Genomic DNA, 72089 nt, shown 5'->3' with positions numbered 1-72089 from the left:
TCTCATAACTAAGCAAATCATTTTCCTGACCCATCTGACATGATCAGATTCTGGGCATGGGAGCACATCGCCACATGATGACGGGCACATGCAGTTGTTTCTGTCATTGTAGGGTTAACTATCTCCACACCCATACAAAAATAGATGTGGATAGTAGAATCCACATTGACAGAAACAAGTGCCTGTGCATGGGAGGTTGATGAAAAAACCTTAGGTCAGTATTTGTTATTAATTCGGTATTAGTTTTAATTTTATTCTGTACTCTTACATGTCTTAGTACTTGTGTTTCATACAATTGTACCAATTATTGATACATTTTCTTAATTTTATGGGGACAACAAACTATCGCTTAGAAAGCAAAATGAATTTGGTGTAGGTATAGTCTAACTCAAGAGAGCATTTCTCTTTGTTTTTGATGTTTACTATAAATAGTTTTCTAAAAGGCAATTACATGTATAAAAGTGGTTGCCAATCAAGAGATATTTATTAAAGAGTTTGAAAAATTATTCATGATTCCTTGTACGTCATGTATATGTATATCATATATATATATATAAACATATTAAATATTATTTTACACTTGCTTATACCCCAGGGTATGAATAACTCATGACAAGACGGTTTCATATGAAATAGAATTTAAAAATTAAATCCTCCCACCCACCCCATTTTTTCAAAAAAATTGGATAAAAATCTACTAATTAATTTTAATTGACCTTATGGTGATTTTTATAATGACTTGTAGACTGCTATATGAAAGTGCAGTCAAATGCTTCAGTGTTATAGCGGACTGCAATTTAATAAAATTGAAATTGCGAATTATTAAACTATTAAAATTTTGTATATATAGGTATCCCTCAATGATTTATACATGTAGTATGGACAGATTGAGAAGAAATGGTATTCATCCTCAATTTCTTGTCTGAAACATGATAAGCAAATGCGTTTATTTCTTTCAATGTTGGTATAACGGCCTCTTTCAATTGCTAGGGAATGGGCACTTAGTTTAAATTAATTACTGAATACTGATCGATCAGTTTTGAGTTTACATATATCAATATATGGGGCCTTTTTCTAATTCTTTTAGTATGACAAAAGAAATTTAATTTTTCCCATTTATTGATAAATCAATTCCTAATTTGATAAGCCTGGTCATAGATTCTTTGTTGGATAGTATTTATGTGATATTATAAATTTATAGTATCAAAAGTGAGATGACCAAAAACCTAATTTATTTAACCAGTCTTTTACAATGTTAACCCTTTTACTTGTTTTCTCTACATTATTATATAGTTCACAGTGTGGTTTAGAAATTTTATAGCTGAAAGCGGAATTTGAAAGTACAAAAGGGGTTCTGTTTGTCTCAGCTAAACAGGCTACACTTGCTGTTTTATAAAAAAGTGGTATGATTGCCATTGAGACATCCATCCACAAAAGACCAATATGACACAAACATTAACAAATATAGGTTACAGTACGACCTTCAACAATGAGTAAAGCCCATACTGCATAGTCAGCTATAAAAGTCCCTGATAAGACATTGTAAAACAATTCAAGCGAGAAAACTATTAGCCTTATTTATGTAAAAGAAATGAAAGAAAAACAAATATGTAAACACATAAACAAACGACAACCACTGAATTACAGGCTCTTGACTTGGGACAGGCACATTCATACTCCTAAGATTTCTTTAAATAAATCTAATATGTAAATGTTAAATGGATCTAAATCTTTGAACACTAATGGCTTACACCCCAAACTTCACTCCCATAAAGAGTTATTGGAACAACTATTGATTCAGGATATGCCTGGTTTCTATGAAGTTAAACTTGTTAAAATATTAAAAGAAAGCTGTGAAAATGGCAAAATTTGATTTAACAGATAGGGACTTTTTATTGGTGGTATGACACCTATAATGTGAATAAATTCTACAAATGTTCTACAGAAAGATAAAAGATCAATCTTCTTAAAACATTGGTTCGAACCCCCCCCCCCCCCCCCCTGTAATATTTTGGAAAATAAAAATGGGCCATTATTTGGTATGTAAAGTAGAGGAATCTATGGTATCTCGGCCTATAACATAATCAGCCACCCAAAATCTTTAAGATCCAAATATAATTTTATCTAAATTACACAGCTTTTTTACATTCTTTGCTCATTATGTTAATAAATGTGTACATCAATGTTTTTTTCCAATAATAGGGCTATTAAAGATAAATTGTTCGAAAACCTTGAAAAAAGTGGACATTTGAGGATGAAATGAAACTCATCCTAAAAGCATTTGTAATAAAGAATAACATATTATATTATTTTTTTTAAATTTTGAATTACAATATATATATATATATGTCATGTATGTTTAATTAATGTATAATTAGTCATGTTACTTAACTTACATCATTAAGTTGAGTACAAACCTTTTTTAACCATGTTACATACATATTCCCTATGATATATATATTCAAGGGGCAGCTTGGTGTCTAAATATTTGACTTAATAGAATTTTCCTTTCAAACTTCTGTAAATTTGCTTACACTTTTTAATCTAAAATGTTGGGGTCACAGACAATTAAAATAATTCCAATAAAATAATACAATGAAATTATTTTTTATATTAAACACAGGTTGAATGGTGAAACTATGTTGTCTTATTTTAAATAACCTTTACAAATGATACAATTGGTTTAAATTCAAAATCGAATTGCTTTCATCAATTATAAAACAAGTTTATGAAATACAAAATGAAACTAGGATTCAATGGCCTTATTTTTCTAAAGAAATAAAAATTTATATCCCCCTTGATTTTGTAATGGATTTTTTTTAATTAAGAAAGAAACTCATTAATTTTTTGTTCAAGTTTTGTCAATAATTTAAATGTTTTCCATGTTGTTTGGATGGTTCATTCCCTCTATTCCCACTTTTTATAAATCTGGTAAGAAAAGGTAAAATTTCATGTGGGAATAGGAGGAAAACTTGTGCAAACAAAGGATTAAACTGTACAAACAAAGGATTAAACTGTACAAACATTTTTTAATCAAGTGTTAATTGATCAGTGTGTTTTTTATTAGAAGAAGTTATTTTTCTGTATGAATTCTGTTTTTTTTTTAAATAAAATAAATATGAAAGAAATTAAAACAAATATAATTAAATTATTTTATTACTTTTACAACACAAATTCAACAAATTCAAGCATGCATAATATAACACAGATTATACAACAGCACTAAATCAAATCACACATTGTAGCACAAACATTAGACAGTCTATTAAAGTGTATCAATCTATTCCACGTGAAGAAGGTGGGAGACTGCATCACCAAACTCTACTGTTGTGACTTCCTGGTTGCGATGTCTAACCTTAAGTTCGTCTAATCTATTGTTGATTTCAACATACTTCTTTTTGGGGGCCACTCTCTTCCCACCGGCTGCATACTGGTCAGGGCATTGAAGGCTTCCTCATGTTTCAGAAGTTTAATTAGGTGAAAGATATTTGGATGTGAACATGTGACATGTTCTTCAGCTTGCTGTGCCTTCCCTCTAGATGATTTGTTGTTCTTGGTCCTTGTGTTAAGTAGTGGTTCCAAAGGTGACTAGTTCTTCATCGTAGATGATTGGAATTGGTGTCAGCTCATTTGTGCAACGAACTTTCATTCTCTGGAGGACATCGTCTACTTTCAGCTGCATGGGGTCAGACCCATGGTTGTGATTTGCTGAGATTTTGGTTGGTATGGTGTTCAAAGTATTGATGGTGGCAAGACAGTTTGAAGTTGAACACTTCCAGTAAGTTCTTATGCCCCTTTTGTTCTTTGCCTTGAATCTTAAACCAACTGTGTACAAGGTTTTGGTTCCCGAGTCTGTTTGTAACAAACTTTACTTGTAGTTGTGCATTAGCCATTGTAACTGAATAATGACTTGACTGGATAAGGACCACAATTTATATCAATTTTTAATGCTTTGAAGTAAAGTTTACAGTTTTCACCCATTATTTTATACCTTAAAGTTTGATTAATGGTCCAAGTAATCATATTTTTAGAGTATGTTTTATTCCACATCTGAATATTATACTTGGTTATAATATTATTTATATCACGATTTATTAGTACAGTAGACAATTTTTTAAGGTAACATATTCAAAAAATTTAAAATAAATCTAACTCCAATCTATCTATCATAATTTTTCTTTATTTTTAAGTATTTCTTTGATGAAAAAAGAAACATATTACAAATAAACAAGGTATTATACCTGAACAGTGTACCAAATATGTTATGCTTTGAAAAAAATACAGGTGAAATTCTAATTAACCTTGATTGTTATAAAAACAAATTATTTATCAAAACATCTATTGTTATTTGCAAGTGGGAATAGAAGGAATAGTATTTTTAAAAAGTGGGAATAGGAGGAAGACACCGTTTGGATGTTCTCCTTAATTAGTGAAGGTATAGCAGGATTTGAAGCATAAATCTGTAAATTTATTATTTTTTGTAAAGTTCTAATTTACCTTACTTGCAATCTTTACTCTTTTAGATAATTGTCATTTAATTTTTAATGTTTGAAAATAAATAAGGAATCTTAAATCTGAATAATTTAGCAAAAAACTTTTTTACCAGTCAGAGGTTTAACCTGTAAATATTTACACACACGAGATAATTTTTATTGCATGTTATTTGTAAATTAATCATCAAAGAAAATTACATACCTGTAAGAACTGATACGCTGATGTCTTTGGTTTAAAATAGTCCTCTTTCTGGAAGTTAGCTTGAAGACTGTCAGTCTGTGTACCTATGGAAACTTTGTCTTGATGGCATGAACAAGCTTTACCGGTCAAAAGAAACTTAGAACAACATTTACAGTTCAATGTACACCTTACAGTTGGTTGGTTTGGCACATGGTTAGGTAGTTGATTCTGAGGATTCTGTTGAAATGTAGTGTGGTATGACTGTTGATGGTTATAGTTGTTCATATACGGATAAGATGTTGGAAGGTTATTGCTAGCGTTGTAATCCATACTTGCACAGAGAATGATTATATATAAATCAAAGAATTAACATGCTACTATAAATAGCAAAGAGAATTTTAGTTGTTTTAATATTTCATTAATTTTAATTGGTTAATTTCATACAGCCATCAATTGATTGGACAGTGAAATACAAGATTTGTGTCAAAAGTAGAGAAGGTTAGTAAGAACCTGTATGAATGGCTTCTTCTGACACTTATCTCCTATCTTACAATACACAATTTAGTATGGTATGGTTTCAAAAAAATGACATCAGATGGGCATGTATAATGACAATAAACTTTTAATTACCTGTGTGTGAAAACACAAAAATAAAATGCAATATTTGTTTTGATAACAAAATAAAATTATCATTCCTGTTTTTTAACATGGCATTCAAATTAATTAATATGCATTAACTTTTATTGATCCTTTAATAAGGATCTTCACCCCCAATAAAAATCAAGGAAATCCTTATTTAACCATAGCCAAAATTAATTTTCACAACACTGTACACATACCTGTAACTTTGAATTTAGATAACCTTGAATTTCTCTAGTTATCATTTTGATAAAGTCTTCCTCAATGTGTTCTATTTTAGTGAGAATTTTAATAAAAGTCTTATCCAGTGTGTATGGAGTATATTTATATCTTTATACAACTATGTTATATATATATATAAGTAAGCATAGAAACCTCATAGTTGGCTTGCTTAAGACTTACTGAAAATATTGACAATTCTGTGTTTAGGGGGTCTAAAATTCAGTTTGGAAGCTTCAAATTACTTCTTACCATAAAGATTCAACACCCATTTTAACATGTAATTTCAGTAAATGGACAGAAAGGACAGGATAAAAAGTCTCAAATTTGAAAGGACAAAAAGTAACAAATAAATTTTTGACACTTAGTAGTTTAAATATAATTAGGAATATTTTCATTTTATTATACATTTACATTTTTAAGTAAAGGAAAATGCTCAAAAACCTTAATAAATGAAAATGAATAAAATTTTAATTATGCAAAGGATATATTTTTGGCAAATAAAGCCATTTAAGTAACAAGTCACTTTGAAATATTGTTTTCACAACAATTATTTGATCATTATTGATATTTAATAAATAAATGTAATTACGAAATTGCTTTTTACATGTCTATTATTAGAAATACAAAAAATATTTTTTCAAATTAATTATTTTTTGTTTCAAGAAAAATAATCTCAAAACTGAATTGTGACTTTTTGTCCTGTGACTTTCTGTCCTACATTCATATCTTCATCATGTTCATCCCTCTTCTTAATATAGCATGCATTATATCAAGAAATGAATTGGGGAAGGTGTATAAAAAAGGGTTATATATACTGTTTACATTAGGAACTATATTCGCAGACAACGAAAACCAAAGGACGATAGTTCTGTGTCCTTGGACCTAATACGACAGAAACAAATCTGAATAAAACTTTGATTGACCTAAGCTTAGGAAATTATGAGATAGTTGGCCAAGTTTCATGGCCTTTGGACATGTATTATAGAAACTTGGGTCATTTTAGTATTGACATTTGGATGCTAAGTTTTTAGGTTTAAATCAAATTGGTCTTTAGAAATAAAAATTAAAAAAAAAAATCTATTTAAATGCTCTTGAATATTATAGGGTTATTGCATGAATATTGGGGAATATTGTCCCGAGTAGAATCTTATATTGCACGAGCTTGCGAGTGCAATATATGTTCTATGAGGGACAATATTCCCCAATATTCATGCAATAACCCTTTTATTGTATAGCAATATAATATTTAAAAGTAAAAATTTGTTTAAACTTAATTTTGACGTTGATGACGTCATGAATTTTTGAAGATTTATTGCACTAGTGCAATACTGGAATTTATTGCACGCTAACTTTTGGTTACTTTCTGTGGGAAATATTATATTGCTATACAATAATATATTATATTGCATTAAAGCATTGGAACATTATTTTTTTTATGAGATTTATTATAACTATTTCAAAGTTAAATTTATATGAGCCTATGCCTGAAAAAAAGATTTTCAAATTAAAAGGGAATCCTCACATAAACATGATTTATTTCAACCAATTGAAGTTTTTGATGTTTTTAAACCATAACTTATTCTTTTTTATTAATTAAAGGTACTTTGAGAGAAAATTACAAAAAGCATAACACATGAGGATAATATAAATATGGTCTTAAGTCATGTAATAATGAGAATTATATAAAGGTGATTTAAACGGTATCCCATATATTTCAATATATAAATGCGCACAGAAGCTATAAGAATTGAAAATTAGTAACTTTTTGGTCATTTATATGCTGACGTGTCATGATACAAGAAGTCTAATTGCAAAAGGACTCTGGTATTCAACTTTTTTGTAGACAGTATATATATATATTCTGATGACCAGTTTTTTTTTCACTTTTCAAAGGAAAATATGCATGTAGTTTTAGTCTCAATTATTAATTGGCATATATTTGGACCATTTACTATCTTTAACATGCTTGAGAAGAAAGTAATGGTTTCATATGAATGAATAAGGTGTACTAATCATTGTAAAGTGTATTTTTTACAGATTTAGGTGGTGTTAAGACGTACCGTATTTAACCTATTCATTTTTAAGTCTATTAATTAACATGATTAAAGTCCTTGGATATCTTATTGAAAGAAATGAAAAATGTCATACAACGAAATCAATGAAAACTGATGGCCTAATTTATTTACATAAAACTGGAGGAAAAACAAATTTAGCAAGTGTAAACTTTGCAGGCTGAAGGTATGAGTAAATATATTTTCCAGTAAATAAAGGAAAATACTGATTGAAATTGAGTGGATTATTTTGAGTGGATATTACTTTAAAACCTTTCTCTATAACTGTTTAATTAAATTTTTTTTAAATTGAAATAATGAAAGAGTTTGATTAAGTCATTTTAAGTGTTCTTATTTCTATTTTCATTGTAAACAGTGATAATCACAATGATTTATTTTTACAAAAAAATACAAATGTTTTGCCTGTCACAAGGAAACTCATCAGGTTGGTTTTGCACTGAATATAGCATTGCATTTTGCACTGGTTTTGATATTTTCCTTTATTGTACAGATGTTCAAAATGGGTTCAGTTAAGGTCAAGGTGGTTGCACTTTGTGTATGTAAGAACTGATTAGGTAAAGGTTAATTTATATTACATTATATATTTTTATTTAAATCATAATAAATTAAGGTTCTTCATTCATTCAATTTCCAGCATGAATATAATTTTTGTTTCTCAGTTAATAAACATGTTTTTTTATTGTTCAGGTGGGTCTCCAATTATCACTTTTATTACTTTCAACGGTTCATTCCCTCTATTCCCACTTTTTATAAATCTGGTAAGAAAAGGTAAAATTTCATGTGGGAATAGAAGGAAAACTTGTGCAAACAAAGGATTATACTGTACAAACATGTTTTAATCAACTGTTAATTGACCAGTGTTTTTTTTTTTATTAGAACAGGTAATAAGTTATTTTTGCAGATTCAAAGATTCAGATTCAATAGTTTATTAAAGTCTCACCACATACAACATGATTAAAACAAGATACAATTATAAAATTAATTATACAGCAAATATAGTTAAAACAATTAAATATATGTATGTGCCATTCTTAAAAGAATTATGAGAGACTATTAAAATACATATACTACTTATTCATTTTATAAAATACTACAAATATAGTATTTAATGATATAAAATACTGTTTCTCCTTGTTAAAATGTTATTGCAGGTTTTGGCAACAATATTACAAATATTGTTATTTTTAAACATATATATAAATTTTTCTTCATCAGACAAGTTTAAAAACATATCATTATGACACAATATATCAATAAAAAGAGCATGTCTTAGATCTAAGTACATGTTTTTCATCCTCTAAAATTCTTTCATCACTGACCATTTAAAAACTTTATAATTAATTCTATTATTGTCCATTTTTGTACATTTGGACCAGTGTCTAAAAATATTTGTCCACTGTTTAACACATGGTGGATTCCAGCATAAATAAGATTATACTTGGTTATAATATCATTTATATCATGATTTATTAGTAAAGCAGACAATTTTTTAAAGTTACAAATTCAAAAATTTAAAAATAAATCTGGGGCCTGTTTCACGAAGCTATCCTAAGACATGTCATAAGATATATCTTAGGACATATCTTATGATCCTCTTATGACTATCCTAGGACATATCTCAGACCTCGTCTCGAAGCTGTCTTAGGATGGTCTTACCATAAACTACTGTATTTACAGTTAACGTATTAATTGATATAATTAGATAATTTGCAAAATTTATATAAAAAAATGTAATATGTATAAAAATTAACTATTATAAATAATTCACCAATATATATGAACAAAATTCGGGAGGGGGGGAGATTAATTATGACATTTTTTTTGTACAAGTGTGTTGAATTCATTTTCCACTGTATCGGTTCAAAAGGTAAAAGGATAAAATCGTGCATTCTTGATATCTATACATTGAATTTTCATTGTTGACAAATCATGACAATCCGTCAATCTATAAAGATTAATTGATAAGCAGGAAAAGGAGGATAGATAATTATATAATATCAAGATAAGTTGCAAAATTAATATAAAAAATGAGTGTAGTTTATAAAAAAAAACTTATGATTATCCTAAGACCATCATAAGACACCTCTTGTGTAGTCCTAGCTTTTTGACCAACTTTAAGAGATGTCCTAATTTAGGACCACGTTGTGAAACCCACTTAGGACTAAGATATGTCATAAGACCATCCTAAGACATGTCTTAGTCCAAAGACAGCTTCGTGAAACTGGGCCCTGACTCCAATCTATTTATCATAATTTTTCTTTATCTGAAGTACATGCAAATTCAAAAGTTTAAAAATAAATCTAACTCCAATCTATTTATCATAATTTTTCTCTATTTTTAAGTATTTCTTTGATGAAAAAAGAAACATATTACAAATAAACCAGGTATTATACCTAAACAGTGTACCAAATATGTTATGCTTTAAAAAAAAAATACAGGTAAATCTTAGGTGAAATTCTAATTAACCCTGATTGTTATAAAAACAAATTATTTATCAAAACATCTATTGTTATTTGCAAGTGGGAATAGAAGGAATAGTATTTTTAAAAAGTGGGAATAGGAGGAAGACACCCTTTCAACCCATGCCCTGTCATCGTTTATTGGGGGGCTGTTGTTTATTAAGAAATTAACTTTTTACACAATGCCAGGTGTTAGGACTTTAAGGACTTCATTTACCTGTAGTTTATTTACCTGAAATAATATTGCATATAATTTTATAATCTTTATTCAAAAATGTTTTAAAAATTAAATTGTTAATTCTTATTAATCTAAAATATAGACTTATTTGGACTTAAATATTAGGTAAAAGTGTTGAAAATTAATCAAAACCAGATTTTTCAGTTCAAACTGATGTCAGAATGCCCTTTTTAAAATATCTATATATATATAGATAATATTTTCAAATCAACATGGATTTTTATTATCCTGTTCAATAATATACTGTTCTTTCAAATTGTAAAAACTATTTGTTATATCAAGTGGTATTTTGCTGTCAAATTTCATGTTATAATTAATAGATTATTCTCTTTAACTTCTTTTAATCATTGACATTTGTGGAGCCTAATCAACTTTTGTTGAAAAAGAGAGACATAACAACCCTACATTCCATTGTTGACAGCTGTATCCATAAAAATTCACTCTGTGGTTAAAAGATTTGAAATTTAAATTAATTTATCAAACTACTCTGGATTTGTACCAAACATGGTCAGAAGGTTGTTTATGATCTTAAGATTATTATCCATAAGTAAATTTCTCCAGTCATGCTTCAATGATTCCCTAAATAATCAACCAATTTATTTCCCACAAAAAGGGGGGGGGGGGGCGGCCCCCCAAGGCCCCCTCTCGATCAGCCTTTGCATACAGGTCTCATGTGGACAGTTGTCTTATTGGCAAAAATACCATGTCTCCTTTTTTATACATAGTCACCTTTAATTATTTTACTTAATTATTCAATTCAACCAGAGACATATAATAATTGTATTATATGTCTCTGATTCAACTTAAATTTTTATTCAACATTACAACTTATATACAGCTAAGAATTAATTTATACAGCTGTAGGGGTTAAATGGGCCATTGCATTTACAAAATCCAATTTTGCAATTTCCCCCCAAAAATAGATTATGACAATGCTGATTAAAAAACTTAACTAATGAACACATTACAAAGCCTTTTTAAGTTATTGTCAGAAGTGTTAAAAATCCCCTTTTTTTTTATGAATAAAGCCCCATAAATCCAAAACTTAAAATCTGAAATTACAAAAAAAGTGAAAGGGAGCTTTCAATTATAGATATAAACAATTCACCAAAGTTTCATGGACATTGGTGAAAGCCTTTTTGAGTTATTGTCCGAAGTGTTGAAAATCACCCCTTTTTTATGAATAAAGCCCCATAAATCCAAAACTTAAAATCTGAAATTAAAAAAAAAACGAACGGGAGCTTACGCCAATAGATATAAACAATTCACTTAAGTTTTATGGATATAGGTGAAGGTGTTTTTGAGTTATTGCCCGAAGTGTGGACGACAGACGGACGGACGGATGGACATACAGACCGACGGACAACGGTATACCATAATACATCCCGTCCCAGGCGTATAATAAAAACAGTCTAAAAATGACAAAAATTGTGAGAGTAAACAATTTGATTAACGATCATAAGTTAACACAGAAATGTAAAGTATAAAATCCCTAGATACCGTAAGGGACGACATCAAGAGTTCAATGAAGGATAAAAAACTTAATTCACATAGTTTTTTCACTGACCTTCTATCCCCCTCTTAACTTATTTTGGGGAAAAATTGATTAACCCATATGGTTATCATGGTTATATATGTAAAAATCAACGTCGGATAACCAAATCTTGTAGCAGTTCAACCCCCCACCCCCAAACTATTTGAAATAAGTTTTTTATCTTACATTGATCTTTTGATGTCGTCCCTAAGAATCCATTGTTTTATCAGTCATGAATTAGAACAGTAGTCAGCAAAATTATTTATTCTTGATAGTGTTATTGATTTGGGAAAAAATCTCAAAAAATCAATTTTAGTAACAATTTCAATTTATATTTCAGTGAGGTTGTGCCGTCACCAGCAGGCATATTTTACTCTATCATGTCATCAGACAGCAAGAGACATTGTTGCATGTGCAACACCTGCAATGGGAAATTTGTGAACATAAAGACCTTTCGTTTACACTGCAAGAATGCACATGATGAACATATAAACAATTTGGCAGATGTGCAGAACTTCTCTGATGTAGACCACCTTTACAATTTGCAGAAAAGCCAGGAGAAAGATGTTTATCAGACACCACTTTTTGATGGATCTTCAAGAACAATATTTGACGCAATAGCAGAACATATGCTAATTTTTTCAACGAACAATGGCATGTCAAAAGCAGCTCTTACAGAGTGTTTACAGCATGAGAAACATATCCTTCCACAGCCTAACCTTCTTCCAGCAACCTATAAAGAAGCACTTAATATCATCAAGCCACTTCTGATGCCAATTATACAGTACAAATGCTGCATTAATGACTGTAAATGCTTCCCAATAAATGATGATGTCCGCAATTGCTCAGTGTGTAACGAACTGCTACATTACAAAGACAGTAATAGGTGTAGGAAAACTTACAACTACATGCCTGTTGTTCCTAGGATCAACCGCTGGTACGGTACAAAAAATCTTGCAAAACTTATACATGCAGATAAGGTGAAAATAAATGGCCAACTTAGTGACTATACTGATGGTAAAATATTCATAGATCAGATGAAACATGGTATTTTTAAAGATTCTGATGTATCTAGCTGTGTACCACTAGCTTTGTTCACAGATGGAGTTAATCCAAATAAAAACACTGCAGCCTTAAAATCGATGTGGCCTATCATTCTTACTTGGATAACTCTTCCACAGGATATCCGCTATGTCTTAGGTCCAATGATGTTATTGGGAATCGTACCAGGTCATGGACGTAAAGAACCAAAATCTCTTGACCCCTACATATCGATTCTAGTTGATGAACTACTTGTGAACATGGAATCAAAGATGTATGACTCCCATAAAGAGGCACCTGTAACTGTGAAGATAGCTTTGCTGCAGTACTTATGCGACATCCCTGCTTTTTCCAAGCTGCTGCATTTATCAGGCCAAGCTGCATTGAGATCCTGTGTGTTTTGTAAAGAAGATGGTGTCCGAAGCAACACACTGAACAAGACTTTACATGTATGTAATAGGCAATTTTTACCAGCAGATTCACCACTACGACTTGATAGTAAATCATTTGCCATAAAGAGTGCAATAAACAGTACCAGACCTGAGTCTTTCACTAATGAGGAAGAAATGGCAGCAAGACGGGAGTTTGACCAAAAACCAAACAAAAATCAAAAGACAAATTTTCAAAAGCAAACTGGTGTAAAGGGTATCCATCCACTTACTTCACTACCATATTTTGATAGACTTAAACAGATGCAGACTGATGGCATGCACACTATCTCTGATGTCATCAGCAACATCCTAGACTTGATAAGTGGCAAGACAGACACCATTAAAGTTCGTAACTGTGAGAAACAATACCAACGATTTGAAGAGACATGGCCAAATATGAAGAGAAAGGCACCAGATGCACCTTGTGCCAAACCATCAAAGCAGCGCAAGAAAACTCAACTGCCAAAACCCAAATCTACTCCCACTAGTCTTGAAGAGGCACCTACAATACCAGAGGCACCTACAATACCAGAGGCACCATGGTCACTTTCCAAATTAAAAATTAAGGTTGCAGACAAAAGAGCTGGTTCAATAGAATACCCAAAAGGTTTTGACTACACTCCAGCTGATCACTTCACCCGACAATGGACTCTGAGAACCATGCATGGAAAGCAACAAGTAAGTAATTTCTTAAATTGTTATGTTTTAGAGGCATGTAACCTGTGGGATATTTTCAGGGTTTTTAAATTTTTGAAGCAAATTCATAAATACTTTATACTCTTTCGTCCCTCTTTTATAATAATATTTTTAAAATATTTGTAATAATTTTTTTTTCAAAATCACCATCACCAAAATCATTAAAATTCAAATCAAATATTGGTCCAAGATTACATAATTTTATGCCAGAATCACAGGTGAAGAGTTATCAATCTGAAAATTATTTTGAGTTTATCCAAATATTGCCATTGAAGCTAGACAAATCCTGGTGTTTTTCAATATATTCATTGATATTTGAAAAGTCGGTTTTTTTTAATCTCTCAAACATGTTAAATTTTTTTTTGTTGAAATTTCTTGATCATATTAGAATTGTGTAACGTACCTTTGTAGTAAATTTACCCTTTTTGTTGTTAAAATCTGAGAATCTGGCTTCTTAGAAATTTAAAGTCAAAGTGAGCTAGGATATATATATGTATTTTGAGATAAGATCCTTTACATATATATATCTAATTGTTTATAAATGGACCTGTATTGAGTCCATGATAATCTCTGCAACCTCATGTTTATTAGTTTAAGATAAAAAAAAAAAAAAAAAAAAAAAAAAACACCAGTGTTAATTATTTTCAAATCAATATATTGATTCAAAGCTCCATAGTTATTTGATTAACAAAATTTTTTTTTTTTATTATCTATTATATAAGTAGATACTGTCAATTAATTTGGTTAAAGATATGTAATAAGTTTCTGAAAAGTAAAAAAAAAGATTTGACATAAGTTTAACTAAGAGAACCATTCACACTTACATATCATCAGAACTTTGATCAGGAACAATTTAAAAAACTATAACAATGAGCCATAATAATTACATGGGGCAAGTTAGAAAGGTTTTTACAAATAAATCAAATGAATCATGGTAAGGATGGGTTTGTAGAGTAGAACATTAATAAATAGAATTTGAATATCAATGCATTCTGAATTTTTAAATTCTGTTTTAGTTTGTGACCTACAATGTAGCTGCCTGGTGTTTGAGAGGACTACTTGGACATCAACAGGAACAAACCCTTTTCCAACTGTTTACTGTTCTTAGTCGACTGGTTAAACCAACCTTCATGAAAGATGAAATACCATCATTGATAGCAGACACTCATCTTGCTGTGGCATTGCTTGAAAGGGATTTTCCACTCACTTTACAGGTAAAATAGGGTTACAGATCTGTACTTTAAAATATATAAAAAAAGATGTGGTATGATTGCCAATGAGACAACTCTCCACAAGAGACCAAATGACACAGAAATTTACAACTAAGGCCTTCAGCAATAAGCAAAACCCATACCGCATAGTCAGCTATAAAAGGACACTACAGTGTAAATGACAAATTCAGTTGAGAAAACTAATGGTCTAATTTATGTACAAAATATGAATAGAATAAATTTGTAACACATCAACAAACAACAACCATTAAATTACAGGCTGCTGACTTGAGAAGGTACATACATACAGAATGTGGCAGGGTGAAACAGTGGGACAGTAGTGTTACAGTACAACATATTAAATAACTATAAAAATCTGTTTGAAATGGCTTAACTCATCAGATGGATACCATATGGGTACAAATTGAAATATACATCTAACAAATAAACACAGATTAGATGTGGCTGGGTACATATACATTTACATATATAATAATAATGACTTGGCAACCAACGAGGACAGCCAATTTTATTGAAAATAGAACATGGTGGGAAAAATGAAAAGTATCTTTGTGATGAAGATGGCCTTTGGTGGGCGGATTTAACAGAGTTGTTTAGCTTTAGATATTATATTATTTTTGCTTATAATATGATTTATACCAAACATCTGAAACCTGTTACCGCAGAAAGTGTTTTTATTTATAAATTTGTGACATAAAATAACTTCTTATAGCTGACTATGTGGTATATGGGCTTTGCTCATTGTGGAAGGCTGTACATTTACCTATAATTGTTAATGTCTGTGTCATTTTCGTCTTTTGTAGATAGTTGTCTCATTGGCAATCATACCACATAAATCCTTTTTTTTATATATATTTTATGGGTTTGTTTATTAAACAAAATGATTTATCATGTTTATATGAAAATTATGTTCACAAAATGTATTGAAGTGGCCAGATAAGAATGGTGACCTTTGCTGATTAGGGCCTTATTGTAGGACTTCTAGTGTATGAGTCATATGATGTAATAAATGCAGGATCCCCCTTTTAATTAATTCAATTTAGTATAATTAACTCGTTCGCAGTTCCTGTTCTCTCTATAATTGCAGTAAAAATCAACATGTGTGTTTTGTAATATGCATTGACCTCTTTGGCATATGAAAACTTTACTTCTGGTGATACTAATTAGTTTCCAAATAACTTGAAAGATTGGAATAAATGTCAGCCTAACAGGTTCTAACTTTATTTTAAGAATCACTTTACACTTACAACAAATAATAATTATAATGTGTAGAAATTGTTTCTTGATTTGCAGAACTTGACCACCCACTTACTTCATCACATTCCTGAAGGCTATAATGATTTTGGGCCATTGTACGACAGATGGTTGTATCCATTAGAAAGAGCCAATAGTTGGATTACAAGACAGATCGTGCAACATGGTCATGAGGAGTCAACAGTTATGCAAACATATCGTGTAAGTTTTAAATTTATTTTTGTCAACAAGTGCTAAAAAACAATTTGATCATTAAAAAATTGCGGTATAAGGATAAAAAAAAAAAAAATTATCGGCACAATATTTTGTCTTATAATAGGAATATAAATTTTCTGTTTTCTTATCATCTAAAATCATTGAAAATTGTCTTTGATAAAACTTTATATTCACTGCAGCAAGAATCACAAGAGGTTCCGCGTCCATGTTACTAAATATTTGATCAAGATAGTTGAATTATAAAGGAGTAGGTCCGGTAAGGACTCATTTTGGCCTCAAATTTCAGTTTCATCTGACAAAAGATTTTGACCACTTTTTAAACATTTAAGGTGGTATTGGGAGTCTAAAATAGAAATGATAGAATTTGTTCATACTTTGCCAAAACGTAGTATCTATTGATATATGTTGAAAAATATAATAAAAATGATAGGTCACCGCGCATTTTCTCAAGCTACAGGATGTGACAAAATGACACATTTTGTATGGATTATACAGGAAAAAACACCATTTTGTGATTAAAAAGTAAACAAAATGATAGAATTGTTAAAAAAGGAAAAGATAGCTTTCAGACAATGCTCGGAGAATATCAAAGGAAAAGATAGGGTCACTGTACGTTTTTTTCAGCTAAGATACAAAATAGGAAAATTCCATGTAGAATCCTTTAGAAAATGCATTGTTTCAGAGCTATACCTCCCCTTAAAATGCCAATTTAAAAAAAAAACAAAAAAACAAACAATATTAATCAACATTTTCAAAAATGTTAATATTTATAAGTTATATTCTTATAAATTGGTTTTTTAATGAAAATTCATATTAAATATCTGCATTCCTGCATCAAATTTTGCTAATTTGTTAGAAAATCTGGACCTTTGGTTCTCTGTTTTTAACAATCCAAGATGGAGGAAGACACCCATACTACCTTAAGTGTCTATTTCACTTGATTCAATTAGTAAATGTGAAATATTTTTACTGATTTAGTAATTAAAATTGATCCGATTCAAGCTCAAATATGCAAAATTTCTCAAATATGCCAAAAAAGGTCACTTTTCAGATTGTTTTTGTCGAAATTGAAAGTGGCCGCATCCGTGTTCATCCACAACCTCTATATATGTTATGTATTATCATAAAATACAACTTACATTTCAATATTAGGGATGAACATGAATGCGGCCACTTTCGCTTTAAAAGGGAAACCGTCAAAAATTTAACTAAAATGATAGAATTTTGAAGTTTTCAGTAATTTAGCATGACTTAATGGTGCCACAACATGATATATGTCAATTGTATTGTCAAAAACAGCCAATTTTTATGTAGCAGAAGCATTCAACTGTCCAATAAATAACTTAAATAGATATAGGAAGATGTGGTGTGAGTGCCAATGAGACACCTCTCCATACAAATAACAATTTAAAAAGTAAACCATTATAGGTTAAAGTACGGCCTTCAACACGGAGCCTTAGCTCACACCGAACAACAAGCTATAAAGGGCCCCAAAATTACTAGTGTAAAACCATTCAAACGGGAAAACCAACGGTCTAATCTATATAAACAAAACGAGAAACGAGAAACACGTATATATTACATAAACAAACGACAACTACTGTACATCAGATTCCTGACTTAGGACAGGTGCAAACATTTGCAGCGGGATTAAACGTTTTAATGGATCCAAACCTTCTCCCTTTTTCTGAAACAATAGCATAACATCACAACAAAGAAAAACATACGATAAAATATCAATTGGCAGACTTAACTCAATCAAAAAACAGTTTACATTTTAACAATTTTGTAAAACTGTTATATTTTGGGGCCAAAAAGGGGTCTTACTGGACCTACTCCTTTTTAAGCCCAAGCCTAGGTGGGACCTTTAAAATTCATACTTTTAACTATTGAGATTTGATAAATTTGATAATCCACAAGTAACTATGTAGAAATCTGTTTCTTTATATGAAAAAAATAATTTTCATTAACACCTGTTTGTATATTTTGATTCATTCATGTAGGTCAATCCTGTTTGGTATGCAGTTGCCTTAGCATTGACACATTCTCATTTCCATTTTCCACTGCCCCCTCAGTCAAGGTTTATTGACTTTGAAAATTTGACTAAGTTAACATGTATTTGATTGGGATTAGGTCAGTTCAATGGGAACCATTAGTTGTAGGCCAATGTAAATTGGTATTCAATTGCATAAGCATTTGTACATCTAATTTCCATTGAGAATATTTGTCCATGCCCCCTCAGTCATTGTCTAACAACTTGTAAACTCTTGCTAAGTTTAAATTTATAAGTTTCTGATTAGATCAGTGTAGAGGAACTACTTATGTGAAGTCAATGATAATTAGTAAGCAATCATTTCAATGGAGATTATATTTGCCCCTCCCCACCCTTTTTCCCACCTCTTCATGGTTCATGGACTTAGTTAACAAGTTTATGTTTGTTGAAAGGGACAACAGTTTATAAAAAGTCAATGGTATTTGGTATGCAGTTGTATTCGCATTGGCACATCTCATTTACATGGAGATTCTTAAGCGATGTACCTCAGTCATAGTTCGTCGACTTTGAATATTTGCTATTTTAGTTTCGACATTTGCATAATGGTAATCAAAATTAAAAAAAGGCGAGACATATCTCATTGATAATAGTTTATTTAAAGATGTCCTGCATTTTATTATTAATTTTCTTTTTCTTTCAGATTTATGATTGGAGTGTGTTTAATTTATTAAGCGGTACAGTTAAACAAGAAACAACTGATAGGCAGACATCACTTCGACGAATTGTCAAGAAGATATGCAATTCAGAAGAAGACTTGCTAAAAACCAACAAACATTCAAGTAAGACAATGCTTCCAACTGATCACATCAAAATAATCAAGGAAAAGTATTGCAAAATATTCAGCAATTCTGACATTGAAATGTGCGACATTGATCCAGTTGTAGAATCAATACAAACAACAACAAGATACGACAAAACCAAAAGAAAGGACATTTTCTTTGCCACAGAGTCCCATCAAATTTCAGCAAGATCATGTGATTTTATAATTCATACAAGAGATCCTTCAAAGGTTTTTGGCAAAATAAAAAAATTGTACAGACATTCATTTAGGAACAATGTGTACACCTGGGTACTGCTGGATCGTTTTCCATTAGCAGAACAATGTGGACTATTTTGGTTTTCTGAAAACAAGACTTTAATGACAAATCTTTGCCTGTTGAGTGACATAAGCGATCCACTTGTTTCTGCTGTCGAAGAGGACAATCGTTGGTTTTTGAATGTATGATTAAATTAGTGATAACATCTATCGTACATAAGGATCACCACACATAAGAATTTTAGGATGTGCCTGTGCCTAATATGCAGGATACCTTTGTGTTTTTAAAACTTCCTAAATAAAATAAATAAATTTTTCATGGACTGTATAAAGTGTGCACTTGCTTTCACAGTCATGACAGTGTAGGATATCTGTAGTTTAAAATTTTCCTAAATTAATGAATAATTTTGATGGGAACAACTTTAAATTGATATAAGCCTCTTGATGTATACATTAACAGTTTAAAATTTATTCAGATACAACACTTTATTTTTTAAGGGGAAATTGCATGAATCTCTATGTATGAAATAAGACCATTTGTTTTTCTGAGAGCTGTTTAATAATAATAACAAATATCTTTGTTATGCCTTATTGATATTGATTATTAATAAAAGAATAGCGTGTATTTCTATTTAAATGCATGACTTAGCAGAAGTTGAAGTGAATTAATTTATTTAATAAAATTCCATTTTGAAATTAATAGAATTTGAAGAATTTGTGGAAACTATTCATATCCTGGATTTGCTTTGTGCTGTATTTTAACTGTTTTAAATTTTAACACAAATTTTGTTTAGTTTAAAGAGTAAATGTGTGTATATCTGTTTTATTATCTGTTTTATTATATATATAGTTTTAAGTTTTGTGTTATATATATTATATCACTATTTATAATATTGAGTTTGTGCTGGAAATAAATTATTTGATCTATGTATATACATCTCTTATTTTACACATCTAGAAATTAAATTGAAAAAAAAGACGTCTTTGTTGAATTACATCAATAACTCGTCATCTTATTATCACCAAGTTCGTCTTGAACATTCATTTAAAATGATATCAGCATCTGCAATATTTGGCAGTTTATATGTCATTTCAAAAAGAAAAAAAATCTAACACACACATGTGGAGCAGGATCTGCTTTAACAGTTCACCTGAGATCACCCCCTGTTTTTGGTGGGGTTAATGTTGCTTATAAAAAAGAAGATGTGGTATGATTGCCAATGAGACAACTATCCATAAAAGGCCAAAATGACACAGACATTAACAACTATAGGTCACTGTACGGCCTTCAACAATGAGCAGAGCCCATACCGCATAATTAGTTATAACAGGCCCCTATAAGACAATGTAAAACTATTCAAACGAGAAAACTATTGGCCTTACTTATGTTACACAAACACAAACAACAACCACTGATTATGCAGGCTAGCACTTAGTCTTTAGTTTTCATGTTATGTTTTCTGTATCATTCTTTGTCTGTTTGTCATTTTATTTTTAGCCATGGTGTTGTCAGTTTATTTTTAATCTATGTGTTTGACTATTTCTCTGGTATCTTTCGTCCCTCTTTTAAACAAGGATTTATAACTTCTACAACAATTATAATCAACAGAAGGAATAAAAATATATAATTTAATCACTGCATGATTTCATGGGTCAGGAATTTTATAACGGTCGATTACTGACATGTGTTATCAAACAAAATCTTTTTTTATCTGGATATATCAAATTACTCAAAACCTAACATAGTGTTTTCATCCAAAAATTAAGATATGGTATTTTTTTTTAAACCTGTTGTATGATGATTAGTTTTTATACCCACAACTATTTTGCATCACTTTGTATTGCAGTATTTTTTAAGATATCTTTGGTGGTGTTTGGATACACCCATTTATCTTTTGTCAAAGTTCATTTAGGTAACAAATTCAAATTATCATTCAAATAATTTTGAAATTAAGTCTTAATCACTTACATTTCAATATTCCAAGACATGAATGTAATTACATGTAGATTTATTTTGTTAAATTATTGTTGCAATGATAGCCAGGGGAAGTAACTCTTATTCAAATCTGTTACTACACAAAGTAGATTTCTTCTAATATTTTTTTTGGTTGGAAAATTTGGTCGAGACAAGTCGAGAATAGGTTAAGACCAGTCGAGACTTGGTCGATACCAGTCGAGACTTGGTCGATACCAGTCGAGACTCAATTTAAAGGTCGAGACTGATTAAGCATTAGTCGAGACTGGTCGAGCATTGGTCGAGACAGGTCGAGCATTGGTCGAGACAGGTCGAGCATTGGTCGAGACTGGTCGAGCACTGTCGAGACAAGTCGAGACTGGTTGAGAAAAGGTCGAGACCAATTCAGATTTTTCAAGTAAAGTCGAGACTGAAGTCGAGTACAAATCAGTACAGTTAAGTACTGTCGAGACCAGGTCGAGCCAGGTCGAGTAAAATGTGTGCTCGATTTTACTGGTCGAGCACAAAAACTGGTCAATTCAGACTCTGAGGAGTTTGTAGTGATAGTTATTGATTCATAAATGATTCTTAGCAGCTGAGTTCTAATAGTATATGATATCATCTAATTAAAACAGTGCTAATGCTACATCATATCTAGTTGATTGATAGTTGTGAAATGCGACCTTAGCAGGCTTCATCACATTAAAATTTATGCTCTTGTTATAAATTATTGCAATAAGAAAAAGATGTGTATTTAAGTTTAAGAGGTATGCTTTCTATTAAAAATCAGTATTGTAAATACATGTACATTTTTATGTCCACCTTATGATAGTAGAGGTGCATTCTGTTTTTTGGTCTGTGGGTTGATTCGTTCACTCATCCCTTCGTTCGTCCTGCTTCAGGTTTAAGTTTTTAGTCAAAAGGTATTTTTTGATGAAGTTGAAGTCTAATCCACATGAAACTTTTTTGTTTTGTATTGTACATGTTCCCTATGGTAGGAACTTTCTAATTTTAATGCCAAATTAGATTTTTATGACCCACCTACGATAGAAGTCCAATCAACTCCAAACTTAGTACACATGTTCCTTATGATATGATCTTTCTAATTTTTAAGCCAAATAAGACTTGACCCCAAGTTCAAAGTCGACTGAACAAAGAAAATGAAAGTGGAAGTTTCAGGTTAACCCTTTTTGGTCAAGGTTGTTTTTGATGAAATTGAAGTTCATTCAACTTTAAACTTAGTACACATGTTCCATATGGTATGATCTTTCTAATTTTAATGACAAATTAGATTTTTTACCCAATTTCACAGTCCATTGAAAATGGAAAATGATAGTGTGAGTGGGGCATCTGTGAACTATGGACTCATTCTTGTTTACCCCAATTTTACAGCCCACTGTACATAGAAAATGATTTTGAAAGTTTCAGGTTAGAATATTTGGTCAATAAAGTTTTTGATGAAGTTGAAGTTCAATCCACTTGACACTAAGTACACATGTTCCTTAAAGGGAAACTTCGCAAAAAAATCAAAAATTGATATTATGTCCATTCTGTATAAAAATGCTCAAATTTATAGATATTAAAGTTTTATTCCGCTAAATAAGAGATCACCATCGATTTTAAATTTTGAGTATCAGTTCTCTGCTCTCCGCCATCTTGTCACCTTCTCCGATGAAAAATCCCGATATGTCTATAAACCACAAAGGAACAAAACTACAGTAAACGATGTAGTCGTAATTGCGTGTCGATATCTTGTCAATCGTACGGTTGTTTTATCTGACTGACTAACTTGATACGGAAAATGGTCTTATATTTTTAAATAACCATATAGTCTGTTATTTTTAATTGATAATATTGTAATTAGTTAAAATGTCAAAGTTCAAATCATAAATAAGTGTTCCGTGGAAATTGTTTTCGAAAATCTAATTCGTTCATAATTCTTTCAAGTAATAAACTTTATTTAAATAAATTCGGATCTTCCCTCATCTGATCACCAGCATGGCTAAAGGTATTACTCCCAAAGGTATTGGAAGGGGTGTAAGGTGACACGTCCAGGTATTCAATCGATTTCCTGTCCGGCTGGCTTGCAAGTTCATGCATCGTTTCACTTCTGTAGGTATTGATCAGTGTACACGACCGTTACTTATAACTTTCCATTTTGAACTATCAGGTGCATGTATAATATACATTTTTGTCTTGCGTGTCCGAAAGTGATCTTTATACTAGTCATTACTGAACTCATACGCTTGTTTATAAATAACATTTCTGGTGTAAAGAATATTATCTATAAAAAAAAATTAATACAAAAAAAAAATTGAAGAAATACAAATCTATTTACTTATTTTTCCAAGGGTTAATTTGGGGAAATGTAATATATACTCATTGTCAATAGTTTAGGACAGATTGGAACATACCAGAATTATTGATTTAAAAAAATGTGCGCACTTGTCGACGATTCGTGTATACATACGCCTAGGTAGAAAGTTACGGAACTATAGTCAGTAGCGCAATTTAAAATATGTATACATGTATACATTGAACATAAGAAAGAAACATACATTTTGTGTAAATTGTGGTAAAAGTTTTGTAAATTATTATAGACTAGTCCACGTATGCCAACAGTATGTAATCAACGAATTCGATAGACTATTGTATACCAAAAGAAGAAGAAGAAAAAAAAGAAACAATTTGATTTAAATACAGGTCAATTTATAACTTGCTTTGGTTCATCGAAGTTAAGAACATAGTAAACTCACAGATTTATATATCAATTAGATTGTTCTCGAATAAAGGACGAAATTTGTCATCATCACAATTGTTCCAACATTCATGTAAAATATATGCAACTGGACGTACACTAATAATCCCCAAGGGATGTGAATATTTTCTAGGAAAACTATTGAGTATCAATTTCGGGATTTATTTTCTTTCTTGATATTCAATGACAGCAATTTAAAGAATAAACTGCTTGTCGGATATTTGTCCGCTTTAGGGGTATTCTTGCAAGTTGAACAGACTTATAATAACATTCAAAAATAGGGAATGATAACATTAAATTCGTTGTCTTTTAATTTTAAACATCGTTGGTCAAATAGTTATTTAAGTATATATATACGTTGGGAGACGACGATTATTATAGTAGTCTCAGATTTTAATAAGGACGTTCCCGATTATGAATAAATTTGGTTGACGTTTTTCACACTTGAAAAGAATATCTATTTGTAATTTTTCGATTCCATTCCAATACAAAAGTATTTTTTCTTTATTCGTACATATTATATTCCGCTTCGGTAGAGTTATCTTCAGATAGTTTCATATATTAATTAATACATGGCTTTCAAAAGTCTAAATGTAAGTGTTCTCGTACATTTTTTCGCCCAATAAAGACAAATAAAAATGATTTAATAAAGCTATTTCTAATTTCTAAGTCTCCCTTTTTTATGAGACATAAATCAAGGACAAGACTTGTATATCATTTCATTCTGACATATGAATTAAGTTTCCCGTCTTTAACCGAAAATTGTGTATTTCTTCGTAAATTAACTTATTTGAATTCAAATAAATAATAGCACCAAATATAATTAAATAATTCCACGGCGACCAATTTTTATTTGTCACCAACTTGAATATGTATTTGTAATGTGTGTATTAAATGCTCCCACTGATCCGAATAGACAGTCACACCTGGCAAGGTGTGCCCTAGAGGCGTGGTTAAATACCGAAGTGCAAATAACAATTTACCTTTCAACAAGCCATCTACGAGTATTGCCACAGAACCGTGAATACACACATCGTATAAACCTAGTCATAGCAGAGATAGTAAAAGGTCAATAATCATGAGTACACCAACATATTGTCTTTACAGATTATTGTACTTTAATTTGTTCACCTTATCAGTCCGAAAATGCATTTATTAAAAATAAATTTATAACTTTTTGTGTTGTCTACAAACGTAATTCGAATATATACGTTTAACATAGATAATTTATCTCACGAATGAGTACAATTGAACGTCTGTGCGTTTTATCTTCTTATTATCGGATGGTTATTAGATAAAGCATAAGTCATCGGCGCGCTTACGATTACGTTAAAATATGATTAAAAACCAAGACTTTTAATGATTGTATTTTAAATCCCGGCATGCAAAAATCAGGAGAAAACGTCACGACCTACAGGAAGTAGTTGATATTTTTTCATTAATTATTGAATTTCTCCTTTATTACTGCACATATAGCGATAAAACTTTGTGAATATATATATTATGTCATAATGAACATATTTAAACCATAAGTAAAAAATCGTGAATTTTCCCTTTAATGCCAAATTAGAGTTTTTAACCTAATTTCACAGTCCACTGAACATAGAAAATGATAGTGCCAGTGGGGATTCCATGTACTTGGGACCTATTCTTATTTATTTTAATTAATACAAAATATGGATTGATTTTCATGAATTTAAATAATTTCCAAATTAAACAATCTTTTCTAAATTTCATTTCACAGGCAGAAATTAACAGAGTAGTTAAAGATAACAAGTTCCACAGCACATCAGATAAAGGGTTTGAATCTGCCGTTACCTGCATTGTTAGCTTTTTAAGTGGCCTCCAACATACTCCAACAACAAGAGATAAGGTGAAGCAAAGAGTAAAGAAAAGAATTTATAACCAACAAAGTTACCAGAAAACCAAGTAAGTATTATATACATGTACTGAATTCAAATTAACCAAGCTTAAGGTAGATGGGGTGTCTAAATTTTAATCCATAGAATTTTTTAATACTTTGCCACAATGTAGTTTATATTATATAATGCTTTTTTTTTTCAAAAATAAAAAAAATATGAAGCTGACAGATTTTGTATAGATTATGCATGGAAAACCCAATTTTCCGCAATGAAGCATAAACTACACCATAGAATTTTGAGATTTATATCTTATGAAAAGATAGCTAAAATAAAATGCTTTCGGAAAAAGTGGGGCCACCGGACCCGTTTTCTTGCTACTTGATAAAATAGGTAAATTCCTAACACATTCTATTGTAAAGTTACTTTAATCTGAATTATCTGCCCTTGAATTTGCGGTACCTCCCCTTAAGTGGAAAAGTTGGAAAAAATTTATTCAAACAAAAGTGTTCTTTTTTTTGTAAAATACAACCATAAGTATAATAAAACATGTCATTTTCTATATTGAAATGAAAGTTCTTACACCTGAATTATCTACTTCTCTAAAAATTTGCACATTTTATTAAAGATCTAGACTTTGTTTTCTTGAATTTCCATATCCAAGATGGAGGAAGACACCCTATCTACCTTAAAAGAGAAACTGATAAATCTTTCCATTTTTTGGACCACATAAAAATTTCTGTCATATTAAGACATTTTGTTTTCAGACAATCATGGTAGCAAAAGTTTTTAAGTAAATGGATCATTATGAAATTGTACCACAAGGTTCCATACTACAAAGGAAGGTTGCATTTGATTTTGGGGGTTATGATCCGAACTATTTAGAAATAAGGGAATAAAAAACAAGCATTTTATAAAACTTTTAGATAAAATGTTTGTCTTGACCAATTTAATATGATGAATCTGAATTGTGTACCTTAAGGATGTTTGCTTCTCTATTTTTTGAATTTTGTCAGATTTTCGGAATCCTCTGGTTTTATCCATGTATTACCCTTTGAAAAATTGGCACACTAACTCCTATATTTCTTTTTATATTTTTATTGCATATAGGTTAAGAGGCCATATTTAAAAATCTTATAAAATTGTTGTTATTTTTTTATAGTTTTTTAAACAAAAAAAGTGCCAATGTTAAATGTAAGAAAAATCTAGAGAGAAATAATTTCCCGCCAAATTTTCAATGGCTTATATATCTCGAAAACAAGCACACGGACCCTCAATTTTTTTCTGCTTTTTTAGTTTCATTATTTATATCCTATCAATTTATAACAGTCTTTTAAAAAGCTTGTTATTTTTAAACAGAGAAGTGAACATCCTTAACTTTTTATATTTTTTTTACTTGTTTTCAAGTTGGTTCAAAATTGAACTGTGTTCGCTTAAATTAATAATCAAATTCTCCAGGTCTCTGTTATGTGCCTAATCTTAATTATTTATTAGTACTGTGAGTTGTAATGTCCTTGTACATGTATATCAATCTGATTTAAATGTGTTTATTAGCTATAGGTCTTGGTAGGCATTGGTCTGCACTGTTTTCACTTTTAATATTCATGAGTTATGGTCCTTGACTGTGAGAAAAATTAAAATAAATATAACTTTTCTTGCTTTTTTTTTTATAAATTACATAATTTCTATAAAGAAATATGAATATTGTTATTTCAAGGCAATTTTTCCTTTTGGGTATTCATGCTACCAATGTTAATTTCTACAGTACATAGAAAATACATGTTGTAAGTGTAACAATGTAATCATTTACTGCTCAAATATAAAAAAGGAGATGTGGTATGCTTGCCAATAATAAAATTTTTCACTAAGTTAATATAGACAACTGTATGGCGATCAACAATGTGAAAAAAAAACTTTTAGTTGGCATTAAAAGGCCCAGACTTGAAATTATGAACCAATTCAATTCATGGCCTACTTTCTAAAATTATAATTCATGTAAAAGAACTATAACAGACATGATTCATTGACACCATTGTTTTACAGAAATTGTGTACTGGACTAAGTTTAACCTGGGGAGGGGGGCATTCACTTTGGCTGTTCGGATATTTAAAAGTCCTTGATTGATTGAAAAAGTAGTACTTTTTTTTAGATTTTTTGTGAGATAATTTTAGAAACACTAATCAAACCCATTCTGAAATTTTAAAATGTTTTTACTGTTATTAGAGTTCAATCTTTTTCTGACAATTCTCACTTATGCTGTTGGTGACAGTCCATGATTAGTAGTTTTTGGCGCTTTTCTGTCTTCACTTGGAACTTTACAACAAAAAGATTTTAATTTGGAAATCTGTCCTCCAATTGGACGTTTATGTTTAAAAAAAAAATGTGGTATGACTGCCAATGAGACAACTCTCCACAAGAGACACAGAAATTGACAACTATAGGTCAACGTACAGTCCCATATTGCACATTAGTATACTTTTGAGAACATTTCAACTACAAATTCAAACATATTATTCTTTATATGAAAACAGATGTAAATATTAATTTTAAAGATTTTCTTGTGCTGTAATGGAATTATTGGCCCGAATAAGTACAAACAATGGATTGCTGTCACCTGTAAAATCTTTTTCAGTATTTAAAAAAAAGACTTACCAATGAGTTTTCAACTTGAGTTAAGAAAATTATACATGAATATTAAACTGAAATACAAAAATGATATTAATGAACTGAAATGCAAAACTTTACTTATGAACTTAACTTTTATTTAGACAGATTGCTGAAGCCAATGGTGTCAGTGTTAAAAAATGCCAATCTGTAGCTGTAAAAAGAAACTTAACTTACCCAATTGAAACACCACCAACAAATACCAAGCAACCAAGAAAATCTTCTCCAGTCCATTCATCTCCAGTCCTTTCATCTCCAGACCGTTCTTCTCCAGTCCGTTCATCTCCAGTTCGTTCATCTCCAGACCGTGCATCTCCAGTCCGTTCATCTCCAGTTCGTTCATCTCCAGACCGTTCTTCTCCAGTCCGTTCATCTCCAGTTCGTTCATCTCCAGACCGTGCATCTCCAGTCCGTTCATCTCCAGACCCTGCATCTCCAGTCAGTCCGTCTGCAGTCCGTTCGTCTCCAGTACATTCTTCTTCAAGTAGATCTTCTCCAGGTCAACCCGTCACGTTGAGCTCACCTGAAGCTGTTGGGTCACCAGAAACAACTAAGTCATTAAATCCACAAGATATCATATCATCACCAGCATCAACTTCATCTTCTGTCACAACAAGGGTTAAAGTCTTCAAGAATTCTTCTGGTGTAACATTTCATATTCAGGACACTGTTTGTATTGCCCGTGGTAAAAACAGTTGCGATTATGCAAAGGTAACAAGTGTTTGGAACACAAAGGTGGACATAACTTACTTAAAGAAGACAGCAAAGGGCTTGAAAACATGGATCGTTTCCCATGACAAGCCATATACAGACAGCGTTCACATCAACACAATCTTTTTTTCATTTGGGAAAGCAGAATGGTCGTCCGACATTCATTGTACAATTAAAGATAAGCTAGCCAAGTTGTTTGAATAGGTGAACCAAATATGAATCAAAATTGTTATATTGTGTGAAATGCTATCAAAAGGCACATGTAGCTTTGAATTGAACAATGCCATGCTCTTATTATATAAACTGCAAAATATTTCACAAGTGTACATGTTTGCTAACTTGTAATGGAGTTATGTTTATATATATATATATATGTAGGATCATTTCTCAGTATTGTCAAAAATGTTTACATTAATCATGATAATGTTTTTAATAAATAATCAGTGCTTTTTATTCCTGTACTTTTTTTGTGGTCATTTTGAAGAGAATAATCTATGCATCCTGAAATGAATCTTAAAACCCTAGAAAAAAAACCAAATGATGGTTTTGAGTATATATTTTTGAAAACACACTGTGTTGCTATTATACATTAAAATAGAACATAAGAAGACACATGATACATGTAAACAACACTTGCTATTTTTCATCAGAAAGTATAAAAAAGACACATTGAATCCTCCATACATTGTCTATGAGCTTCATACTTTTATCTCTATGAACACCACTGAACAGAATTAAATCAAACTATGCAAATATGTTTCTGTCTCTTCGGGCTGTAACTTTGTTGTTTAGTCTTGTTATATTTAGAAGGTCTTCTCAGACCTCAATTGGTCAATTTGGTCAAATTTCAAAGATGTATCTTTAATTTTTTATACTTGTTTAAACTTTGGTGTCTGTTGTTATATCAAAATGTCTAATTGTGAATTTCGAAGCCTACAAGAATTTGTTACTTCTTTCTTATTGCGCATATTTGATGTTGATCACAGAAAAACAATCTCAGAAGTATAGATCATGAAAAGGTGTCTACACATTTTTGGTTTTTGGACATGCAAGACCATTTGATAAGACCTAAAACAATTGTGTAGGTAATTTTTCTCGCTTTTTTTTATTGATAGATATATATGTGCAATAAAAGCAGATTGGGTGATTAATGCTCCTAGAAGCCTCAATATAATTTATTATAAAATACTTGTATTTAAATGATATTTTGAATATATAAATTCACAACTTATTAAAATAATATAAATGGTCAGGGAATACGACATTTAATGGAAAATAAGGAAATGAAAATCTAATTACACATGAAGTAATGATCACAACACAATAATTTTCATTTTAAATATATTCAATTTATTGTTATTTTTTTTATAAGAAAATTCATATAACAAATACAAAAATATAGCAGGGACAGTTAATATTTTTGTTATTTTAAATCAATCGATCATACTATTTAAGGTGTAATGTTATTTTTTGTAAATAGATTGAAGAAATAATGCAATGAAATAGAAAATCACAAATTTCGATCTAGGGAAGGGAAGCAACTCTTTTATATAAACAAATACAAAAATATAGTCATGAGGTAAGGAAAGTTATTATTTTAATTATTTTAAATCAATCATACTATTCAAGTTGTAGTTCTTTTTGTAAATAGATTGTTGAAATAATGCAATGGAATAGAAAATCTAATGTTGATGATTAAGGGAAGGGAAGCAACTCTCTTGTATAAACAAATACAAAAATATAGTAAGGAATGTTAATATCTTAAATATTTTAAATCAATCATACTATTAAGGTTGTAATGTTCTTTGTGTAATTAGATTGTTGAAATATTCGCAAATAGTAAACATATTTAATCTGATTAGAATATTTTGTGCATAGCTACTTTTTTGATTGTAATTATGTTCAAATGCAATGAAATAGAAAAATTAAATTTTAATCAAGGGAAGGGAAGCAACTCTATTATAAATTTTTCCCTGTATGGTCAAGACTAATTCAGACTATGTCGAGACTAATTCATACTATGTCGAGACTAATTCAGACCATGTCGAGACCAGTCGAGACTAAATTTAAAAGTCGAGACAGGTCGAGACTGAGTCGAGACTGATCAAGCCTGGTCGAGACCAGTCGAGACTGTTCAAGAATTGGTCGAGACTGGTCGAGCATTGGTCGAGACTGGTTGAGCATTGGTCAAGACTGGTCGAGCATTGGTCGAGACCAAATTTAGACTTTAAAATACTCAATCAGACTTAATAAGTAAAGTCGAGACCTTAGTCGAGTACAAATCAGTACAGTTCAGTACTGTCGAGACAAGGTCGAGCCAGGTCGAGTAAAATGTGTGCTCGATTTTACTGGTCGAGCACAAAAACTGGTCAATTCAGACTCTGAGGAGTTTGTAGTGGAACTTTGATATCCTTGAATCTGTTTCTGAGTTGTGAAGAACTAACGTACAACTAACAGTGGGATGGTTATTCAAGAAAATTACTACAATAAAATTGAGTCTAATGTTAAAATGTTAAATAAGTTGAGACTCTTAATGTCTAGCAAATTTTCGACTGTAGATGAACTATTATTAAGAAAAAAATAAGATAATAAATAGTAAATTCAAATCGTATGAATCGTATGAATAATATTGGCGAACAAAAAAAGTATCACATTATGTCGTCGGACAATTGTAAGATGCTAAGATAGACTAAAAATGTATCGAAAATATAGCACAAAAGAAATCATGAAATAACTCGGTGCAATCCCAATTTAAGATGCAAACACATCAAAAGAAAAACAAAATCACACCATATCTCCACATGACACAAAACAAAAAACCAACTGCAATCAGCAAATAAGACGCAAAGAGTCACAAGAAATTAAAAAAAAATCCATTCGCGGGCAACTGCCGACTTATTATACTGTATGATCGAACACAAACATAGCCAAAATATGACACTCAAGAAATAAGACGCAAACTACATTACAAGAATTGTAAGATCAATAATTGATGTATAAAAAATAATTCCGAACGACAATTGGTTAACACAAACAAAAGGAATACAACGATTTAAATCTATGCTACCCAAAAAACTCAACTTCACAATGGTCAACCAATCCGGGTTACTGTATAACTAAGGTGTAACAAAATGTGTAACAAAACTTTTTAAAATAATACAGAAATTATGACTGTCGGTGTAATTGTAATTGTTTAAGAAAAAGACATGTCAAGCATGCAAATATTTTTTTTTTTAAATAGTTTTAATCACTTAAAAGTCATGTGATGTTACATATATAGGACGGGTGTGTTCGATGCGTAAATTAATTAACAAAACCCCGTCATATAACATTCAACTTTGAAGTTGCGTCAAAATGTCAAATTTAGGTGTGCCACTTAGGGAATGGTCTTAAACGATTGACAATTCATTTTTCAATTTTTGTTATTTTTCCCAGATTTTTTCTATATAATATGTCGAGCAAAAAAAAGTAGCAGTTTATAAGGAGACCCCCGAAATGACGTAACAGCTTGACTTATGGTCGTTTTAAAAACGATTGCTTGCAAGTTGCATTGTGAACAATTGTACAATATGAAAATTAAACAACGTGAATGCAAATATTTATAATGACTTTACGGAAAGTAACTTTTGTGACTATACAAAGTTCGTTACACTTTTCTACCTTCTAAACACAAGAGGTCGAAATTCTTTTGTTCTATTTAAACCGCATATCGGACTGCATAACAAAATTCAGAGTTCATTCAACAACAAAGTGGAAAAAACTTATATATAATTAGAACAATATCAAAACGTCATCCCACGAAAAATTGAAAAAACCTTATGATCTGAACAAAATCAAAAGCGCTTTCTACGGAAAAATGAAAAGACCTACTAATAATCAGAACAAAATAAAAAAAAAATAAAGGGATTTTCACAGAAAAGGTGAAATACCTATCAATTATCAAAACAAAATCAAAATGTCTTTCCACGAAAAAAATGGAAAGACTTTTTATAAATCAGAACAAAATAAAAGATTAAGCGCTTTCCACGGAAAAGTGGAAAGACTAAATCAAAATGTCTGTTCATGGAAAAGTGGAAATAAACATGAATAAAAGTAACATATAATTTATACAATATAAACACTATTGCAATTATTTTTTTTGTCTTCTTTTAAAAAAATAAATAAATAAAATATCCAGCAATAATTGTGCATTTAACTTTGTTCCCGCTCTCTTTCCAAGTTTTTTTTTAAACAAGTGGGTAAAGAAACACGGAATTCAGTAAACAGGACAGTTGACTATTAAAATATTGAACATGGTTATTGAATCTTTTATTGTATAAATCGTTCTTTCTTTAATGAATACCCACTTGAATAAAAATCTTTAGAAGTTATCGATAAAATATGAAGAAAATTATTACTTACATTTAACACCGAAAATTGTATGTCTTTGATTTTCACAACTATAAATATCTGACGAATCTTTTAAAAAGTCATAAACATTTTATTTGGTTGTTATAAAAGTTAATCGAAAATGGTAACAATAGTGGTATATCCCCGCCCTACCCGTTATAAATGAAATTATGTGTGATTCACAATGTGAGCAAGGCGAAAACTATTGTATTTGGTGTCGTACATGTGTAGTATTGTTTGAACATATGCAATGATAGAGCTCTTCTATCCATCTTCGTTCTTCAAAAGTGTATCAATGTGAAAATAGTATAGATATGTATTAAGTTTCATCACATCGAATGCAAATAATTTTGAAATACAAAACAAATAACCAAAACCATTTTATAGGCTGTGATAAACCTAAAAAGTGAAAAAGGGAGTCGAAAGATACTAAAGGGAAATTCAAACTCATTAGTCGAAAATAAACTGACAACGCCATGGCTAAAAAAGAAAAATACCAACAGACAAACAACAGTATATCAGAAACTAAAAACCGAGCAACACGAATCCCACCAAATATCAGGGGTGATTTCAGTTTCTCCAGAAAGATAAGCAGATCCTGCTCCACACATTGCACCCATTGTGTTGATCGTCAGTCTACAAACCCGGTTATAATCCATATTCGGTAGGCCACATTCGGTGTAAATGGGATGAATTTTTGTTACGACAAGTGGAATATTTCCGTAGTCATCTTTGAAACAAATGTAATAATTCCATAATTTAAAAGGTTATAAACCAATTCGTGCTTGCGACCATGAAAATTTCGAAAAAAATATTTTAACGTCACCTCTTGGAACTAACTCTTCCTTTTGAGGGTGACTAGGATAGATGGAATGAAGTACTAATCTAAAAATCAATACTTGTTCTATGTCACATAAAATATTTATTGTTATATAAACTCTGAACAATAAATGAGGCCAAATATGCATACCCTTTCGGATCACGTTACGTCACCTCAAGTTTTTCGTGGTATACATGTAAATCAGTCTTTAGTTTTCAATGTTTTGTATTCTGGTGTTCTTATTTATTATATTTTTTTTGCAAGGCGTTGTCATATTTGGCTAGGATGAAATTTGAAAAAAATAGACAGGACAGGAGTTTTGAGTAAAAAAAAAGGCAGGATGAGACACTTGCAAAAAAAAAAAGTCAGGATAAACTAAAAAAAAAAAAGGCAGGACCGAACAGAGTGAAAAATAAAAAGGCAGGACAGAGATTACAGCTAAAAAAAATGCAGGACAAACTTTTTCATCCTAGCCCCCCCCCCACGGGGGTCCGAGGGTTGGAACCTCCTTTTTCTACCCCCCTTTTTGAACGAATACATTTCAATGGGACATATGGTTGGAAACGGAATCTCCTACAAAGGTTAAAAAGGATACTGAACTATATGTCGAATACGTGGATATACCCCCTGAATTTATATTAGTAAGTCCAATAAATGATCCAGACATAAAATCTGAAGTATATAAAAATTGGAAGGGACATTACAGCAGTAGATTTATACTATTCACCAAAGTTTCATAGGAATTTTGAGCTATAGTCTGCAAATTGCAACCCAACCTCTTTTTATCCAAAACATTAATTCTGAAATTTCTAAAAATCGAGAGGGAGCTTACACCAATAGATATTTATTTATAAACAATTCACAAAAGTGTCTTGTGAAATGGTGACAGCAGGTTGAAGTTATTGTAGCACCTGATGATGTAAGACAGACGATCAAGACAGGCGTATACAAATGTATACAGCTGAAATATACAATCATTTAACTCAATAATAGTTTGAGTGATGTTCTTTTAGTGACGTAATTCTTCGATTCGTTTAGTGACTTAATACACTGACCCCTGTAATTGAGGGGATGAACATGGGAAAAAGCGAGACATAGCTATCCTACGATCAAGAATCATGTCAACCTTAGAGGCGGATTAAAGGGAAGGTAAGAGGGTTGGAACCCCTTTACTCCTGGGTTAGGAACCCCTTTAAAAATTGGCGGGATACAACCGCTCGTATTGGAAATCATAATTGGTATATGTACAATACACTAGGGATCCTCTTCGTCTGGTTCCCGTCCCTGTAATTGAGGGGTGAACACGGGGTAGTTCCCACTTCCATCACCCTTTTTTATGAAGCATATAATTTTTCTATTTTACTACCCACGTCACCCGGTTCCCGCCCGATTCCCAATTCCCTCTAACCTAACTCCCATTCATTCCCAAGTCTCGATTTTAGATCATGTCCACCACAAGGGCGGATTAAGAAGTGGAAGGTCCGAGGGTTCTAACCCCCGTTTTCTCCTTAATTGGGAAACCCCTTTACAAACTGGCTGGATCCAACCCCTCGTATTTGTTATCATAATTGATATATGTACAATACTAGATCGGAATCAAATAATTAATTAAAGAAAATATTTATTATTTGAATCAAATAGGAATAACAGCTAAAGGAAATCTTCCGTATAAAAGACATTAATTGTCCGTATGATGACCATAATCAAATAGTTACCACTATTACAGCTAACAGTAAGAGTTATGTAGTCTATTGAACATCAATTGAAAAAATATTTAAAGAAAGGAATATGCATGTAAATACACCTTTTTCAGCATTTACCCTGTCCCATTGGTATATGTTTGCATTTCGTATAGCTTTACACACTGTGACAGTGTTGCCTCTAACACATTTCGATCGGACAGATTGTCACATAATGTGCAGAAGAGTGGAATCAATGGGGTATTCAGTAAAATTACAAATATCATATAATAAATCAAATGATACGTTTCCCGGAAGTGGAGAGAAACCTTATTTTATAAAGCATGTTTTTAATATAAATTCCTTGATGGAGATTTAATGATTAATTATAAATCCCCTGATGGAGAGCTTAGTCGATTCTTAAATTGAGGGGTGTAACCGCAATGGAAAAACTTAAGTCGTCTGCAACGGTCAAATATTCTACCTGGATGGAAAATTTCGAAAATGACCTATTTGGTCAAATGAATAATTCTTTTGTTTATATTGTTGTTAATTAATAATTAGAACAGTTCTACATAGTACAATTTTATACCGTAATACCACCTACGTTTCTTAACCTTAATGTATATGATTTTTTTTTTATTAAAGCTTCACTGAACCGTGAAATTGACTTTAAAATAGTGCTCAATACGACTTTAGCCATCTAAGACTGTGGTAAAACAACCTAATGTTTAGATTATATTATGAAAGTTATTTATTTCAAAACAAATTGATGTTGAAACCTTCAGACTCAAACGTCAACCAACACTTAAATCTGAATTGGGGTTGTAAAAACTCATTAAAACCACAAGGCTTATAAAGTTTTGTGCCAGTCGCGTGTTTCGTCTATATAACACTCGTCAAGGGCGCTTGAATAAAAGATGGTTGGAAATCAAAATCAAATACGAGATTGAAGGGCCAAGTCCAAAAATTCGATAAAAATATGTGAATAACGGACCAGGCCATCTTTGCTAGGGAGTAATAGGACCTAAGTGTTTCGAATCTATAATACTAAAATTACGAGGTCCAATTTGTCAGCCGTCATCACGTAAAAACGACGAATCAAAGAATTCAACTTTATATACAACTAATATAGCACAAAGGTGTAGATTAAAAATTACACCACTCCAGGCCCTTTTGTTTTCCACGTAATTAATATCGCCAATAATTAGGAAGTTCCGGGTCGAGTCCGATACCGATACCAATAGTATAATCACCTGTTACCTATTACCTTATCTGTACGTTCCGCATCTGACAGGCGCACCACCAAACGGTGTATTCAGGATTAATATGCTATATAAACGGGTCATAATCACAGGGTCGACACTACTAAATTGTCAAATTGTTACCTATTGTAGTATTTTAATCCGTAAGACTTTCTAAGATAACAATACAAATACTAAAAATCTGGACTAAAAATAAGTTTCAATTTGTTATCGGGAATGACGTAAAACAGCGAATCAAAGAATTCAACTTTATTTATAACTAATACAGGACAATGCTGTTGATTAAAAAATACTCCATTCCAGGACCTTTTGTTTTCCAAATATTTAATATTACCAATAATTGATAAGTTCCAGTTCGACGGGTTCAAACAGAAAGATTTGAAAGCAGAGAAAATTGTGTATCTTATAATCGGCATGACTTTATCAGATGACAGTAATACTAAGATAAAGCTTGCGCATAGTTATATACTTTAATTTAGTCACGGACCCGCGATATCACGGGTGTGTTCTAGTAATATAAAAAAAATTGTCAATATGACAATAAAATTATGAAAACTTACAAGTCACATTCTATTTCAAAACTAAATGGAAGTTTTTAAAGAATTCGATCTATATTCTTTCCTTCATAATGAGGTTAATATCTTAATTGTATTGTAAACACTATCACGACTATTTTTGAAAAGTGTACGCTTAGAACTTTTAATACGGTAGAAGTTGGTGGGGTGGGACTAAATCTGTGATCACATCTTACCGGCTAGCTCGAACGGACGCCAAACGGATGAAAAACAAGTTTTCGTTGACAAAATTGTATCCGTTGGGAGTCAGTTGGTATACTGACCAAATAAAACGGACGGGTAACACATGACTAACGGACAAACACAGGATATGCAACGTACGAGAAACGGAAACGTACCGGACAGATCGAATGTCAAACGTACATCCAACTGACGAGTACCGCATAAAACGGACATCTGACGGAAACGTACCGGATAAAACGTATGAAAAAGAAAACCAGAAATAAAAGGCGGCAATAATACATGTAAATCACATACTTTTGACCTTAAAATAATTAAAAAGATTCCGTGTAACAGATTTTAGTTTATTCTTCAAAATGCCGTCAAAAAGAAGAGGAAAATAATGTCTGAAAAAAATGCGAATAAGGCCGCCAGACCAAGATTCAGAAGTCAAGCCAAATATAAAATTTGATGCAACTGAAACCCCACGAGAAGGCTTCCCTCGACCATTTCAATTGGTTTTACATCCGTTTTATCCTGTACCCTTCCGTTAATGTCAGTTTTCATTCCGTGCATCATCCATTTTATCCGTTATACGTCGGACCGGTAGAAGTCTGTTTGTGAATTGGTCTACTGGACCTCCAACGGATATATAACGGACAATATAACGGATACAATTTGGAAACGGAACGGACGAGTACCGTATAAAACAGACGCCTACAAAGTTTTGAACATGCTTTACATTTTCCTACGGACAGAATATTAAGCTGGTTCTCGGCTGATTACTACACTTTGTTCATAGACAGCCGGTGAGATCCGGTCTACTGTAGAATCTGAATAGTCTTCGAATCAAATCACGTGTATAATACCGCACTTCACATTGTTTGCGTTATCCGGTTAGCTTAAAATATACGCACAGAATAAATCTAGCAACTGTATAAATTCTATGACATTGTCAGAAATAAAAATATATTAAATTTAATGTCATGTTTTTGGGGTAATTTTTAAATAATTTTCCTTTTAACAAAGTTGATGAATATCGGGGAAATATCTCCAGTATGCTGTGATTGGTCCACATAGATTTGAAAAACCCAAATCATCGAAATATCTGTACGTTTTTTTAATCTTGAGGCAAGTAAGATAATAAAAAAATCATTAGAAATGATGCGTTTTAAAGTTATTTCAGTTTTGTGTTGTTGTTTTTTCTCGCGTTCTTGGTGTTTGAGTGTTTTTGAGCAAACATATGAACCCGACGAGAGTTAAATATAAAAAGTAAGGATATGAAATTGGCGTCTATTGCATGAGAAAAAGAATAATTAATTGTCGTTTCCTTAATGTGCATTAGCAATTATTTCATGCACATTAAGCACAAAATACAAAAAAAAAGTTTCTTTAGATATAAGAAGATGTGATATGAGTGCCAATGAGACAACTCTCCATCCAAGTCACGGAGCCTTGGCTCACACCGAAGAGCCAGCTATAAAGGGCCACAAAACATTACTAGTGTCAAACCATTCAAACAGGAAAACCAACTGTCTAATCTATGTACAAAACGACTACTACTGAACATCAGATTCCTGACTTAGGACAGGTTCTAACAATTGCAGCGGGTTTAGACGTTTTTAAATGGTTCCAACATTTCACCCTTATCTGAAACTATAGTGTAACATCACAACATAGAACGACACACTATAACATATCAATAGAAAAAAACTCAATAAATAGACGTAGTAACACAAATGAACATACGCTGAACGAATATATTTGATCTGTGATACAAAGTAAGTACAAAGTTGATAAAAATAAGGGATGAATAATTAAAGTAAAAGTATTATACCGCTGTGAAATGTTAAACAATTTAAAAATAACACCAATTTTGAAAAACAATTCCGCCATTTGCACTAAAATTAAACACTGGTAAATGAAAATAATTTTGTTGTTAGTTATACTTCTTCTGTCTGTATAACCTTCTGTTTAGGAACACCAAGAAATATTCTAAATGGTACATGTGGGGTGAATATCAACAATAAAAATATAAAATTGGTGCTCGATAAAACTTCGTGTTTTTCATGTACAGGTGCCTGAAGTGTGATGTATATGTCGTGTACATGTTATTATTTTGTACTGGTTATTACTTGTACAAACATTTCATACAAGTAATTACTTGTATGAGGTCATCATACAAGTTATTACCTGTACAAAAACAATTGTACAAGTAATTACTCGTACAATTTTACTGAGAAAAAGATAATAACTTGTACAAAATCATTATACTACCTTGGCCTATTTGATATAGTTTATGACTTGGACCTAAAGGTATAAACTTTCAACATATGTGTACTATTTGTATATCAAATATATGAGCAAAATTTAAAAAAAAAAGTCACAACTAAGGTGTAAAGATGCAAAACAGTGTAGAAATAGTATACTATGATGAAAATAATTAACATGTGGCATAACAATAAATCGGTATTCACATGGGTAAGAAAAAGTGAGAAAATTAGTAATGTAAAGGAAGCCAAATTAAGCACTTCAAAAATACTTTTTATCATGCTTTATGTTTGAAAATGAATGGTAGAAGGGTTGTTTTTTTGTTGTTGCTTTTAACGACTTTGTCACTTTGCACCAGTAGTATTTAATTAAGTGGCAACAAGCTGTTAAGCTGAATTTGCTCAAGGTATCATGTTATCTTATGTTGTTACTCTGCGTCCGTCGTTTGTCTGTAATCTTCTAACATCTGTAATCTAATACACACTTAAAAAATAATACCTTACAATCGAAAAAGAGATCTTTAACGTACAAACCTTATAGAGGAGATGGTCTGTGTACAAGTAATAACCTGTACAAAATAATAAAATGTACACAACATATATACAGTATAAAAGGAGAAAGGAAATAATTTTGATGTTCATAGTACGAAGAAGTGAAAATTTATAGTGATTCCAAACAATTAGCAAAGCGGGTATATAGTCCAGATATAACCCTGAATAATTAAACATTAAATAACAAAAAAACGCATTACAAATAGTTTTTATTGGGGCTGGAAGGCGTGTCTAATGAAAACCACTGACCTTCGATCGGAGAACTGACATTCCAAGTTAATTAAGATTGTAGTCGAACGCATCAGCCACATGCCGGATTCCAACTTACAACATCAGTGTTGACAAGCTAGTGATACAGAAGTTCGACTACGTAGACCACTCGGCCATCGTTTTAGGAAGCATTTGATATGAGTAATTTGTAGGGACAATTGCACATAGAAGATAGACATATTCATGTCATTACCATTCAAACAGTTAATTCAAGGGAAATATATCATTTCTTACAGGTATTTGATATATGTGAATTTATTACAATTATTTGATTGTTTATTTGCAGATGGTCACTAACACAAACAAATAAACAGACACCAGTATTTGAAAAAATGCGAAAATTGCTGCATTTCATTGCATAACAATAGTTCACAATGTACTTTTCTTCGTGAAAAAGGGAAAAGGGGGAGGCCAAGAGTCTCTCTTCGTGCCTTCGGTATCACATTCAAAAATTACATTTTCCTCAATTATACAATTGGTATTTGAATAAAATGATAATTCAACCTGAATCAAATTTTGTCTTATTTCAGTTTCAGACGTACCATTTCAAGTTACCCGAGATTTTAAAATTTTGGTCAACTGTTTAGCAATGTGTTGTATCAAACCAGTTTTTGTTTTGTTTATTTATAGTATTAAGCAATTTACATAACAGTCAGGATGTTGAAAAGTTGACGATATGAAAACTGTCTCTATGGTCTTGGTATTATATAAAATTGCTTAGTAATAGATCTTTCAACTCCACATTTTGATACAAATCCTTATGCAACTGTTGTTATGTACAATGTAACAGTGCTGATTTTCAGACGCGTTACGTTTTCGCAAATTTGTTCTCCGTTTGCGCTAGAGAGAAAAAATGAAACCACATATATGAAAATATCTCGAAGTGAGAAACAAGCCATCATACATATCCATGTTTACGGAATGGACAAAAGTATTTAAGAAACGACTACCCTTGTGTCTGCCTGAAATGAATTTCACATATCGACTTATATGCAGATACGCATAATGTTCTTACCAATATTTCTAGCATTGTTTATGAAAGTTTTTTTATTGTGTAATATTGATAAAATAAAATTTGGTATATTATACCGCAATAAACCGTATTTTATATTCATGATAGTTGTTGACATGTATTTCTTTTACTTCAAATTGTTTTACAGTCTCTCATAACTCATATTAGAGTGGCCCTTGATGTTAATTTTTGTTTTACTATACTATTTATTTCAAGTGTAACAAGTGGTGATAAAGTATTTAGTCTAGTCTGGGTAAATCCAGGACAAAGTTTACATACTATATACAATCTGTGCATAAATTGTAAAACACTAACACGATGCATCAACGTTTCTTTCTTCAATTGTGAATGTGTGCTAGTTTTCTTCCTGGCGGAGCTTATGAAATTAGGTCATGTTGCATAATTAAGGTTGTCAAACTGTTCATTTAAGAAATGAATTCTTCTTTTTGTAACTTCATTGGGGTGTAAAAGGGTTGACCGAAGTACATTTTGTTTGAAGCGCGAAAATACAATTTAGCTTCACCAGGCGCGTGCAGCCAACAAGGTAAAAAATCGGAGGATGTAAAGAAACTTTTGCATCTAAATGTACAATGTTTTTTTAAATTATTTCTGCCGCTTATTGTACATTGCGATTCTTAAATAAAAAATAGAGCAGTTGTTTAAGTCAAATAAAATGAAGTCTCAAGATTATTATCAAGAAAGAAACAGGAAAACAAACGTGAAATTTTGATTGAAAATAGATATATAAGATATGAAATATATGGAACCACAGTCTTGCAATCGAAAAAGGGAGATAAATCAAAAATCCTCGAGAAAACAGACTTGGCAAACTATATGCAATGTTCTTGAAAAGAAGAACATGTTGATTGTAGTATATATGAAAAATTAATTCCAGTTGTTGGATAACATTGAAAGAAAAACTAGTTTGTTTAAAGCCAACGGCGAAAAAGAAGTTTGACCGGAAAAAAAATTATAGCCCCCCCCCCCCCCCCCAAAAAAAAGAATCATATGGTTGCTGCATAATTCGTCAAACGCGCGATTCTACGTCAAAGTTAATGTTTTTCTTACCATGTGTTTGTCGGTCCAAGTACTTAAAATCTTTCAATCCTTTATAGGTGGATTTTACATACATAACTAAAGTCGTATAATAAAAAAGCAAAATGAGGTTGTTAAATTTGATGTATGCCTTTTTACTTTTACTGTTAAAACTGTGTTTTTTTTTGTGATATCCATTTGACGTGACTCTGAACAAATGCATCCGTTTATTACATTGAACAACAACATTATTTTATTTCTACCTGTTTGACGTCAAACGCGCGATTCTACGTCAACGTTTATGTTAATCTAACCATGTTTCTGTCAGGGTGAGGATTCGGTCCCAGTACTTAAAATCTTTCATTCCTTTAAGGATGGATTTTACATATATAAATAAATTCGTATAATAAAAAAGCTAAATGATGTTGTTAAATTTGATGTTTATAGATATAGGAAGATGTGGTGTGAGTGCCAATGAGACAACTCTCCATCCAAATAACAATTAATAAAAGTAAACCATTATAGGTCAATGTACGGCCTTCAACACGGAGCATTGGCTCACATCGATCAAAAAGCTATAAAGGGCCCCAAAATTACTTGTGTAAAACCATTCAAACGGGAAAACCAACGGTCTAATCTATATAAAACCGAGAAACGAGAAACACTTATAAATTATATAAACAAACGACAACTACTGTACATCAGATTCCTGACTTAGGACAGGTGCAAACATTTGCAGCGGGATTTAACGTTTTAATGGTACCAAACCTTCTCCCTTTTTCTGAAACAATAGCATAGCATCACAACATAGAAAACCACACGATAAAATATCAATTGGAAGGCTTAACTCAATAAAAAAAAACGTAAATTAACACACTATGAACGATTACATTTGATCTGCGATACCTGAATGCAAATGCACAGTAATTGTTAATAAAATATTAGGGACAAACATTCAAAGCCAAAAAGCAAGCAAACAAGTCCAAACAAAGCCATGGCAAGACACCACAGCGAAATATTTAACCCTTCGAAAATAATCACTTTTGGAGAGAAAAAAAAAACCGGTTTTAATAATATTTACAGGTAAATGAAAGATAACTTTGTCGTTTTAGGTATACTACTTTTGTGTATAAAATTCTTCCAATAATTAGGAATACCAAGAAAGTTCTGTCATATAAATACATAATTTTACACTAGATACAAATGGGGGTGAATATCAACAATAAAACTATACAATTAGAGCTAGCTAAAACTTCCCTGTACAGATTTAAGGAGAATAATCTTGATGTGCATACACATGTAGTACAAAGAAGTGAAAATTAGTAGATATTCCAAATAATCAAAGCTGGTACATGTATATAGACACGATCCATATTAATATATGCATGTTTGGGCTTTTTTGTTACATTTGTTTTTATAGTGATTAAGATGACAACACAATATTGCTGTTCTTCTATTTTTGACATTTTTATCGATTCTGTCTGTTTGTTTTGTTCACGCATCGTTGTCAATATAATAGGCAACTTTCGAGTTCAATGCATTTCCGTCAAAAACTTTGGTTTTAGTGAACACCATTCGTGCGTTAAGGGGCGTCGTCACTTCCGTTCTAATGTTGAGCAAGTGGTTGGAAAACTATAAAGCTATATTGCACGATTCATTCTGCAAATTGAATTCTCATAATTGTATTTCAGCACTGCATTCATTAGGAAATTGTTATTAAGTACCTACAGAACAAATATTATTTCTAGTTTATCCTGCACAATGACGATCACTAAGACGCTTGATAAACGTTTAAGGTGGCTCGGGACTATTCGAATGCGCATAATTTCACGCATGAATTACAAAAGTATTTGTCGTAAATTCGATATAATTTTTTTTAATATTTTGATTGATTAGAAATGTCAAATCATTGTAGTTATGTAACTAATAGAATATTTTCGTTATTATCGGTATTTTTTAAAGGGTGAAATGACAATTCACCCATTTTCACCATTTTCCCGCCAAAATTTGGGTTTTAAGGTAAAATATTTTTTTTTCCTTATTTTTTATTGGCTCATTCTTTGGGGCTATATTCCAGCTTTTCATATAACAGTTTTGGACCAATTGTCGTAGAACGTTTTTTTGATATTCCGAAAAAAATATGTCAACAACTCTATTTCCCCAATCATTTCATTGAAAAATGGTCCCTTTTACATACCTGTTTAAAAGTAAAATTTTGAGCTTAAATGGTCCGTGACCCCCTATTTTTTTTTGACCAATTTGAATCATTTTCTTTAAAGAATAAAATAACCAAAAATACGGCACTTCTGATAGAAACTTCGAATACGCCCGAGCCACCTTAAAGTGCAGGGATACAGGAGATCCCCTCTATCTGGTAAATGACGTCATAAAGGCGCGCATAATTGACGAGTTTTCTCCGGTGGTCTATTGGTGTCAGACCACCAATTAAAAGTCCCTATTTGTTCAACCAAATTTTGCAATTTTCATAGCTTTCTAAATTTTTTATCTTAAGTTTAACCTCTTACAAACCAGGTATGTCCTGAATCGTACAGGTATCACCTTTCTTCATGCCAATTTTCAGCATACCTTTAAAGCCATATAAGAAAGAAGAGACCTTCCGAATGGATGTACCACTAAAAATAACCCCTGGTTTTCTTGAAATCTTAAATTAGTATACTATGGAGCGCATTAATCCTCAATTTTTATTGTCAACTCGTAGACAAGTAAATTTGGGCTCAAAATGGTCTTTATATATTTCTCTTTCACCAAAAGTTTCATTTCTGCAAATTTGTTGGGTAGTTTAAGTAAACAATGACATCAAATGCACTATTTTTTGTCCGAGTAGGCCTACTTTCACGTTCTAAATTTGAGGGAGTAATTGGTGGTGTGACACCTAAAGAGACAAAAAAAGTGATTAGAAATCTTTTATTTTGCTTTATTCTTAATCCTTAGTCAATTTGTAGTTAAAAACAGCCTATCTGAGCATTATGCGACTTATATTAAAAATTTCACAGCTCAATTTAAACTGACTGTAATGTATGACTTTGATAGAAAATACTTGAAAATTTCATTTAGGGCTACAGGAACATAAACTTTCAATATCAAGATCAGTTTTTGCTGAATTTTCTTTGTTTGTTCTACTTCTTTAAAGACTTTCCACAATTTTTGCAATGAATTTGGTAAAAAATCCAAGATATTGAAGTGTCAAGGAATATTGACCCCCCTTTTTTTCATCTGGTGTCAGAAAAGTACTACAAATTGATCAAAAGTGCAGTCATGGTCATTTAACTGTGTTTATTTACATCAGTTGATAAAATTTAAGATATAAAAATTTCATTTGGAATAATAAATGGTACTTTTGTGATTTTCTGCAGTGTTTACATTAGGCTATGCTATCTGCCAAGTGCATATTATGACGCAATGATATAAGGGGTAAAAATCAAATAATTTCATTAAATCTACATGACAAAATTTGTTTGGGGGTAGTAAACAACCTATGTTTCAATGTTTAACACCACAGAATAACTTTCTGTGCATTTATAACATTATTTAGGACATTTTTTATATAAAAGCATATTGTCAGGGTGGGAAAAGCTAAAAATAGCACAAACTCAAGTTTTAGGCTCTAAATTTGCAATATGTGACATTTTGCCCCCAAAAAGATTGAAATGTGGCTACTATTATCTCAAATGATCAGTTACATGTAAGACAAAAAAAAAACAATTGTTTTCTGATTTTGATGTTTCACCGCATTTTGCTAAAGAGACAAAAAAGTTATTTAGAAATCTTTTATTTTGCTTTATTCTTAATCCTTAGTCAATTTGTAGTTAAAAACAGCCTATCTGAGCATTATGCGACTTATATTAAAAATTTCACAGCTCAATTTAAACTGACTGTAATGTATGACTTTGATAGAAAATACTTGAAAATTTCATTTTGGGCTACATGAACATAAACTTTCAATATCAAGATCAGTTTTTGCTGATTTTTCTTTGTTTGTTCTACTACTTTAAAGACTTTCCACAATTTTTGCAATGAATTTGGTAAAAAATCCAAGATATTGAAGTGTCAAGGAATATTGACCCCCCTTTTTTTCATCTGGTGTCAGAAAAGTACTACAAATTGATCAAACGTGCAGTCATGGTCATTTAACTGTGTTTATTTACATCAGTTGATAAAATTTAAGATATAAAAATTTCATTTGGAATAATAAATGGTACTTTTGTGATTTTCTGCAGTGTTTACATTAGGCTATGCTATCTGCCAAGTACATATTATGACACAATGATATAAGGGGTAAAAATCAAATAATTTCATTAAATCTGCATGACAAAATTTGTTTGGGGGTAGTAAACAACCTATGTTTCAATGTTTAACACCACAGAATAACTTTCTGTGCATTTATAACATTATTTAGGACATTTTTTATATAAAAGCATAGTCAGGGTGGGAAAAGCTAAAAATAGCACAAACTCAAGTTTTAGGCTCTAAATTAGGAGATAACTGTATTGTATTTTAAGCTCCGACGGCATCAATTGGGGATTTGATGGTCGCAAATTAAGTTTACTGGCGACGCGTTAGCGGAGACAGTAAACGGGTATTTGCGACCATCAAATCCCAAATTGATGCCGTCGGAGCTTAAAATACAATATTGTTATCTCATTTCTAATGAAACTGGCAGAAAACAACGTTAATACATGTATTTAAAATCTGTAATATGCCGTCTGCGCTTGCGCGTACGTCCCATAGCATCAATTGTCAATTGATGCCATGTAAGAAAGTGACGTTATCCAATCAAAATGAACGTTACAAACGTTGTTGCATTAGAATTTGCAATATGTGACATTTTGCCCCCAAAAAGATTGAAATGTGGCTACTATTATCTCAAATGATCAGTTAAGACAAAAAAAAACAATTGTTTTCTGATTTTGATGTTTCACCGCATTTTGCTAAAGAGACAAAAAAATTGATTAGAGATCTTTTATTTTGCTTTATTCTTAATCCTTAGTCAATTAGTAGTTAAAAACAGCCTATCTGAGCATTATGCGACTTATATTAAAAATTTCACAGCTCAATTTAAACTGACTGTAATGTATGACTTTGATAGAAAATACTTGAAAATTTCATTTTGGGCTACAGGAACATAAACTTTCAATATCAAGATCAGTTTTTGCTGATTTTTCTTTGTTTGTTCTACTACTTTAAAGACTTTCCACAATTTTTGCAATGAATTTGGTAAAAAATCCAAGGTATTGAAGTGTCAAGGAATATTGACCCCCCTTTTTTCATCTGGTGTCAGAAAAGTACTACAAATTGATCAAAAGTGCAGTCATGGTCATTTAACTGTGTTTATTTACATCAGTTGATAAAATTTAAGATATGAAAATTTCATTTGGAATAATAAATGGTACTTTTGTGAGTTTCTGCAGTGTTTACATTAGGCTATGCTATCTGCCAAGTACATATTATGACACAATGATATAAGGGGTAAAAATCAAATAATTTCATTAAATCTGCATGACAAAATTTGTTTGGGGGTAGTAAACAACCTATGTTTCAATGTTTAACACCACAGAATAACTTTCTGTGCATTTATAACATTATTTAGGACATTTTTTATATAACAGCATATTGTCAGGGTGGGAAAAGCTAAAAATAGCTCAAACTCAAATTTTAGGCTCTAAATTTGCAATATGTGACATTTTGCCCCCAAAAAGATTGAAATGTGGCTACTTTTATCTCAAATGACCAGTTAAGACAAAAAAAAACAATTGTTTTCTGATTTTGATGTTTCACCGCATTTGCTTAAAGGTGTCAGACCACCAATTAAAAGTCCCTATCTGTTCAACCAAATTTTGCAATTTTCATAGCTTTCTAAATTTTTTATCTTAAGTTTAACCTCTTACAAACCAGGTATGTCCTGAATCGTACAGGTATCACCTTTCTTCATGCCAATTTTCAGCATACCTTTAAAGCCATATAAGAAAGAAGAGACCTTCCGAATGGATGTACCACTAAAAATAACCCCTGGTTTTCTTGAAATCTTAAATTAGTATACTATGGAGCGCATTAATCCTCAATTTTTATTGTCAACTCATAGACAAGTAAGTTTGGGCTCAAAATGGTCTTAATATATTTCTCTTTCACCAAAAGTTTCATTTCTGCAAATTTGTTGGGTAGTTTAAGTAAACAATGACATCAAATGCACTATTTTTTGTCCGAGTAGGCCTACTTTCACGTTCTAAATTTGAGGAAGTAATTGGTGGTGTGACACCTCGAATTTTATGCGACTGTCATACAAGTGAGAGGTTTAGCTAGCTATAAAACCAGGTTCAATCCACCATTTTCTACATAATAAAATGCCTGTACCAAGTCAGGAATATGACAGTTGTTATCCATTGGTTTGATATGTTTGAGCTTTTGATATTTTCATTTGATTAGGGAATTTTCTTTTTGAATTACCTCGGAGTTCGTTGATCTTGTTATTTTAGTTTTATTCCAACTATCTTGTGAAATTTTTTTTATATATAAAAATGATCGCTGTAAAATTAATTTTTATGATAACTTGAAAACTGGTAATTCATCACCATTTATGGAGTATCGTTTTGGATGATTTTAAAAGTAATAAAAGAATTTAAAATAATGAAAGTTTTAAAATTTTCCTCGAAATGCTCGGATTATAACACAATATTGACTGCAGTACCCCTATTTTTTGACATTTTTACCTATTCTGTCTGTTTGTTTTATTCACCCATCGGTGCCAATAAAATGGAATTTGACGAGACTGTCACTGAGATTTAGCTAGCTATACAACCAGGATTAATCCACCATATCTACATAATAAAATGCCTGTATCAAGATGTGTTTGAGCTTTCGATTTTGCCATTTGATTAGAGACTTCCCTTTTTGAATTTTTCTCAGAGTTCAGTAATTATGTGAATTTACTTTTTATGTCACTTCCAAAGACCAAAAATTATTAAATTATTACACCCTATATCAAAAGAACATGTGACAATAAGGCAGCAACCATTTGATTTTCTGGGGGGGGGGGGGGGGGGCTATGTTTTTTTTTCTGGACAAAAACAATCTATTTTTTTTCGCGACAAGTCGAAAACAATTGTTTTCTTTCTATTTTAGCATTACATATAGTGGCAGCTGAGGGTGAAACAAACAATTTTTTTTTTCTCAGAATGAAAAACAAATTATTTTTTTCTCCAAAAACTGGAAACAAACTTTTTTTTCCAAAAAAAAAACATAGCCCCAGAAAATCAAATGGTTGCTGCCTAATCGAGTTATTTTTCCCAGTCATAACAATTGAGGACAGATGCAGCTTAATTTTTCATGTTTATTATGCCTATTTCTAGACTGCATTAATGACTAATGATTCATTTTCAATTCATATTGCACGTCTTTATTTGAAGAAATATGGTATGCAAACGTGTATGGTAGTTTAAACTCTATGTTAAGATAATGTTAAGACTGCTGCTTTAAAATAGTATATAATTACAGCTGAACTTGCTGGACAAGATATAACATACAGGCCATTTTGAAATGATTTTCAATAAATAAATTCACAGTATCACTGCGTCAATTGTGCAAAGGAAAACAAAAATAAGGTGATTTTCTTATCGATTTATGTAAATATTTACAGTAAATGTGTATAATTAGGAATCATGTATTAATCCTTGAAATCGTCCTAGAGTTTGACTACTTGGGGTATTTTATTGACAAGAACGGGTAAGGCCGATTTTGGTCTCAAATTTTAGGTTCATCTGACGAAAGATTTTGGACATTTTTTAAACACTTAAGTGTCTATTTCAATTGATTCAATTAGTTTATGTGAAAGATTTTTACTGATTTAGTCATTAAAAACGCTCCGATTAAAGCTTAAATATACAAAATCTATCAAATATGCCAAAAAAAACGTCACTTTTCAGATGGTTTTGTCAAAATTGAAAGTGGCCGCATCCATGTTCTTCCTCAACCTTTATATATGTTATGTAATATCATCAAATACAACTTACATTTCAATATTATGAATGAATACGAATGCGGCCACTTTCATTTAAGACGGAAACCGTCTAAAATTTAACTAAAATGCTAAAATTGTGAAGATTTCAGTAATTTAGCATGACTTAATCCTTTCATGGATTTGGCTATACTTTTTGGGAACTTTTGGATTATAGCTCTACATCTTTTATATAAGCTTTGGATTTTACATATTTTGGCCACGAGCATCACTGAAGAGACATTATTTGTCGAAATGCGCATCTGGTGCAGAAAAATTGGTACCGTTAATGTTATTAATGATGCTAGTACCCGATATGTGCATTATATTGTCAAAACAGTCCATATCTATGTAGCAGAAGCATTCTTCTTTCCAGTAAATAGCTAAAAGATTACATTTTCACAATTTTGTAAAACTGCTATATTTTGGGGCCAAAAAGGGGTCTTACTGAACCTACTCCTTTTAAAAAGACAATTTTATTGAAAGTTGAAAAGGGGACAAAGGCGATGTATGAGATACTTAAAAGGTAATATTTCCTAGCATATCAATTTCTTGACAGTTAGATCTTTTTGATGGAGTAGTTAAACCTTGTCTGTTATGTGAATCAGAAATATGGAGATTGACTATCTGTGATATTATTGAAAAGGTTCATTTGAAATTTTGTTGGTTGCTCCTGACTCTAAAATTTTCAACTCCCAACTGTATGTTATACAATGAGCTAGGACGTTTTCGACTTACATTAATGATAACTAAGGATTATATCCTACTGGTCGAAATTGGAAAACCGTCTACGTTTTCTTGTATTATATATAAACTACTGCACCACTTTTATTGTACCAAAACATAGTTTTTTAATGGTTAAGATTTGTTAAAAGTATATTTAATGAATTTAGATTTTCCGGAGCACACAGCTCTTATTAAATGATGAACGGTTGAAACAGAATATTTAAGCAAGATTGTGTGATCAATTCAAACAAATATGATATAAGAATATTCAAAATTGTTCGAAAGTTTTGATGTGTATCCCTCAGTTTTAGTTTGTAACCCGGATTTGGGTTTTTTTTTCAATCTATTTTATATGAATACGGTATACTACCGTTGCCTTTATTGAATCGTCGTATTTTAAGAATTTATTTTGTTTTAAGAATAATTTGACATTTTAGACGAAAAAGATTTTTTGAAATTATGTAATCTTAGTTTATGTAGCCAAAAACTTCCAATCGAACTCTGAAGATAGATCAGTAACAAAAGGGGGAAGAGAAAAAGTTATTTTTGCATTCTACACAATGGAGATGAATTCCATTTCGTTATAAATTGTTTTCCTTTTAAAGATGAGAGAAATAAATTTATAAATAAAACCTTGAATATTATTTACTAAAATTATGTCTTCTACAATTAGGACAGATTTAATAAATGTTAGGTTGTACGAGTTATAAAAAAGCCAAGGCCGTAACTAGTCTCTTTTAATGTTGAGGCAAAATATATTTTTGGCGAGGTATCTGGGGGCTGCTCAAGGCCCCCAGAAGCTCTGAGAAAAATAATGCAAAATCGTGCATTCTGAGCGTTTCCCGGACTCTTTCTTACATTGAAAAGAAATATTCATTTTTAGCTATTTCTTCAGTCGACAATATTCTTGTCTCAAAGCAAAAACATAGATTCATTGTAATTTAAGACTTTTAGGTTTTACGGGGACAACATTAAATGTAGACCGATATGTAGGATAAAGCAAAAACCGAAATTCACATAAGCATTATGTCTGTCTGTTCTTGTCTTGTATTGTGCTTAATTCAGACTTTGGTGATTTTTTATGACTAGATTTAAATATAGTGACAATGAAGTATTAGACTATAAGTATACCGTGAGCCAGTACTGCTTATGTCGACACTAAGAACCATCTTGACCTTGTTTTACGGTATTAATGATTCTTTTATTTTTGAAGACCTTCCATCAACTATCAAGCTGAAGAATAGGAAAAAAACCTTTGGCTGTTGATCATTTGTATTTTTTCTATGTATTGACTTTGTGTGAGATAAGGTCCTGTGCACGCTTACTCCATATTCTTTTATTTTCTGTTTAAGAGTCTGAACACGACTTCATGCAAGTTTAATCCTTCAATGTAAAAGGTCATATGGCAATACATTGACGTTATTTTAAAGATGATTTGATATCGGGAACAATTGATGGTCTTACTTTAATTTAAACCATGTCAGCTATCTAGTTTTATCTACAAAAAAGAGCCAGTTTTGTATTCTTTGATATCAAGTTCAATTCTCCATGCAGAAACGACAATTTTTTTTTATGTCCAGTAGCATCGTATATTCTTAAAATAGTTTCTCGTACAATGTCTGGACATCGGTGACTTGCAACATTGCAAAATCACACCTTACAAATGAAAATCAACACTATGCAGACTATACTGAGTTATAAAGTAGGACAATAAATGAACAAAAGACACACCCGGAACACAGAAGTACAAACAATAGACCATCAACTCTGAAAACTAAAAGTAAAATAGAAACATGGGTCACGAAAACATGCAGGGGCGATATCAGAGAGTGAAGAGAACTTGCTTCTTGCAAGACACTTTCCGTGAAAATAATTCAGGTTGATATGAAGACAATCTTGTTTCATTTTGTTTTTGTTTTTTTTTGTTTGAAATTTCCAACATGAGGCATTTGCCTCATTTGCCTCCATGTAGTTACGGCCCTGGAAGCGAGTGTTTCCTCCTGAATAAATTGTACACAATAAATACAAAATTGTGTTCAATCTGCCAAGCAATTAATCACTTTGACTTAATACGTCTGTCTTTAAACTAACGCACTTATAATAACTACTAAATAACTGTTTTTGTATTTACATTAGTAGGTTATGTTGAAATAAATGACATTTTTACCTTTCATTTATAGAATATAAAATTTACCTTACTTTTACGCATTTACATAAACTGCTGTAAACAGACTCTTATTCAAATTGATAAAAGTTTTCCATATGTAACTACCACGAAGTTGACGGTAAAGTGTCATTGTTCTGGTTTATTATTTTGGTAGTGATAGTGTTTGGAACTCTAGAGTATTTATTGAATTATTGTGTTTTTATCGTCAACTCAACTGGCATGTCGGTGCATGCCTTAATTGAATAGCACTTCAATCCAAAAAAAGTAGTGATGAGTGCATGCAGAATATATAATAAACATTTTGCCCACGCTATAGTAATACATGTATTATCAATCGGTTCGTTTTATAATATCCGAAAATTGTTATTTCCAAAGCGCCCATTTAATTTGTAACGGACGAAATTAGTGTTTTAAAAAAACACAATACATTTCAGAAATAAAAATAGACAAATACGCCATACCAAACCATTCTTTGATTAATATGGCTGTATCTTAAAATGCACCCGTATCAACTGTTATTATTTTGAATTCAAAAGGTTGTTACGTTTAAATTTCAAACCGTTATCTTGGATTGCTATCAAAAAGACAAGAACTCTTTAAAACTTGTTTTTTTATAAATTGGAGTAATAGTGACACTTTATTCCAATTATAAATAGATATGTTCATATCGTCGGTGTTTTATAACTTAGTCATTTAACTTAAAACACTGGACACTTTAAATTTGCAAAACACTCATTTGCAAATCCGCCGCCGCCTCAAATAAGAGCTACAGTGTCATGTATATAACCAAAATGTGCGGAATTACATGGGATTCAATAATTTCATTTGTTTTCTACTGTCACTATTATATTTATTTTGCTATTTGATTTATAAAAACATGGGATTTTCAATATCCCATGGGACAGGGCAAAATCCCATGGGATTTACCATTATCCCATGGGATTTTTTTTTGTCCCATGGGATAATTGTAGTCCCATGGGATATTTGTTGTCCCATGGGATTATTATTATCCCATGGGATTTTTAATATCCCATGGGACAAAATAAAATCCTATAGGATTCAAATTATAAATATATAGATATAAATATACAGTAATGTGTATGTTACAATGTATTCTATTTGGTAGTAAATTGTTATAAGATGAATCTTTTTAATTGAATATCTTTTTTCTTTGGAAATGTTAATTCAACATATTGTTCTATAACTGTTCAAAACAAAAATAATGTGATAGAAAAACTACCTCTAACATCAAAGTTAGTTGCATTATTCATAAAAATCAGATTAAAATCTTAATCATCCCAGTCCTTATTGTCGGTTGCTAAGGAACATAATTTTCCTTAGCAACCAAGGAAAAATTTACCTCAAAATGACAAAATTTCAATTATGAACAGCTCATTTATTATGTCAGATAGCTTTTAATAGTTTACCATTAAATGAACAACAGAATATGCTTTATAAAGATATATTTATTAAAGTAAATCATATACGGTGAAATACAGTATAGAATGTCAGAGCTAATAGCTATTTTAAGTACTGTGGATCTTAAGCAAAAAGAGTCAAATTCGACCAAATTTGGTCACTAAAATAATTTTTTTGCAGAAATATAGCCAAAACATGACTCACTACACTTAAAGATTAGGTATTTAGCTAATCATTTATGAAAAAATATCTCTGGGTAAACATATTTTAAATCAATGGCGGATAATTCAAATTGGGTCATATTAGGGGTGTAAACTGTTCATGTAGGCCAATTTTTTATGTTTGTTATCATACCAGACAATTTCCACCATAAAAACCAACTAATATAAATTATGTTATATTTATGTTGGTGTTTGTTGAATATGTTTGTTCAAATAACTGACCTATGGTTGACAATAAAAAACCTTAATGCAAACCTTAAAAAAAGAGGGGGGGGGGGGGGGGGGGGGGTAGTAGTGACATATTTTTTTTTTTTGCACAAAAAATTTAGAAATAGAGAGGCACTAAAATCAAAGAATTTTGGGATGGATACTACAAATGATTTTCTTTAAAAACAGAGATAAATAAAATGGGTTCATCACTAGGTTCATTATATCTATGGAAAATTTGGGTTTTATGTTAAAAATTGGGGATTTTGAGAATCAATTTATTTTACAGGGTTTACTTTGAGTAATTAAGTAAAAACTCTTAAATCAAAACTGAACATATAACTTGGTAATTTGTTTTCTTCAATTCAATTTAAAGTAAAGGTTAGAGGACAAAATACTACATCTTTGTTGAAAAACCGTAATTTTGGAATTAAGTGTACTTTAGGCAGATGCTAATTCTAACATGTATCACTTTTTCTATGTTGTGATGTTATGCAATTGTTTCAGAACTAGAGTTTCTAAAGAGCCTGTGTCGCTCACCTTGGTCTATATGAAAATTAAAAAGAGGAAGCAGATTGATTCATGACAAAATTGTGTTTTGGTGATGGCAAGACAAGACAAAATATTTTATTTCCTCAGACACAAACGTGTACAAGAGGTCAAAACATACATATAAATCGATGGTGATGTGTTTGTACATCTTACTTTACTAAATATGTTTACTACTTACAATTATCTCTATCTATAATGAACTTGGCCCAGTAGTTTCAGTGGAAAATGTTGGTAAAAAATTTACAAATTTTATGAAAATTGTTAAAAATTGACTATAAAGGACAATAACTCCTTAGGGAGTCAATTGACCATTTTGGTCATTTTGACTTGTTTTAGGTCTTACTTAATTTGCTGTACATTATTGCTGTTTACAGTTTATCTCTATCTATAATAATATTCAAGATAATAACCAAAAACAGCAAAATTACCTTAAAATTACCAATTCAGGGTCAGCAACCCAACAACGGGTGGTCCGATTCATCCGTAAATTTCAAGGCAGATGGATCTTGACCTAATAAACTATTTAATCCCATGTCCGATTTGCTCTAAATGCTTTGGTTTTTGAGTTATAAGCCAAAATCTGCATTTTATATTCAATTTTTAGCCGTGGCGGTCACCTTAATTAGATGGCCGTGTCACCGGACACATTTTTTAAACTTAAAACCCAAAGATGATTGTGGCCGAGTTTAGATTAATTTTGGCTAGTAGTTTCAGAGGAGAAGATTTTTGTAAAAGATTACTAAGATTTACGAAAATATGTAAAAATTGAATATAAAGATCAATAACTCCTAAAGGGGTCAACTGACCATTTAGGTCATGTTGACTTATTTGTAAATCTTACTTTCCTGAACATTATTGCTGTTTACAGTTTATCTCTATCTATAATAATATTCAAGATAATAACCAAAAAACAGCAAAATTTCCTTAAAATTACCATTTCAGGGGCATCAACCCAACAACGGGTGGTCCGATTCATCTGAAAATTTCAGGGCAGATAGATCTTGCCTGATAAACAATTTTATCTGTCAGATTTGCTCTAAATGCTTTGGTTTTTGTGTTATAAGCCAAAAACTGCATTTTACCCCTAGGTTCTATTTTTAGCCATGGCGGCCATCTTGGTTGGTTGGCCGGGTTACCGGACACATTTTTTAAACTAGATACCCCAATAATGATTGTTGCCAAGTTTGGTTTAGTTTGGCCACGAAGTATCAGAGGAGAAGATTTTTGTAAAAGTTAACGACGACGGACGAAGATTTTCAAAAAGGGGAAATAACTAATTTTTCGAAATTACATCCAAATTAGTTTGAGCATGTAATTTTCAATTGCTGGAATATGTTATATGATATATTTACCCTCAATACATCTAAAAATAGTTTTTTTCATAAGAAAGGACTATTTTATCATGAAAATATTCATATGAAAAATATTTATTTACAAATAGAACCTAAAAAAAGGGGAATTTCAGGGTAAATTATAATGACTAGTATTCCTCTTTTGGCAACTTTCTGCAACATTTACCCAATTTCATATACTGACGGCAAGTGTTGTAATGTATCAGTGTCTTATTTGAGGTTACAATGTACCAAATAAAATAACATGGGCGCAGCCATTTTATGAAGGGAACATGACATAGAGATAAAAATAGATGGCTCTCTGTGATTGGTTGTTATATCTTTTATATATTTTTCTTCTGGAAAGCATTATGAATGAAGTTTCATGCAAGCACAAATTTGTCCTTAAATGTATAGTATGAAGGGCCGGAAATATTTTTTTTATGTTGCTCAAAATTAGGGAAATTTTTCTGCGAAATCGTCAGGTATCGTGAAAAACCCCAAAATTCACCAAGAAAAGCCATGGGACCATATATATTTGAGTGCGGTAAAATCGCAAATAGATATCGAGTTTCAATTAGACAACAGCAGTTTTCCATAATTAGTTTATTAAAAGCGCCTTTTAAGGAGATAATTGCTAAAAATAGCATTGCCGGCAATGGGGCCACCATTTAGTACTTTATATCCTTGAGACCAACGTGCTATTTACATGTGCGATCGAAAATGCAGGGGAAGGAAACTTGTCAATTGTGTTTATTTTTAATCCAAAATAAAATAAGCCGCCGTAAAATTAACCTTGGGTAAATTCCTCAAATTGATGACAGAGGCTTCTTTTTTTTAAGCTATATTTTTAATGACTTACACATTTTACCATTATTCTTTTTCTTTCACTATTCTTTGTTCCTTTTTTTCTTTGCCCGTTATTCTCTATTCTGTTAATTCACATCCATCTCTTGTGTGGACTTTCGGTGGTTTATTTTTTAAGTTCTGTGATAAGTCAATATTTCATGCAGGTTCATGAAATAATGGTTTTATTCATATCAGCCAAAAATTGTGCGTGGAATAAATTCAATTTTTATAAACAATTCAACACCACACGTTATGTGAATTTGATGAAAATCGATGAACATGAATGTGACAGCTAGTAGTGACCCTTTTACAGGTAAAATTCAATTTACAAATTCTGACCTACTGGCATTCAACACCAAATTACCTACTTGCTGTATATTGATAAATGTGATTGTATGTCAATACCTCAACATCGTGAATACGCCATGTGAGGTGTTGGTTATGTGTGCTAATTCCGTTCAACTGCTAACATGTTATACGAAAATAGGATAAAAGAAGCAATGGGTATAAAAAAAAAACTGAAGAAGAAAAGTAAAAAGGAAAAGAAAGTCGTTGAATTATTTATTTTTTTACAATTGTTTAAATATACGCGAGAATGTTTTAGGCAAATTGTCTTTATTTACAGATAAATGTATTTAAGTTCAGGAAATGATTTATTCTTCTGGCGGCTTCAAATATTTTTTTATCAATAACTTATACACAAGGAGACATTTTTGACTTTTGACAGCATGGACCGCAATTAATTAGCAAACACAAATTAAGACACAAAATCGTTTACAAATAAATTTTATAGATTCAGATTCATTCAATAGTTTATTATAGAATGAAAAGGGGGGGGGGGGGGGGTAATACGCTCACATACTTCTAAAAAGATTTGCATATGAAAGCTGTCTAAAGATAATTTTAAATTATTTCAGGAGTTTTGAAAAAAGAATATATATATACAGTTTAATTTTCGACGTCTATACTGTTCCAAAAAGGTGATTCTTTTTAAAGATTTGGTACTTCAGTTTCGACTCAAAATTTCTTTTTGAATTGTTAGATGGCAAACTATTTAGGATAAGATTGTATCTGTTCTTTAAGTAATTATGGTGATATTGGCGACGAGATACAAAATATGTACACTGATATTAAGTCCTGTGTTAAACTTGATAATTTGAAAACTGCATTTTTTCCATGTGAAACGGGTGTTAGACAAGGAGAAAAATTATCTCCGTTTCTTTTTGCACTATACTTGAATGATCTAGAAGACTTTTTAGGCCAAAATTTGAGCCATGGTTTAGAATATCTAGATTCAGAATGTATACATAGTATAGGTATTTATTTGAAAATGTTTATATTACTATATGCAGATGATACAGTTATCTTTGCAGATACTGCTGAAGATTTACAAAATTCTTTAAATATCTTTGAACAATATTGTAATACTTGCAAACTTACTGTCAATGTCTCAAAGACAAAAATTGTAATTTTTTCTAAACGTAACTGTAACAAGAAATTCAAATTTAATCTATGTAATGATGAAATTGAGATCCAAGATACATAATACATATCTTGGCTTGTTATTCAATTATAATGGTAATTTTTGTAAAGCCAGAAACAAATTAGTTGATCAAGCTCAAAAAGCTTTATACAGTCTGTACCAAAGAATTAATAATATTAGTATCCCTTTAGATTTACAGATAAAACTATTTGATTCTTTGGTAGCTCCAATTTTGACTTATTCCTCCGAAATCTGGGGATATGAAAATAAGATGAATATTGAGAAGATACATTTACAGTTCTGTAAAAAAATTCTTGGGGTGAGGTCATCGACCGCAAATTTCATGGTCTATGGTGAACTTGGCCGATTTCCTATCGAAATTAGTATCAAGATGAAAATGATTTGTTTCTGGTATAAGCTTGTAACAAATGTTGATAAACTGTCTGGAAAACTCTACAAGCTTATGTTTAATTTATGTGAAAATGGAAATAATTCTTTTAAGTGGATTAATTATGTAAAATCTATATTTGATGAAACTGGTAACAGTGAAATTTGGCGGGTACAAGGAAACGTTAATCTGAATTTGTTAAAATTTAACGTTAAACAAACACTCCATGACCAGTTCATACAAAAATGGTTTTCGGATATCAATAACTCATCAAGGGGGAAGTTTTATTCAAAATTTAAGACTGAGTTTTGTATGGAACCGTATCTAATTAGACTTAGAAAATTTAGTAGACTTTATATTTGCAAACTTCGTACTTGTAATATCAAATTTCCGATCGAAACAGGGAGATGGAATAGAATTCCAGAAATTGAAAGAAAATGTAAGCTTTGTAAAACTGGTCTTGGAGATGAGTATCATTACATAGCACTTTGTAACAATGCTGATGTCATTAAAATAAGAAATGCATATATTCCTAATTACTAGTCTACAGAATCAACCCAAATATCAATAAACTTTATGGAATGCTGAAATATTGCAATTTACATGTATTAACTAACCTTTCTATTTTCGTACAAAAGGTTGAAAAACTACTGCTTTCTCTGTAAATCAGCACATATGAATATATTTATATATGTTACACTTTTTGTTACTATCCATTATTGTTTGATTGTGTTCATGTGATCACGTGGTTATTTAAACTTACCGATTGCACGGACTTTTTGTGGTATGTATCGTGTATCGTGTTTCTTGTGGTTAGTACTTCGCTTTAGGGTTAGTAATGAAAGGCGTTGTGTTCATATCAAATTGTATTCAAGTTATGCGACGTTGCGCACAAGGCAACGTTACGTAAACAATAGGTAACGTTAGTGACGTTAGTTACTTAAGTAAATGTACAGCGGCTAATACTTGACACTGGGGGCGCCGAAAAGTGAAAATTAATCTAAAATTATGAAAAAGAAATTAGCATGATACAAAGTGTGAAATGATAATTAACTATTTAAAGTCCATGTAATAAAATAGAAATTGTTAAACTGTCTATTCACTATGATCATTATCAAAATTACGGCGCACTTGATACCAGTAAGTATATTGTCATGAAAATATTAAGTCCATGTTTGAATCTTTAGCTTGGCTTCAGTTTTACTCGGTGCTCTGTCTCCGTGGATTTTCATCATTCCTGGTTCCCTGCTAAATGTGTGAATCCTACCATTGTTCTTCATTGTGTTGCTGTTTGATTGATACGTCTCAAAATAGTCTTTGTTAAATTTAATTGAATTGTCAGATACTTCTGCCATTGATTCGATTTTCCCAAAACGTTTCAAATCGACTTCTTCTGTCTTGTGTTGTAACGTGAAAGATGAGGATGTGGGTTCAGCTGAGTCTTTCATTGGTCCAGAAAGTAGGTATCCGAGTTTTGATTCTACTGCGGTCGGGCCTGGTCCTCGGATAACTGTGTCTTCAACGATATCCCAGTAGTAATCCGAACCTATTAAAAATGAAATCCTGAATTCATCCATGTCGCTAACAGGGTGCGCTAATGTAAGTCCACTGAGGTAAGGCAGTTTAGCAGCATTGTATGGCATGCGATTGTGTAACGGGGCTGCGATAGTAGGGACAATAAATACTTCCATTGGTATTTTCTTCCCATTCTGAGTTTGTAAATCTATTACGGCAATGTCCAAATTGCGTATATTTCTGTTTTCATCTCCAAATGCTGCTAGGCTAACTGTCGAGGTTCCATTCGGTTTTAATTGCAGTTTAGCGGCTAATTCCTCGCTAATAAACGACTTCTGAGATCCTTCATCTAAAAGAATATATTAGCGGTAGCTGACCTGTCATCTACCCAAACTGGTGAAATGGCTGTCTTTAATAAAACGTCTGTCCTTGGTTTAATGTTCAATGTCGACGTGTAACATGTTAATGCATCATTTTCGCTCTCTACTGTACTTACTATGGTGTTTTGCGGTAAAGATTTTGCTGTACTTACGCTTACGCTTTCCTTTTCTTGATTCTTATTACTGTCACAAAGACTAGTGTGGTGCTTGTTATCACATTTTCTGCATCTAAAACGCGAGCGGCATTCTGAAACTTTATGACTTCCAAAGCAACTGTAACATACTTTTTTCTGTTCAATGATAGCTAGGCGGCTCTCTCTGTCTACAACACTGGTACATTCGACTGACGAATGCGATTGTTTGCAATAAATACAGGTTTTGGGTTTGAACTGATTTATTACATATTGAGGTCTTGTGGTGATTTTGGGTTCAACTGTTGTGTGAAATGACGCTGTGGGTGTGAAACTGTCTAATTTATCTGAATTACCAGTTTCCTGTACGTACACCTCTTTGCCGATTGCTTCTCTAAGGGACCTTATATCCCAATTCCGTTTTCCGTGTTCTCTGGTCATGAGTTTTTTCATTTCGTCGGGCAACTTTCCAAATATGATTGGTACTAAAAGTGATCCGAATGTGTCTTGCGATTGTCCGAGCGACTCTAATCCCCTTATGCACGATTCCATTTTATCGTAAAATACTCTTATGCTGTGCGGCGTAAGTGACGGATGCGTAAGTTCAAGTAGATTCTGCATGTATGCGTTTATAATGGTTTGTGTCTGTCCATACCTCTCCTTTAACAATATGATTGCGTGTTCATAGTTGGCGTTTGATAGGGATAAACCGGATATGCATTGTGCGGCTTCACTGTGTACCTGAGATTTGAGATAGCTGAACTTTTGTATATTTGTCAAAGAGGGATTGTGATGAATGGTTGTCTCAAACGATTCCCAAAATGTCTGCCATGTTAATATATCTCCCGTAAAGTTCGGTAAATCAAGCTTAGGTAGTTTGTGATAGAAGTTTGTTGCTGTTGTTGGGTTTGCATTCGTATAAACGGAGTTATTATCTACGGAAAATATATTTTCTGAATGGTTTGAATTATGATTTGCAATACTTGTTGACGGAAAATTTGATGAATCAAGTGTATTGGCTATTGGAACATAAGTTGTTTCACTCACCGTTTGCTGAAATGGGGTTGTTTTGTTTCCAGAAACTATGTCCTTGAACCGGCGAATGGCGACTTCCATATTCATTGTATAATCGTCCGCGTCAAGAATTTCTTGTTCCATGTCTTCTAGTTCGGTTCCATCTAAGATCTGTGAGTCTAAAGATTCAAGCAGGTTCCTCTTCTTTGTAAGGTTGTCTGCGGCAGCCGAAAGTTCTTCATGTCCAATATCATCTTGCGAAATTCTTTCCTTTGTTCTATTAATTAATCTTGTAACTGCACTACGATGACCACCACGAATTGCTTTCAATTTCTCCATGGGTCACGGCACCAATATCGTGTATCGTGTTTCTTGTGGTTAGTACTTCGCTTTAGGGTTAGTAATGAAAGGCGTTGTGTTCATATCAAATTGTATTCAAGTTATGCGACGTTGCGCACAAGGCAACGTTACGTAAACAATAGGTAACGTTAGTGACGTTAGTCACTTAAGTAAATGTACAGCGGCTAATACTTGACACTGGGGGCGCCGAAAAGTGAAAATTAATCTAAAATTATGAAAAAGAAATTAGCATGATACAAAGTGTGAAATGATAATTAACTATTTAAAGTCCATGTAATAAAATAGAAATTGTTAAACTGTCTATTCACTATGATCATTATCAAAATTACGGCGCACTTGATACCAGTAAGTATATTGTCATGAAAATATTAAGTCCATGTTTGAATCTTTAGCTTGGCTTCAGTTTTACTCGGTGCTCTGTCTCCGTGGATTTTCATCATTCCTGGTTCCCTGCTAAATGTGTGAATCCTACCATTGTTCTTCATTGTGTTGCTGTTTGATTGATACGTCTCAAAATAGTCTTTGTTAAATTTAATTGAATTGTCAGATACTTCTGCCATTGATTCGATTTTCCCAAAACGTTTCAAATCGACTTCTTCTGTCTTGTGTTGTAACGTGAAAGATGAGGATGTGGGTTCAGCTGAGTCTTTCATTGGTCCAGAAAGTAGGTATCCGAGTTTTGATTCTACTGCGGTCGGGCCTGGTCCTCGGATAACTGTGTCTTCAACGATATCCCAGTAGTAATCCGAACCTATTAAAAATGAAATCCTGAATTCATCCATGTCGCTAACAGGGTGCGCTAATGTAAGTCCACTGAGGTAAGGCAGTTTAGCAGCATTGTATGGCATGCGATTGTGTAACGGGGCTGCGATAGTAGGGACAATAAATACTTCCATTGGTATTTTCTTCCCATTCTGAGTTTGTAAATCTATTACGGCAATGTCCAAATTGCGTATATTTCTGTTTTCATCTCCAAATGCTGCTAGGCTAACTGTCGAGGTTCCATTCGGTTTTAATTGCAGTTTAGCGGCTAATTCCTCGCTAATAAACGACTTCTGAGATCCTCCATCTAAAAGAATATATTAGCGGTAGCTGACCTGTCATCTACCCAAACTGGTGAAATGGCTGTCTTTAATAAAACGTCTGTCCTTGGTTTAATGTTCAATGTCGACGTGTAACATGTTAATGCATCATTTTCGCTCTCTACTGTACTTACTATGGTGTTTTGCGGTAAAGATTTTGCTGTACTTACGCTTACGCTTTCCTTTTCTTGATTCTTATTACTGTCACAAAGACTAGTGTGGTGCTTGTTATCACATTTTCTGCATCTAAAACGCGAGCGGCATTCTGAAACTTTATGACTTCCAAAGCAACTGTAACATACTTTTTTCTGTTCAATGATAGCTAGGCGGCTCTCTCTGTCTACAACACTGGTACATTCGACTGACGAATGCGATTGTTTGCAATAAATACAGGTTTTGGGTTTGAACTGATTTATTACATATTGAGGTCTTGTGGTGATTTTGGGTTCAACTGTTGTGTGAAATGACGCTGTGGGTGTGAAACTGTCTAATTTATCTGAATTACCAGTTTCCTGTACGTACACCTCTTTGCCGATTGCTTCTCTAAGGGACCTTATATCCCAATTCCGTTTTCCGTGTTCTCTGGTCATGAGTTTTTTCATTTCGTCGGGCAACTTTCCAAATATGATTGGTACTAAAAGTGATCCGAATGTGTCTTGCGATTGTCCGAGCGACTCTAATCCCCTTATGCACGATTCCATTTTATCGTAAAATACTCTTATGCTGTGCGGCGTAAGTGACGGATGCGTAAGTTCAAGTAGATTCTGCATGTATGCGTTTATAATGGTTTGTGTCTGTCCATACCTCTCCTTTAACAATATGATTGCGTGTTCATAGTTGGCGTTTGATAGGGATAAACCGGATATGCATTGTGCGGCTTCACTGTGTACCTGAGATTTGAGATAGCTGAACTTTTGTATATTTGTCAAAGAGGGATTGTGATGAATGGTTGTCTCAAACGATTCCCAAAATGTCTGCCATGTTAATATATCTCCCGTAAAGTTCGGTAAATCAAGCTTAGGTAGTTTGTGATAGAAGTTTGTTGCTGTTGTTGGGTTTGCATTCGTATAAACGGAGTTATTATCTACGGAAAATATATTTTCTGAATGGTTTGAATTATGATTTGCAATACTTGTTGACGGAAAATTTGATGAATCAAGTGTATTGGCTATTGGAACATAAGTTGTTTCACTCACCGTTTGCTGAAATGGGGTTGTTTTGTTTCCAGAAACTATGTCCTTGAACCGGCGAATGGCGACTTCCATATTCATTGTATAATCGTCCGCGTCAAGAATTTCTTGTTCCATGTCTTCTAGTTCGGTTCCATCTAAGATCTGTGAGTCTAAAGATTCAAGCAGGTTCCTCTTCTTTGTAAGGTTGTCTGCGGCAGCCGAAAGTTCTTCATGTCCAATATCATCTTGCGAAATTCTTTCCTTTGTTCTATTAATTAATCTTGTAACTGCACTACGATGACCACCACGAATTGCTTTCAATTTCTCCATGGGTCACGGCACCAATATCGTGTATCGTGTTTCTTGTGGTTAGTACTTCGCTTTAGGGTTAGTAATGAAAGGCGTTGTGTTCATATCAAATTGTATTCAAGTTATGCGACGTTGCGCACAAGGCAACGTTACGTAAACAATAGGTAACGTTAGTGACGTTAGTTACTTAAGTAAATGTACAGCGGCTAATACTTGACACTGGGGGCGCCGAAAAGTGAAAATTAATCTAAAATTATGAAAAAGAAATTAGCATGATACAAAGTGTGAAATGATAATTAACTATTTAAAGTCCATGTAATAAAATAGAAATTGTTAAACTGTCTATTCACTATGATCATTATCAAAATTACGGCGCACTTGATACCAGTAAGTATATTGTCATGAAAATATTAAGTCCATGTTTGAATCTTTAGCTTGGCTTCAGTTTTACTCGGTGCTCTGTCTCCGTGGATTTTCATCATTCCTGGTTCCCTGCTAAATGTGTGAATCCTACCATTGTTCTTCATTGTGTTGCTGTTTGATTGATACGTCTCAAAATAGTCTTTGTTAAATTTAATTGAATTGTCAGATACTTCTGCCATTGATTCGATTTTCCCAAAACGTTTCAAATCGACTTCTTCTGTCTTGTGTTGTAACGTGAAAGATGAGGATGTGGGTTCAGCTGAGTCTTTCATTGGTCCAGAAAGTAGGTATCCGAGTTTTGATTCTACTGCGGTCGGGCCTGGTCCTCGGATAACTGTGTCTTCAACGATATCCCAGTAGTAATCCGAACCTATTAAAAATGAAATCCTGAATTCATCCATGTCGCTAACAGGGTGCGCTAATGTAAGTCCACTGAGGTAAGGCAGTTTAGCAGCATTGTATGGCATGCGATTGTGTAACGGGGCTGCGATAGTAGGGACAATAAATACTTCCATTGGTATTTTCTTCCCATTCTGAGTTTGTAAATCTATTACGGCAATGTCCAAATTGCGTATATTTCTGTTTTCATCTCCAAATGCTGCTAGGCTAACTGTCGAGGTTCCATTCGGTTTTAATTGCAGTTTAGCGGCTAATTCCTCGCTAATAAACGACTTCTGAGATCCTTCATCTAAAAGAATATATTAGCGGTAGCTGACCTGTCATCTACCCAAACTGGTGAAATGGCTGTCTTTAATAAAACGTCTGTCCTTGGTTTAATGTTCAATGTCGACGTGTAACATGTTAATGCATCATTTTCGCTCTCTACTGTACTTACTATGGTGTTTTGCGGTAAAGATTTTGCTGTACTTACGCTTACGCTTTCCTTTTCTTGATTCTTATTACTGTCACAAAGACTAGTGTGGTGCTTGTTATCACATTTTCTGCATCTAAAACGCGAGCGGCATTCTGAAACTTTATGACTTCCAAAGCAACTGTAACATACTTTTTTCTGTTCAATGATAGCTAGGCGGCTCTCTCTGTCTACAACACTGGTACATTCGACTGACGAATGCGATTGTTTGCAATAAATACAGGTTTTGGGTTTGAACTGATTTATTACATATTGAGGTCTTGTGGTGATTTTGGGTTCAACTGTTGTGTGAAATGACGCTGTGGGTGTGAAACTGTCTAATTTATCTGAATTACCAGTTTCCTGTACGTACACCTCTTTGCCGATTGCTTCTCTAAGGGACCTTATATCCCAATTCCGTTTTCCGTGTTCTCTGGTCATGAGTTTTTTCATTTCGTCGGGCAACTTTCCAAATATGATTGGTACTAAAAGTGATCCGAATGTGTCTTGCGATTGTCCGAGCGACTCTAATCCCCTTATGCACGATTCCATTTTATCGTAAAATACTCTTATGCTGTGCGGCGTAAGTGACGGATGCGTAAGTTCAAGTAGATTCTGCATGTATGCGTTTATAATGGTTTGTGTCTGTCCATACCTCTCCTTTAACAATATGATTGCGTGTTCATAGTTGGCGTTTGATAGGGATAAACCGGATATGCATTGTGCGGCTTCACTGTGTACCTGAGATTTGAGATAGCTGAACTTTTGTATATTTGTCAAAGAGGGATTGTGATGAATGGTTGTCTCAAACGATTCCCAAAATGTCTGCCATGTTAATATATCTCCCGTAAAGTTCGGTAAATCAAGCTTAGGTAGTTTGTGATAGAAGTTTGTTGCTGTTGTTGGGTTTGCATTCGTATAAACGGAGTTATTATCTACGGAAAATATATTTTCTGAATGGTTTGAATTATGATTTGCAATACTTGTTGACGGAAAATTTGATGAATCAAGTGTATTGGCTATTGGAACATAAGTTGTTTCACTCACCGTTTGCTGAAATGGGGTTGTTTTGTTTCCAGAAACTATGTCCTTGAACCGGCGAATGGCGACTTCCATATTCATTGTATAATCGTCCGCGTCAAGAATTTCTTGTTCCATGTCTTCTAGTTCGGTTCCATCTAAGATCTGTGAGTCTAAAGATTCAAGCAGGTTCCTCTTCTTTGTAAGGTTGTCTGCGGCAGCCGAAAGTTCTTCATGTCCAATATCATCTTGCGAAATTCTTTCCTTTGTTCTATTAATTAATCTTGTAACTGCACTACGATGACCACCACGAATTGCTTTCAATTTCTCCATGGGTCACGGCACCAATATCGTGTATCGTGTTTCTTGTGGTTAGTACTTCGCTTTAGGGTTAGTAATGAAAGGCGTTGTGTTCATATCAAATTGTATTCAAGTTATGCGACGTTGCGCACAAGGCAACGTTACGTAAACAATAGGTAACGTTAGTGACGTTAGTTACTTAAGTAAATGTACAGCGGCTAATACTTGACACTGGGGGCGCCGAAAAGTGAAAATTAATCTAAAATTATGAAAAAGAAATTAGCATGATACAAAGTGTGAAATGATAATTAACTATTTAAAGTCCATGTAATAAAATAGAAATTGTTAAACTGTCTATTCACTATGATCATTATCAAAATTACGGCGCACTTGATACCAGTAAGTATATTGTCATGAAAATATTAAGTCCATGTTTGAATCTTTAGCTTGGCTTCAGTTTTACTCGGTGCTCTGTCTCCGTGGATTTTCATCATTCCTGGTTCCCTGCTAAATGTGTGAATCCTACCATTGTTCTTCATTGTGTTGCTGTTTGATTGATACGTCTCAAAATAGTCTTTGTTAAATTTAATTGAATTGTCAGATACTTCTGCCATTGATTCGATTTTCCCAAAACGTTTCAAATCGACTTCTTCTGTCTTGTGTTGTAACGTGAAAGATGAGGATGTGGGTTCAGCTGAGTCTTTCATTGGTCCAGAAAGTAGGTATCCGAGTTTTGATTCTACTGCGGTCGGGCCTGGTCCTCGGATAACTGTGTCTTCAACGATATCCCAGTAGTAATCCGAACCTATTAAAAATGAAATCCTGAATTCATCCATGTCGCTAACAGGGTGCGCTAATGTAAGTCCACTGAGGTAAGGCAGTTTAGCAGCATTGTATGGCATGCGATTGTGTAACGGGGCTGCGATAGTAGGGACAATAAATACTTCCATTGGTATTTTCTTCCCATTCTGAGTTTGTAAATCTATTACGGCAATGTCCAAATTGCGTATATTTCTGTTTTCATCTCCAAATGCTGCTAGGCTAACTGTCGAGGTTCCATTCGGTTTTAATTGCAGTTTAGCGGCTAATTCCTCGCTAATAAACGACTTCTGAGATCCTTCATCTAAAAGAATATATTAGCGGTAGCTGACCTGTCATCTACCCAAACTGGTGAAATGGCTGTCTTTAATAAAACGTCTGTCCTTGGTTTAATGTTCAATGTCGACGTGTAACATGTTAATGCATCATTTTCGCTCTCTACTGTACTTACTATGGTGTTTTGCGGTAAAGATTTTGCTGTACTTACGCTTACGCTTTCCTTTTCTTGATTCTTATTACTGTCACAAAGACTAGTGTGGTGCTTGTTATCACATTTTCTGCATCTAAAACGCGAGCGGCATTCTGAAACTTTATGACTTCCAAAGCAACTGTAACATACTTTTTTCTGTTCAATGATAGCTAGGCGGCTCTCTCTGTCTACAACACTGGTACATTCGACTGACGAATGCGATTGTTTGCAATAAATACAGGTTTTGGGTTTGAACTGATTTATTACATATTGAGGTCTTGTGGTGATTTTGGGTTCAACTGTTGTGTGAAATGACGCTGTGGGTGTGAAACTGTCTAATTTATCTGAATTACCAGTTTCCTGTACGTACACCTCTTTGCCGATTGCTTCTCTAAGGGACCTTATATCCCAATTCCGTTTTCCGTGTTCTCTGGTCATGAGTTTTTTCATTTCGTCGGGCAACTTTCCAAATATGATTGGTACTAAAAGTGATCCGAATGTGTCTTGCGATTGTCCGAGCGACTCTAATCCCCTTATGCACGATTCCATTTTATCGTAAAATACTCTTATGCTGTGCGGCGTAAGTGACGGATGCGTAAGTTCAAGTAGATTCTGCATGTATGCGTTTATAATGGTTTGTGTCTGTCCATACCTCTCCTTTAACAATATGATTGCGTGTTCATAGTTGGCGTTTGATAGGGATAAACCGGATATGCATTGTGCGGCTTCACTGTGTACCTGAGATTTGAGATAGCTGAACTTTTGTATATTTGTCAAAGAGGGATTGTGATGAATGGTTGTCTCAAACGATTCCCAAAATGTCTGCCATGTTAATATATCTCCCGTAAAGTTCGGTAAATCAAGCTTAGGTAGTTTGTGATAGAAGTTTGTTGCTGTTGTTGGGTTTGCATTCGTATAAACGGAGTTATTATCTACGGAAAATATATTTTCTGAATGGTTTGAATTATGATTTGCAATACTTGTTGACGGAAAATTTGATGAATCAAGTGTATTGGCTATTGGAACATAAGTTGTTTCACTCACCGTTTGCTGAAATGGGGTTGTTTTGTTTCCAGAAACTATGTCCTTGAACCGGCGAATGGCGACTTCCATATTCATTGTATA

The 72089-nt window shown here is 32.3% G+C and overlaps 2 protein-coding genes across 2 annotated transcripts; both read left to right on the top strand.

Annotated features, from left to right (window-relative positions):
- Positions 1-12161: 12161 nt before the first annotated feature.
- LOC139505683 (uncharacterized) lies at positions 12162-20728 on the top strand. Its single transcript, XM_071295173.1, has 4 exons — positions 12162-13988; positions 15023-15220; positions 16532-16693; positions 19402-20728. Exons 1-4 carry the CDS (start codon positions 12219-12221, stop codon positions 19984-19986), a joined length of 2715 nt encoding a protein of 904 aa, XP_071151274.1. The 5' UTR covers positions 12162-12218; the 3' UTR covers positions 19987-20728.
- Positions 20729-26092: 5364 nt separating this feature from the next.
- On the top strand, positions 26093-30194 carry LOC139505684 (uncharacterized). The gene is made up of 2 exons (XM_071295174.1): positions 26093-26438; positions 29137-30194. Exons 1-2 carry the CDS (start codon positions 26119-26121, stop codon positions 29945-29947), a joined length of 1131 nt encoding a protein of 376 aa, XP_071151275.1. The 5' UTR covers positions 26093-26118; the 3' UTR covers positions 29948-30194.
- The last annotated feature ends 41895 nt before the right edge of the window (positions 30195-72089 follow it).

The sequence above is a fragment of the Mytilus edulis genome, unplaced genomic scaffold (assembly GCF_963676685.1).
Source record: "Mytilus edulis unplaced genomic scaffold, xbMytEdul2.2 SCAFFOLD_112, whole genome shotgun sequence".
NCBI lineage: Eukaryota > Metazoa > Mollusca > Bivalvia > Mytilida > Mytilidae > Mytilus > Mytilus edulis.
This window is presented reverse-complemented; position numbering and strand designations above follow the sequence as displayed.

Coding starts and splice junctions, on each gene's coding strand:
- LOC139505684 (XM_071295174.1), top strand. CDS start 26,119: ATGATAGTGCCAGTGGGGATTCCATGTACTTGGGACCTATTCTTATTT. Junction 26,439..29,136: donor CAAAGTTACCAGAAAACCAA/GTAAGTATTATA, acceptor ACTTTTATTTAG/ACAGATTGCTGAAGCCAATG.
- LOC139505683 (XM_071295173.1), top strand. CDS start 12,219: ATGTCATCAGACAGCAAGAGACATTGTTGCATGTGCAACACCTGCAAT. Junction 15,221..16,531: donor ATTTTCCACTCACTTTACAG/GTAAAATAGGGT, acceptor CTTGATTTGCAG/AACTTGACCACCCACTTACT. Junction 16,694..19,401: donor CAGTTATGCAAACATATCGT/GTAAGTTTTAAA, acceptor TTTTTCTTTCAG/ATTTATGATTGGAGTGTGTT.